Genomic DNA, 64863 nt, shown 5'->3' with positions numbered 1-64863 from the left:
AGGTGTTTGGTCAGAAGGTATTTTCTTTGGATTTTCCATTGATAAAATGTTGATGTATACATTGTGGATTTTATTCCTCTGCTCAGCTGTGATGGTTAATTGCTATTACTGCTATTATTTTATGTCAGAGATTATTATTACACAGTGGCAACTTTGTTTTGGACAGTGAGTCACAATATTGCACAGTGTTGACTCCCCGAGCGTCAGCCGGTAACTACACACAGCTAATACACAACACTGATGATTACAGCACTTCTCATGCAGTATGTATATTGCAGGCTGAACCCTCTGCTATGAGCAGCTGGGTTGTAGAATAATATGCAAATCAACCTTACAACTTATAAGACCCAATCAAATCAGCCGTGAGCTAGCATTTCTGTCACTATCATGACCCACCCCCCCCGACAGAGACAGCAGTCCAAAGCGCATATATCAATTCTACCCCACTTCTGGCCCTCTGTGCTATAAATAGCAGCCTGAGTGTGGAGTGCAGCACACCATGTATCATAATGGGACCATTATGTAAGGTCCTGTGTGTCTACACAGGCTGACCCTGGGTCTTCCTTCCTGTGGGGCTGAGGCCACAGTGATGCTAGCTAGGTAACAGACAGCTGGGTCTCCATCACTGAGTGTACATCCCCAGGCAGAAGCAAAAGAGCATTAAGAGTGAAGAAAGACTGGCACTGATGCACAAACACTTAATATTAGCCTGTGGGCATCTGCCATTTTCAGGAGATGTCTCAGCATGTTGTGGGAGAACTCATCATTAAATTCCAGACTACAGAGGAACATAAAATGGCTTTGTTCTCCATGAACTAAATTTATAGAGAACTAATTTGTTCTGCTTAAATACATTTTGGAGGAAACATAACATGTACTGGGTGGCTGTGATTAGGCTGCAAACATCACAATGCATCAAATCAGTGTACTTTTTAAATATTTAAAGTCCATTTGAAATTGCATTTCTTTGTCTGCCCTGAACCACATGCCCTGTGTTTTCCTTTGAGAAAAGAAAAATCACGAATCAAAAGGGAGAAATTAATATTTTATACTTTTGGTTTCATGATGGGGGCCCCTATTTTTTGCATTATTTCATCGGAATAGATTTACAAACTACAAGTCAAGAGGTCAGAGATATAGCTCGGGGCCAAACCATTTCAGGCTTTAAAAGTAATATTTCAAACTGATGAAAAAAGCAGGCAGCCAGGCAAAGAAAAGGGAGAGCAGAACTTATTGCATGTATGTCGGTCTAGTGTGTGCATCCATGCATGTGTGTGTAGTGGGACTCCCCTCTGTCCCCCTGCAGACAGTTGATGCAGAGCACTGAACTATATTATCAGAGCATGAGTCACTGTAACGTTCTGTGGCACTGAGGGAGCAAATCACATTTGTTCCCTCTTCCCATCTGCCATGTAATGAGGAAAAGAGGAGAAAAAAGAAGACGCCGCATAGACAAATACAATGTTTGATGTGTGAAGTTTATACAAAGATAAAACCCATATCTGTAGACTGTAAACAGATAATCAGCTAAATGTCTTTTTTATTGTTTCCATCTTTGCTGCTTATTGCTGCAATGCACAGTTTTTTGCACTGCACTTCCCAGAGATTGCCTGTCAATCAAACAGCAAGGGTAGGACTGACGTGCTTTTCTTTGGGATTTCTGTTCATAAAGTTTCTTCAGCTGGATTCTTTATCTTGTCAGCTTGGGTGGTCATTATGTGCTTTGGTTTAGGGCACCCTGTGGAGTTGTTTTGACATTCAACCTTTCCCACCCAAACGTCGGGTGCTCTTCTTCATCTACTACTCTTTACTGCCGCATTGCTACCTTTAACCACACGTTACCACCAACAACTGCTGACGTCCTGTAGATGTGTATCATGTCAGCCCTGAGCCCTGATGTAGGAGTTCGGTCCTCAGTCTGACTTTAGGTCTGTGAGTATAAATGTAGCCCCCCTCATTCGTTTGAATGAGGCCAGTCCATGGTGGCAGTGGAGGTCCTTGCATTGGCATCACCGCCAAAAAGGTAGAACCTGGATTAACCATTGCTGGACTCAAATATGACGACATCCAGCAAGGCACTGATCAAACACATGCAAGCCCACAATCCAGGTAGATTACTTTGTAATGTGAATGCCATATTTGTACTCTACTATGCAGCAATTGTTGTGACTAAGAATGAAATAGTTGCCCCTGTGATAAATTTCCAGAGCAAAATCCTGTCATGTCTGGAGGGGATCTTTAAATGTTATTTTTTTATCTGTCAGTATTAAACCATTTGTATCCCTATGGATCAATATATAACTGTTTGAAAATGACGCTGTAGTCCCTCAAACTCGTCCAACCCTGTTTTTCAGGTCATGAAGATGCTTCCAAATGATGTAGCTGCACTGATACCAGGTGTACTAATGAGTGAAACACAGTCATTTACTCCAGGTATTGTGGCAGTCGCCAGAACATCAAAGGTGATGTTCGTGGAGTTGTCTGGTGCATTCAGGCGTTCGCAGGTTTTCCTGACCACTGCTGATGTGATTATTCCTCGACCCAGTGAGCAGAACACATTCTTACGCTAACACAAGGGCTGTGATGATATCGAACTGGCATGCGATTATCTTTATTCACATCTCATGGGGAGCAGCAGAGGAGCTGCATTCCTCTGCCTTTCTCTGATGTGTGAAGGAAAACAGGAGAGGAATACTTCAATTAATTCATGTTTCCATTATCTTCTTGACAGTGAATTCCATTTCTTCATTTTTGAGTGATTTGTGTTTTTTATTGTTGGACAATGTGAGTGTCCTGTGTATATTTGTGTTGATAACACTATTGTGTTACATTATTGATCACATATTTTTCTTATTGACAACAATTAAATATTATCTGTATATCCAAAGCCTGATATCTTACTCCTCTGTGCTATAGAGCTCAAGTATTGTCTGTTAACAAGACTAAGAGTCTACAGCCATGCTAGCTGCCCTGCAGCGTTGGGCTAGTTACTCAAAAATATTATTACTTTATTACTCTCTGCCAACAGTAATTAGTTACACTACTATTACTTTGCTGCGACTCCCGACAAATTGGTAATTAGTTCTTTTCTCTCCAACATTAGACTTATGATGATTAAAATCCAGTTTTGTTTGTTTGTTAAAATCCAACTAATAAGTATTTTCAGCTTCTGAATATAAGCGTTTCCATCTTCCACGCCAGTTTCCTCCACGATAACAAAACTGTATCCAAAGATGTGATTGGATTGTTGTATTTCAAATCAGTAGAGGTGTGATAACAAAAGTAAGGTTGTAACTAATTATTTGTAATATTATTATTAGTTACACTACTGGTTACTGGGGAAAGTAATATCATTACTGTAATATTAATACTGTAATGCATTACTGCCTAACACTGCTGCTCTGTGATATACTGAATGCTAACACTAGCACGGTAACATACTCTCAAGTGACCACTGGCCAATATAGGAAGCAAGGCTGAGCGGTGATGCCCGATCTAGTTCTATTATACATCTATGTCCGTTCCAGACAGCATTCCTTGGTTGGAGCAATCAGCCACGGGAGTGGGAGACTCGGCTGGTGACACTGATGGACGATTTGGGGATGACAGGCCAATTGATACGGAGGAATCCATAGAGAGGCAGACCAATCCTAGGAACAACACTGCAAGGCTCTATCAAGATGTGAGAGGTCTGGACCACAGAATGGACCTCATAACAATACATTACCCAGGCTAACGGCAATGACCGTAACACACACACACACACACACACACACACACACACACACACTGTATAGGCTAACCCATCTCACACACACACACCATCCTGTTGCTGTTTGCTATAAACTACAGTGAGCAGCCTTTAAAAGAAATAAAGGCCCTATATATTCAAAGCCTGATTTTAAAGATTTACATATTCAGTTGGAACAAATGTCGGATGAGTGTCACAGACAGGTCAGTGAAAGTATTGAGAGACAGAATAATTAAGACAATAGAACGCATACTTACAGTTTTATCCTTATAGTATCACATATGTTATTAGAGAAAATGTGGAAATAAAATGTACTATTTTCAGTTTGAACACATTTTCCGAGCTTCATAACTTTAAAAACCAGAAAGTCATCAAGATACATTTGTGTACAGGCAGACTAATTATTAATAAAAATAATGGCAAACTTAATCAATTTTATTGATCACACAAATGACCCAGAGGCTATTAGAAAGCATCCATGGCGCCGCCAAGGATGAAATGACTGTTGGTTTGTTTTTGGTCCCTTTTACATTAGAGCGAGATCTAATTCTCATTGACGATCTCATTGATCGACTTTCTTGAGCGACATTTTCTCGTTCCATTAAGCGAGACCCCCGGGCAGGATTCCCTCACTGCCTATTACAAGGATTTCATGTAAAGGTGAAGGCCACATCCTTCTACAGCGGGATCAATGTATAAGCTCCTCATTGTTGTTGGATCGCTTCAATAACCCAACAGATCGTTAAAGAAGCAAAGAATGTGAGCACAGCAGCAGTATTTAGAAACAACACAATAATAGGTCAGGATTAATATTGTTATACATAACGGACTGTAGATAATGATATTAAAAAATCAAGGAGGTAATATAGTTAGTCGACTGCACATAATATAATGAGACTTAAAGGACCTGTGTGTGGGATTTAGTGACATCTAGTGGTGAAGTTGCAGATTGCAACTAACTGAACACTGCTGGCATTTGTATTTGCAGTCCTTGGAATGAGAACGGGCTGTGAAGTGTTTATGAGAAACTTACTAAAATGCGTAAGGCCCTACCTTTAGTCAGTGTTTCATTTGTCCCTTCTGGGCCACCGCAGAAACCTGGTGGTTCAACGTGTCCACGTAAGGCGACCCGCGGCGTCTGTAGACAAAACCGCTCATTCTAAGGTTACAAAAACACAACGATTCCTATATACAGGTGATTATACAGTGAAATACATGAAAACATACCTATGAATATTATATTATAGGTATCTTCTTATTGAAGTCCTTTAATACAGAGTTCCCTCGTTACTGTACCTCCATTGCAGCTCAGCACAGACACACCGGAGGAATTTCATATTGAACAGCATCGCTGGCTAAATTCAGAAAAACATGCTGTTTTTTGGTTAACTTGGGAGTTTCTCTAAAACACACACACACACACACACACACACACACAAGGTGGATTTAACAAAATAATTTAAACCAACAAAAATTGTTTAGAGTATAAAATGTGTCCTTTGTGACCCCCTCATGAGCATGTTGCAATATCTGGCCATTCATTATTCAATTCATTTATTTGTATAGCGCCAATTCATAACAGAAGTTATCTCAGGACACTTTTCAAATAGAGCAGGTCTAGACCGAACTCTTTAACATTAATTACAGAGACCCAACAGTACCACCATGCAAGCACTTGGCGACAAGGGGAAGGGAAAATGCATGTCAAAAGGCAGAAACCTAGGACAGTTCCGGCTCTGGGGGGTTTTCCCAAATCATTAACAGTCACTGATTGAGACATTGAGAGTAGCAGCACATTAAAGTGACTCAATTCACCTGCAGGTTTTAGTAGATTTTCAGTGTCCCATGATGGTCTGACTCTGATGATGTGTAATGCTTTCATGATAAACTTCTCCTCCTGTTATATCCTGTATGAGCATCTGGTATTTCCTTACCTTTAAGATATTTTAATAGTACACATTAGCTGCATCTGTTAGGTAACACATTAGATGTGTGGTATTTTAGTGAACCCACCGTGAGCGCTCTGCACATATAGAGTAATGCCATCTGTAGACTTGTTAATATGACACATCATGCATATTCACACAGCCGCTTCGACTCCTTCGGTTTTTCACGAAATCATCAGCATTTACATAATCTGCATATTGTGATGTTTTCATAATGATTACTACACAATTTCACACTCATATGCATATTTTTGGATGCATATGTGAACACAAAAACTGAATGTGTCATGTAATTTAGCAACAATGTGATAAAACATGTACATAATTGGTCATATTTACACAAATCTTCCTCTGCATGTTTACTGTATATCAACTCACAATTGTTTCTTATGTATTTAGGCCTTATTTTGTAAGACAGAAGTCAGTCATAGGCAATATTTAAGAACTGACATTTCTAGTCTGTATGTGTTTATTAAAATATGTATAAATTAAATAGTTTTTTTTTAGATTTAGCCAAAATCTTATATTATATTGTTATATTAAAATAAATCATAATGTTTTTAACATCAAACTGATTTTCTAAATGTTCTTGCAGTTGTTTCCATTGATGTGAGACCCGTTTGTTTTTGCTCAACCTCCGTGCTTCAATATAAGTCTTAATGTCTCTCAAATACATGGATGAACAGGTTTTGCTGAACACAGGTGCCACTTGTAAACAAGGCGTTAATTTAAAAAAGGAGACTTCTGGCGATAACAGCACCATCTGCTGTGGACTGTTTGTCACTCCCACACAAGATCTGGAGCTTGGGAATCTGTCGAAATCTGTCGTTTCAACACAACGCACAACCTCCAGGGTTTCATTTTGTTTTAACATTCTGTCGGGCCTAAATGCATTTATAGGGAAATCAAAAATGGAGACATGTAGAGCAAGATTACACATGTTTTATTGAAAAGAGAAATCGAATATACTGTACAGTGTGAGTGTGAAGGTAAAATTAACAGTATCAGCAGCATTTGTTTCATAAGAGGTATATGTTGCATAGTAAAGGCAAAAGAAATAAAATGTTTACACAGTGGCTCAGGCAAAATATAAGAATATGAACTGATTCGTACTTCAATTAGCACCTCTGTTATAACAGTGTTACTTTAAAATGACACTGAAATCTATCAAAAATCATTGAATAGAAAGCACCTTCAGCATCATATGGCTAATTTACATGATAAAGCTTCAGTTATAAACAGACCATAACCAGTTATACATACAAAGTAAAACGTGAATCAAGCAGAAGCTGAAACAACTGTTAGGCAAGCTAATGGATGTCACATATAAAAGGTTGAATGAATACAGTGTTATTAAAATGTGCTACAAGGAATTAAGTCAATAATTATGACTTCAGCAGAAATAATTCAGTCCGTTTCGTCTCGTGTCGACTCAGACTGCCTTCTTCTTGATGTTCAGCAGCTGAGAGAAGCTCTGCAGGGCCCAGTACAGCAGAGAGAGGGAGACAAAGGCCTGGACAACACAGACAGAAGGGGGTTAGGATCAGAGGCCTTATGTCATTCTACTCCCTTGAAAAACGACAACCGTGACACCTTGTAGAAACTAAGAAGATATACTGATTTAGCTGAGGTGATGATCTAAAGTGTTATTTAAGCATTGAAAACTGGCGACGGCAGCTCAAGGTTGAAAATCTGCTAAGAAGATATTGGCGTGTGAAAGTGTTAACGAGCTGACAGTTTGAGTTTGAAGGTAGGCAATAAATGCTGTGCTGACTTACTGAATTACCAATGTTTTTTTTATTAAAATGTAGTTTATTCCAGTTTTATTCTCAATAAACTGATTAATAGTTTGGTCTATTTTATATCAGAAAATAGTAAAATAGTAAATAAAATAAATAAAGCCCATTACAGAACAAGTAGATGTATTTAAATAGCTTCCTTTGTCCGACTAACAGCCCTAAACTCAAAGATTTTCAGTTAATGGCAATAGAAGACTACGAGAGCCAGGAAATATTAATATTTAAGCCTGAACCAGTCAGATTTTGCATTTTTGTATCAGAAAATGACAATAATTAATTATAAAAATAGCGTCTTATTATAGCTACAGAACAGTAGTCTTTTGAAATCTTAACTAAACTTTTTTCTTGAATGATTATCAATTTTTTTTAAACTAATAATTTGATTAAAGGCCAGATTTATCCATTTAATTAGACTGACACTGACTTTAGGAGCAACTAACACTTAAACAATTTCAAAGTTTGGATACTCGTCCTCCTCACTGTTATTGCTTTTATTTTTGGTCAACTGTCAAGTGTTCACTTATTCCAACTTTCTCTGGATAACGGCATCAGCTAAATTGCACGTTGCAAAAAATGTAACACTAAGTAAAAGAAAAAACAGGACATAAAAAAGTGTGACAGGTATCATTTACGACCAGCGAACAGAAAGCCAAACACTGAAAGTGAATCCTTAATTGAAAGAAAACAGTGAGGGTGATGCAGAAAGTGGTCTCAGAGGTTAAGGACCAGGTCTTCTCCCCTGATGCTCTCACGACGGGGTCAGAAGGGTCACCGTCATGGGCGACCTCGCTATTCAGAGAGAGGGGGGAGGGGGGGCTCTGCCAGAAACAGCCCTCGCCTCCACCCCTCGCTGCGTTCTGGCCCATAAACTGCATTCTACATCGCAAACCGAGCCAAAACCAGGCCGCTGTCCATCACAGGCAAAACAGCCTGATGGGAAAAAAAGCAAATTTCTTAGTGGACACGGCAGCTGTTTTCCTCAGAGAGAGAGCGAGAGAGAGAGAGAGAGAGAGAATAACACAGACCTCTCACTACCTGATCTGAGAGCTGCCTCCCCACCAAGAGACAATAAAAGCTTCACGATAGACGAAGCAAAGGAACAGACGGGACTTATCAAGGATGTAAAGACATTCAAAACATGTCCGTCCTCTGTTTTCTACTTACATTTCCCTTTCACTGTCCAAATATCATTTCTGTATCTGCAGCTTTAAACTCCAAATCAACCAGATATGAGATAAATCACAACATTATAAAACTAGATTCAGATCAGTGGTTGAATGTGGTACTTTTATGCTTATTTATGTTTCTGTTTCACTTTATTTCAGAGGAATATTTTGTACCTTTCACACTTATCTGACAGCTAAATTATAGTTAGTTACTTTTCAGATTAAGACTGTACAAAATGATCTGTTTATAAGTGTGATGTATTTCTAAACATTAAACTTCCCAAAATAAAGCAGTTAAAATTAGCTCAACTTTGACAGCTACAACATTAAAATACTGTCTACCCATTAACCAATGGTAATGATTTAATTTTATAATAACAAATAATTCAACATCGTCCTGTATTTACTTTTACAGTGTGGTATTGCTAATTTACCTAAGTACAGAATCTGAATAGTTTTTCCCGTTAGTCCATACATATTCAGAAAAAAGAAACAAATTGGTTATTCCTTACAGCAATTTAAGTAGCAGCACTGGTTACTTTTGATTATTTTCAACAGTGATCCAAACGCACAGGTATCTTTGGAGCAGGTAATAATTCACTAGCTTTACTTGAATAAAACCCCCTGCACACTTGTCACACCTCTACTTGTGTTTGATTTATTTAATATGATGATTAGGTCTAAATGATCTTTTGTCTGTTACATGCACCACGACAGTCCGATATATTACACATAAGTAGATGCTGCCTAAATCCACAAAAAGTAGGTAAATTGTTGAATGAAACACCTCGAGAAAACCAGTGGTCGAATGTAACCATCCTATGTACATTTCAATAGACAAATAGTTAAAATTAGGTTGACATCAACAACTACAAAATTAAAATGCTTTTTACACATTGTTAATCATTTTTTCTGCATTGAGTACCTTCATTTAGATAGTAGACAAAAAAAGTAAAATTTCCAAATAAAACCTTTACTACAGCAACAGGAAACCTTCATTTTGTGTTGATTCTGGTGGCCCCTGTGGACAAAAGCGGTAGTGCTTCCATCGCCTCGTTCAATTGATTTGGGAATCCGACCAAATCCGAACCTGTGGCTGTCATTATCTTCTCATTGATGGTATTGTTTGTTATGTAGGTCATATAAAGGCACCAGTATTAAACTGCTTCATAATCAGTAAAAGAAAACTCCTTGTAGCACATTTAACTAATATTTTCAATGCAGGAATTTTCAGTGGAATATCTTTACAATGTGGTATTGCTACTTTTACTCGAGTAAAAGTACTTGATCTGAGTACTTCCTCCACATAGACGGCTAACCAAAAAACGCTGGCACAAGATTAGAAAGATACAATTATGAAAAGCTTTTTCAACATTCATCATAAATGGAAATTTCACTCATTGTAAAAAGAGCCTTTAAGTAACATCTATTTTACAACTCTAGTTGATATATCTTAGACTGAAAGCCTGTATTAAATAAATAAACCAGCAGAAAGTGAGGCAACGAGGGTAACCTTTCCAACATGTTTCCTAGAAGTTGTGGGTAGTGTCATTTCTCACAAGGAACTCAAGAATAACAATCAAAAGTAAAAAAAAATCCTGATATATATATATTAACTGATATTTGGCTTCTACTGGAACTGTATGAAGTTGTTTCACAACCTGGTGAATCCAATTAATACCTTTTAACATGACGGCTAAAAGTCTAAATTCCTTGAAGGAAAAACAGATGAAGGATTACAAAAAGTTGTATTGTGTCCATCTCAGAGACGGATTGGGATCGAGAGGCTTGGCAGAACCTCGCAAATCACATTTCACTCAAATAGACCGAAACATGACAGAGGTTTCTATCAAAGCCGCATGTTGAGGCAAAGGAAGGGCACCTATTTTTCTCTGTTCCCATCTCTCCTCATTCGCCCCACTATGCTACATTTTAATGGACTCTGTAGGAAATCCATGTGGGACACATTACATAGTGGAAGGAAGCGTGTTTGATCGTCTACAAATAAGCACTACAGCCAGACAGCAGCGGCTCCCAAAGTAGAGATCTCAGCAAATCGCCTCACACTCACTTTGTTTTGGGCAGAAGGTACTTTGTTAAGAGTAGTAATACAAAAAGCCACAAACATGTGGTTTTTGTAGATTTTTTACTTTGCTTCTTTGTTGAGCTGTATTTACTCAGGGGAGAAAGCTTGAACCAATCTTTCCCCACTGAAGCCAAAACTGTACAAAACGTCTTCTAACTTTAACATAAATTAATATTTAGCTCAAAGTTCACCAAAAGATTTATGATAACAATAATCGCCACACAAGAACATCAGTATTGGACGATTCTGCAAACTAGAAATTTTGTTTTTTTGTTTTTTACATATGGAAACTAAAAGATGGTTATGATATGGTTAACAATAGGCAACTAAAATACTCGATAAAAGCTAGGGAGTGACTGTGATTACAAACGTAAATTGCAGATCACTTTGGTCCCCTAAATGAAAGTTGGAAGTGTTACACACCCATCGACACCCAGACCTCCACTTTCTACCTCGCTCCATTAACAGCACGCCTACTGTCTGCATTGGCACTGCATGTTGGTGTAAATCAGAAGGTCCAGAATCTTCCTATATAGTTCCCGAGGGATACTGGGCTGTCCTGTGTCGCCAAACTTTACATTTTTTTGTACGACTAGTGGTAAGGATCTAGGTATGGCAGGATACATTGGATTAATTTGATTACGTGTAAAATGTAAACATTGATTGGGAGTTTGATTTATTACAATGTGCACAAAAAGATTGCTTCCAGCCAAAAAGTAATAAAAAACATTATAGCTGCCTATATTAGGTAACCTGAGTCCCAACAGTCCTGTTAACTGTGACGTGAATAGATGCACTGTTGGTATGCAACCTGACGCAGTTGGCTGTCTCGCTGGCTCTGGCTTTTGTAGTTAATTTAACAGTCGCTTCTTTTAAACTCTCAGTTTGTATTTGCTGATAAGGTGTCATCTATCGTCACGAGAGGTGAAGCTTTTGTGATTTGTGTCTTTCCCTGTCTTCTATGTTAGCCCGCTGACTGCAGATATCAGGCTGATGTCAAGACAAAAGAGGAGAGGGAGCACATGAAGTAGTGTGCAGACTTTTTGCTCCATCTGTGTTGAAATTGATTATTAACACGGATGTTTGTGCTCTACTCAGCGTAACATCTGGTGCTGAGGGACAGTAGCTGTATGAGATAGCATGTATGTTTTTAACAGGTAGTTGTTCAACTGTCCTGCACAAAAAGACCTAATATATGATGTTTTAATCATGTTGTAGTCATATTGCATTATGCAGCAATAATTAAAATAGTGAATTGTCCCAAAGCTGGAAAAACCTTTGAGTTTTCCTTATCACCTACCTTTAAATCTAAGAATAGCAAAATTGTGTTTCCACTCTTTGAAATTAACATTCAAATAAGGCATTTGATGGACATTACAAACCTACAGCCTTTTAGTGATATTCAGATGAGTTAGATATAAAAATACTACTTAAAATAATACTTTAGATTGCTCAATTGTTGCTTCATCTAAAAAATGTCCTTGTTCTGTTTGCAGAGGTTTACTGTCTCAAGATGGTGTCAACACTGTTCTAAATCTTTAGCAGCCTGACAAGAATAAAATATGGCAAAGACCCTCAGTAACTTAAAACATGGTCAAATATAAAAGAGTAAATAACGACCATCTGCTGCTCCAACATAAAAATATCTGTATTGACCTTCAGAACAACAACTGGTCAACTCTATATTAAGTAATTCTGTGTGCTGTTGATTGATATAAAGCTTCAAGCAGATACATTAAACACCCCAGGGTGCATTTTGGTGCCCCTGGCAACTGTCTTCTAGCCTTCAGCGGGTTAACATGGCAGCGCCTTGCTGTTCTTCAACGCAGCTGCACTCGTGATTGAAATGAAAACAAGGCAGAATGGCTGCTGTCAGACGTGTGATATATGACCTGTAATGGGATGTTTCCAGAGCTCCCTCTCCATATGGCTGCCTACAGTCCACCAGACCTGGACTGAACTGTATCGGAAAATAGTTCTCAACTTTTTGTTTTAACCTGGCTGCAGAGTGGGAGTGGGTGGAGTTCGCCGCATCGGGACATTGCTAAATTGGCGAAAAATAAATCATAGAAAATATCTGTTAATACAGTTTCATCCAAAGCTTTCCGAGTAATTTTTCTTTTAACTTTCTGTTCACAGAAATATGTCTGAGCTTCTCGCTACGTGACAACCTTCTAGTGTTAAGGTAAAGGAAAGCAACTAAGCTTTTTCATGTTCAGGAACGTAGTTGAAGTTTGGGATAAAATCAGTGTAATCATATTGACACATTTTAAAACAAATTCCTGTATTTTTCAGGTTAAAATAAAAAAAAATCTAATCTAATAAATAAATAAAGGATAGCTACAATGATGCAAGAACATGACATGCAGACACATATGCACAAGTGCATGTACACCTACACACAAAGAGGACTTCCTGTCTGTTCATTACGAGCAGATATACAGCCTCTGTGCTCGGGCTGTTTGAGCAGACTCAGGAAGGATACGCTGAGCAGGTTAATGTCCCACCAGAGACTCAGTGCGGTGCCTGCTCTGTAGCACAGCCATGAGAAATATCACCGTCACACTCCCACGCACGCACGCACGCACGCACGCACGCACGCACGCACGCACACACACACACACACACACACACAGTGCAGCCGGACAAAACACATGTGAAACGGCAGTTGCTTCATGCTGAAAGTGTAGCAAAACACAAAGTGCTCTGATGATACGCCAATTTAGAATAATACAGTTGTTTAGAGGTTGTTTTTTTTTTCCCTTTTCACATCTGGTGTTTGTTCTCATTTGCCATGTGTCTGCTAGAAGGTCACAAGTAAGGGCAACAGCGACTCATCCAGACAATTAATGTCTCACTGAAAACATGAGACAAATGCCTGAGAGGAACCCTTTCTCATATACGCTCAATTCACTTCAGACCGCAGCAACTTGGCTCCACTTCAGCCTCAATAAGAAAAGTCTTCACCTCATCATTAACTACAGTTCCCTGGGTGGCCACACCGCCGGACCCGTTGGTGAGGAGCACACTAGTCGGCAGAAATTCTGAAGGCAGAGTTGTGGGCACACATCCAGGAAGAGGGGATGAAAGACAAACACAAAAGAGGACGGACAGGGGGGTGCATTTGCTTTTGTAAAATCAAGCCCCGTTTGTATTAACACGGAAAAGAAGTGCAGATGAATGAGTCTCCAGGGCCTGTAAGAGGTGCATCTTTACCCCGACTCCTTCCAATTATAACAGCCTCTGTTTTACATACCTACTGTGGGGGTTGGAGCCAACTGTTCTTGAAGCCATTCTGTGTTCCTGCCACATGGGTAGTCCAAAGAGGCAGTAATCAACATCGCCAATTAGTAATGAAACACAAGTGGCTGTAATCACCTCAACAATGAGAAAAAATGTCCCCTCCTTGCCAGCCTGGTCCAAACTTAACACAGCAACAAACATACTAAATTAACATCTACTGCCCAATTAAAGTTTATTTAACTAAGACCATGAAATGCAAAATCTGAAATAGGATCAGATAAACTAATTAAAGAACAAAAACTAGCTCCAACGATAACAGTTCAACCCACAAGGCTGAGAAGGCAGACAAGGCAGCAAAGGGATGTTGTGCATAAAGAAATTGAGCAGCTGTCTGCAGGATGTCTGACCTCTGAGAGGAAGGCTTGGAGAGGGAGAATAAGGTATTGAGCTGTCAGGTACAATATAAGGTTCAAAGGATATGACCAACAAGAGACCAACAAGTAGGACATGAGGCTGTATGAGGATGTTACCTCAGGAGCTCGTATTATTGCTTCACAAATAAAATGATTTCTTTGTCGAGCAGCTGAAGGCCTATGTCATATATAAGACAGGGTTCTACGGCAGATCACAGAGTTTTCAGATGCCTGCGCACCTAAACTTAAAGCCTCAGAGAATCGGAAGTCAAGGTCTTGATCAGTCAGGTGGAGCACTTTTAGGGCTCAGCATGGTCAACGTGCTGCAACTGAACATTTCTTTGTTAGAACTTTTGCAGCGGTTACTTGTCACTATTGAACAGCATATATGTTGTTTTCTACTTGCCACCTTGTTCTTCTTGTCTTTAAAGAAACGTTTGCTATCTGAATAATGGTGTATTTGTGTAAGGAGGTGGAAGGGGAAGTGAATGGGGTGGGAGTAACACGACGGCTGTAGACCAAGAACTTTGAGTCAGCCAAAATTGCGTAATTGTAGAGTTCTGTAGGGGGCTTGTGTAAGTTTGTGGAGCCCACCGTGAGAATAATACATTTAAATTGTGGTTTGAAGGTTTTAAAAGCCTACAGGAGCTCAACATCAAGCTCTAAAAGGCAAGAATGCCTGTGCCCTGGAGCAGCTGAAAGTCTTTGAGAGGGTAAATAAGCTTAGCCAGGAATGCATCGATCGATACACTGGATCAATACACGCCATCGATCCAGGTTGAATGTTATATTTTAGTTACAGCAGCAGTGGCCCAACCATCGGGTTCAGTATCTTGCTTAAGGACACCTCAACACGTTAAGAGGAGGCTGGCGATCCTCGCCTTGGGCTCCGACAGGAATACAATACCTCTTTTTTATGCTTTTATTTGATAGGTAGTTTTGATAGGACAGGTGAAGATAGACAGGGGGAAATGGGGTGGGGGGAAAGGGAGGGAGGGGAGACAACATGCAGCAAAGGGCAGCAGGTGGGAATCAAACCCGGGCTGCTGTGGTGAGGACTCAGCCTACACGCACGCTCTACCAGGTGAGTGCCCAGCAATACTCCTTATGTGCCAAACAGAGTAGATCATGTATCAGGAGATCAAAAGTCTGACAGATGCATCCCTATCCGCTCCCAAGAAATACATGATCTTCAACCTTCGCATTAGTCCTTGTAAATTTATCCTGTCAATGTCAAATATTAATAGGTGGAGCTTTAATCCATTCTGTACCTTTGTAGTGGAACAGCAGGGAATAAGCTTACTGTGGATCCGTCTCTGTGTGACAGTGGCTTTTCTTAGTTTTGCAATCTTAGATCTGAAGTCTGTCCAAACTTGTAACCCCCTGCTGCTCACAGATCCTGGCAGCTGGAGACATTTTCCAGCTCACTTCAGGCGAGATACTGTAGCTCAAACTATTGTGAAAAGGGACCATGAAGAATTTCATTTTACTACGACATCAGACGTGTGATTGTTAGCCAGTAAGCCAATGAGCGTGGCGGAGAGAGAGTTTAATAAACCGAGTGGAGAGTGATGAAAGCGTGCACTGCAATAAAGACTGCTAAATTAATATGCTAAGCCTTTCGTTCAGAACTACCCTGATAGATTTTACAGTAAAAATCTTTGACTTATTTATATTTCAACTTTATGAAAGTCTTTAATCATTTGTTATGTTTTGATTTTGGGAGCCGACGTCTTTGGAAACTGGCGTGAAATCAGCTTTATGTGCATTTTAGAAGAGGGAGGAATAATACAGTGAGAAAAAACAGCACAACAGCTATCGTCAGGTTCAATCAGGTTCACATGTTGGCTCCGAAGCTGCATCATAAACTGGATGACTGTTGTGTTTCACCCATGAATTAAAGCACAAATAGGAAGACAAATTCAAAAGAAAGTCAACGTTGGCCACAGAAACTTACCCCACAAAAGCCAAACTAAATACTGCTAGAGAACCCCCAAAGGGCCAATTGCAGTTAGATTTCCATAGCTTTACCTGGCAAGTGGTTTGACAACATAAACCAAGCGGTTACTCTTTGACGGGCACGATCCCCTGCACATTGAGTGATAATATTTCACACTGTGTACGGTCGACCACCCCGCTGTTTACTCCAACGGAACAGTCCTACCCAGCGTTTCTCTTTTAAATCCCTCCATTTTCTCCCTGGGAGGAGATTTCCTTTCCTTTCCATTCCTGCGAGCTCTCAGATGATGTCATGCTCACCGAGTTTCCATTGCTCCAAACAATCCTGTTAACCTCAGCGCTGCTTCTTGCTACCACACATTCCTGCTACAAAAAAAAAAAAAAAAAAAAGAAAAAAGGAAGCTGACCTCCTGCACCTGAGATTTGGCGGATGAAAACGACAGTCTCAGATAACGCCGACCTCTCACCTCTTGCTGTCTTATCTGCCTGCTCATGGCTGGCTGGCATAGTGGGAAAGAGGGTGCGGTATTTGAAATTTCTGCAGACAAGTTAGGTGATGTGTTGAAGATAAAGCCACTTTGTGCCAAAGTTGAGCTTTTGTGTTTTACATGAACTTCATAATATTGTTCTGACCTCTTCTTTTGGCCACGGAGCATTTATCTTTCAGTTACAAATCTGATAGAAAAGGGCTCTTTTGAGATATCAGCACAGAGATGAAAAGATGGAAAATCCAATGGGGTGTGAAAACTATTTAATGTTTTTTTTAATATTTTGGATTTGACTGGATTACGCAGGTTTAGATTCACTTCTCAAGTGTCAAACTTGCATGAGCCAGTATGCCACTTCTTGGACTCGGATTACGAGGACACATCTCAGTCATATTGTAAAAATAAAAGCAAAGTATACAAGTTAAAAACTTCTCAGGCCTTTTATTTTTCAAATAACAATTGGAAAAAAACTAAAGAATGGCAAGTAAAGTTAAATTTAAAAAGGTTTGTACTCAGGCAAACAGGAAGCCCAAAGAAGCTCTCTCTCTCTCTCTCTCCCAACCAAAGACAGGTGTATTTTTATGGGCTCTCCTCTTAAATTACTGTGACTTCACCAGCAGTTAGTGGCCATTTTGAGAGAATAGTCGCTTAATTACTCTGGGATATACAGCGTCTAAGTTCTGCTCCGCAGCATGTCTCCGTGCCTTCGGGCAAACCAGGGCCCACACAGTAATACAACCATGTGTTACATCATTACAGTCCTCCACGAGCGCCCTCCTGATACTCAGCACACAGAAATACATGTGTGTGTGGACACACACATAGACAGGGGGCGGACCAAATAACAGCAGACATTATAATGCAGCCCTGCAATAACAGCTATGCTTCTGAAGTTAAATTGTTGTTAACACATTGCCAGAAAGGTGCTGATTTAAGTAATTGCAGTTCCTGTTATTTTGTTAACCCGACATACATAGAGGTTAAAATGTAGGTGGGCTTTTAAGTGACATAATTCATCTTCTGGCAGCCATACTGAAGATCCTCATTCAGTGGTACCTTGTCTAGAGCTGAAACCATTAACGGTTAACAAAACAGCAAAAATGTATCTTTAATCTTTAATAATTAGTGAAGAATAAATACCAAACATTTGCAGATTCCATTTGCTGTTTCTCTGACAGTTGATCCGACAAAACAAGACATTTGAAGACTTTGAGGTCTGGGAAATTGCAATGCAAAAAAAACCTTTTATTTTTGTTCTGTGCGACATTTAACAGACGTAACGATTAATTGAGAATATGATTGCCAGTATAATCTGCAATAAAAATAATCATTAGTAGCAACACTAATCTTGTCTGCTGAGCACATCCTATAAAATAAGCTTAGTGTGGCTAATAAAAGCATATTGACATAGTCTGCAGGCAAGAAAGACAAAACCAGGTTCTTGTTGAATGACCTGATTAGTATGCTAACAGTGCTTTAGGGTACGAGCTAGGACTATCGCCAAATACAACAGGCTTTTACATGAAATGGCCAATAGCACTAGAACTACCAAAACTATGTTGATTGACATATACCATAATATATTTGCTACAGTCCTTGGTTTCAGTGGGCAGAGGCAGCTTCACTGTGTGTGAAATTAAATTGCTTTAAAGGTCTGAAAGGTTGCTAAATTATCACTTTACTTAACAGGTCTACAACAATGTAAATTCAAGTAGTTTATTCCTGTCCAATTTGTGGGCAATGCATTAGCTACATATAACAGTCAACAGCACATTAGACAGTATAAAATATCCAACTTCACTCTCTTAGGGATCACATCTTGGTCAACATTTGTTTATCTTATTTCTTTATGTTAAAACTGTCTGATAAAACACCTCATACTAACCCTGCTCATTCACACACACGGTTACCAGCCTCGTCTGCACCAGCGAGGTCTTGATGTGAGCTGCACAGACGTGGGTTTGGGCGGGCGAGTGGGCGGCTGGGAGCGAGAGGCAGCCCTGGTTTACAGGTCAAGCCTGCAGCTTTACAAGGGAAATCTCCAGAGCCACTATAAATACCACTGTGAGCTTTAAGGGTGCAGTATATCACACCACTGGGTTTGAAGCACCACAAACCGACCTACTTTTTGTAGTTTTTTTTGTAGTCCCCCCCGTTTCCCAACTATACAGTCGCATGAGCCTGAATACAATTAAATGTGAATTTCCCCTCCTCCAATTCGAGTGACTGTTAATTGATTGGCTCGACTTCAAAACACGCCCCCCCGGCAACAAAGAGCTGGCCGTTCACCTCACGCGTCAGACCCATATATCATTAAAGTACGTTAAAGATTGAGGGTGGTTTCCCCCCCTTTGCTATAGTTCTGAGCAAAGGGTACAAATATGTCAGGAACCAATTCAAGTAAATTGTGAGGTTTTCAATGAGCCCCACCTGCAAGCAAGACATTTATTTAGCTCAAACTGATGTACTGCGACTTGAAATGAGGCCTAATGATTCGCTGAAGGAAACGGCTGCATAAAACCTACAGTGCTGTCGAAGTGACACAGCCGCGCCGCATGTGCAGCATAAATCAAGATGCTCTTTGCTCTGAAGCTGATTGAATATGCGCTTCATTTCAGACACGGCTTTAAGAAATTATAATTCATTCAGTTTTAGTCCATTTTACGGTGAGAAAAAGAAAAGGTTGGGAAAACCTCAAGTTGTCTTTTGAACACCTGAGCAGAGCAGATGTGGAGTCAGAGGACAATAAAAGCTGCGATTCAGCGCTCACGTGCAAATCTCATCAGGCAGCTCTAGTTAGCGGCAGACGGCACTAATTGGTTCCAGAAGTGTTGCTCTCGTTCACACTGGCTGAGATGGCAAGCAGCGAGGGCGGGCAGAAATAGGGAGAAAAGGGGGAGAAAAAAAAGAGGCAGTTGTAGGGAGGGAAAGGGGGGAGGGAGGGCAAGTAATGAGAGGTCAGCCGCCATCTACAGTTGGGCTGCCAGAGCCAGAAAGGCACGCCAATTTTATGGTCAATTGGGCGACGCATCTGGACTCATAGATCACAGGGCCGCAGGGCTGGACTTAGCACCCAGCTCACACACACAAAACAGACCACACAACACACACAATCACAGCCAAACAGGCTACACACACACACACACACACACACACACACACACACACACACACACACACACACACACACACACACACACACACACACACACACACCAGGGAAACATGATGCTGTCAAGGAGTCTTATGAAGATTTTCATATACGTGGTCCCTACACAGTTGAAACGTCAGAATTTTCCCAGACAATAATAAAGACTTCAGAATTGTTAAACTGTCCACAGGCATCACTGAGCCAACTTACTATAACACATCACTATATGGATGAAAGTTATTTTTCATTTTTCCTTTTGGTTCAAGTACTTGTCCAATTAAATTTTCACAGTTACCAAGACCTGGATAGTTTTTTTTCAATGTGCTCCCAGAGTAAAACACAAAAGGCACAGACATTTAGTAATTGGCCCAAGATGCAGTCTACATGCTTTGCAAACTCATGAGCTACTAGCACGCTAATTAGGTCTTGTTGTGTGTTGACTTTGAATTCCTTGTGTTTAAACTGTTATAAAATATTGAACATGCTGTATTTTGGACACACACTGGTTCTCTGGTTCATGCTCAACACTATTTTAATGAAGGGTGGCAGGGAGGAGGCCAAGCTCAGCGTTAACCAAAATGAACAAACAATTTCCACAATATGTCATCATATTATATTACAGGGAGAAATTATATTAAATAGTTTTGGAAACTGTTTTGGACGGACATTCAAAAGGTTTTCAGGTTCTCATCTCAGTTCAGTGCTATATTTATGAAGGTTGTCCGGCTGTCAGAATGACAAGTGGACAGTATATGATACAGTTTGAGTGTTAAAATCTTAAATGAAGATGTTTGTAAGGTGTAGAGAATGAACTCCAAGAGGGACACAATGTCCTTAAAGTGTTCATGTGATGTGATCAAAAGATTTAAAGTAGCTACTAAATGGAACTTGAGGTTAAACTATTCTGCCAAAGCCTAAATCCTGGGAATATTAGGGAGGAACGGTCCAAAGTTTAAGTGAGTCAGACTCATGACCACAGTGTTATGTCCCTTTTAATTCTCATTTTCTTGTAGCACTACATGTCGACAACAGGCCATCTCTCATATGTGCAACCTATTAATCCATCATGAACTTTGCCTTTTGTTTGAGTTGTCAATATCAGCAGCTGAAATAACAACTCTGCTGTAGCTTATTAACGTTAATTCCACGAGTTGACTGAACTACAAAATTAAACTCCTGGCTGTTGTCTCCTCTGTGTGTAAGTGTTTATACTCAAAGATGGTGTCCTTGAGAACCTAAATGAACAACAACTGGTGATAAGTCGGAATGTCCAGTTAAACTTGTGCTGTAAGAAGGTTACATCAGTATAAGAAAAGATATATTAGGGCATTAAATTATCTTAAAAACTCTGAATCAGGACCTCCAGGATTCGGGTATGAACCAGCTTGTCCTATCAGCACCTTTCTAGTCTTCCGAACACTCAAAGCGCTTTACATGTCACATTCAACCATTCACACACTGATGGCAAGGTGCCAGCTGCTCATCAGGAACTAACTAATCCCATTCACTCACCCACCGACGGCACAGCATCGGGAGCAATTTGGGGTTCAGTATCTTGGACAGTTCGACATGCAGAGGGAGGAGCCAGGGATCGAATCACCAACCTTCTGATTAGTGGACGACCCGCTCTACCTCCTGAGCTACAATGTGTACTTTAAAGTGCATTGTAACACACTACAGGTCGTCTTACCTCCGTGGCCACAGCCAGTGAAGGCAGCAGGGGCGTCATGTAGCTGTATCTCTGCATTGTCACCATGACGACACAGCGGAGCGTCTCCAAAACAGCCGCTGTTGGCCTGAACATGAGGACACGTCAAGCAAAAACACAACACAAAGGATTAATGACATTTCAGCTTGACACCTTCACCCTCATTGGCCTCCTGGCCCTCACCTCCAGAACAAATGTTTCAGTGATGATGTTACAGGAATAATAGAGTTTTTAATGGGAGAAGCTTCAATTTCCAGAGCTGATTGAGTTCAAATAGATTTGACCCCTGACGTCGATGAGGAGATTCACGGTCTATTAGGAGGTCAATTCCAGTGCTACGTGGCAGATATATGTGATGGTAGGTGCTGAAGAGATTTTTACGTCTCTCTGAGTTTGAGAATTTTTCCTGTTTCATCAGCTCAGCACACACAAAAAATGTCCTTTGGTAACACTTTATATTAAGGTACACATATTCATCATTAATTAGATGCTTATTATCATGCATATTAGTAGCATATTGGCTCTTTATTAGTTATTATATAGCACCAATTAATGCCTTATTCTTTGTGACCCTATTCACAGCAACAATTGATAGTATGTAAGGAAGCTGTTGTACATGAATTATGATCTTAATATGCTTTGCTCAGTATGGGCCTTATGAGGTGGTAGACATTATAATATTAAACAGTAATATAGTAATATTATTAAAATTATTTATAATAAGCAGTAATTAGAAGGTTGTTGAGGGAAAACTCAAGTTAGTTAATGGTAGTAGTTGTAGAATATATACGTGTACCTTTGATATAAAGTGTTACCACATCTTCTTTCTTTTTTTCCCCTTGATAATTCCCCTTGATTTTTTTCTTTCCCTCTTGGTGAACTATCTTGGAGAGTTTCAACCTCAGCTTGGGAACCACGAACATAAATAACCAGAGAATTTCTTTCTTATTAAACTCTGTCCACCTCCACATTTTGTCACTGTCTCATTAAATACCCAAATGCTCCTATAAAAATCAATACACAAATAGATGTCTTGTACTGTACCTCTGATCGATGATGTAGCCCAGGGCGGTCAGAGTGAGCAGAATGTAGACCGTCATCCCCAGAACGGTTAACTGGGACAACATCTAGGATCAACACACGTTTGCATGCCATGAGAAATGCGGTCGGGGAAAAAATACATTAGAATCTAAACCTTAAATTAATATCATGGCTGGTTAAGTTACCAGCACAGGAGACCTTACTGGGAGAGCAGTCATAAACCGCATGGCTGTTCCGACTGTTTACTTGGCACTGCCAACCAAAACATGTCTGACCTTCAGAATAAGTGTACTGGCACATGCAGTATCCTGCAGCAAATGCAATCCGCCTCTTACTTTACACTGACATGCCTAGTTTACATAGACGCGCTAATCAACCCAGATGGGTCTTGACAGGGGACTTGGCCACAGTGGAAGAGCCTGCAGTTTGAATCCCGATAGCCCCTAACCAGAGCCAAAACAACCAACATCCTAGCAGAAATCCCATGCAGATTCTCACTGACCTTTTCTGAAGCTATTTGGGACGCGCACACACAACAGACTCACACTAAGACACAAAGTACAGAACGTGATGTACGGTCTAATTTGTGTTCTCTAACCTATGGCCTTGGCTGAAGGCAGCAGCTGGAAGCCCCGTGTCTCCTGAGGATGTCGTGGGCTGTCAGCTTAGGTTTATATTTCTCCGACACTCAATACAGAGCCTAACAGCCAAATCTCACTGACTGCTCCCATACTGTACAGACCCAGAAGGCCATATATAGTAAACATAAAATCAAGCCATCAACAGGATGCAATAAAACCTTATGTCTTTATGTTTATCCAATAGTCGTAATCCATAAACCCCCATAAGAACTATATAATCTGAGCCCTCACATGGGAACATAGGGGGATGATATGATTATGTTTTCCGTGAATCAAACGGAGGAATTCTGGCCGCGATCCATCTATCAGAGGGAAGGACCAAGAGTCATCCCAGACTGTCACAGTATATTAAAACTGAATGATCATTGCATCAGAGTTCAAAGGCTACAGATACAGTTATTTTTAGTCAGAGGTGTAATGAGCAGAGAATTATTTTGGCATCAAAGGTTATGTGAACTTATCTGTGTTAAAAGACCCCGGGGGGGGGGCTCAGCAGACCAGGCGCTGTGCTCCCTCGGTGTCGTCAGGTGGACTCACATTTGCTCAGCTTATTTAAAAAAAATACGATAGGGGAAATGTTCTGTGCTTCACTCATCGTGCAAATTTTTTATGTTATCAAGTGTCGAACTGCAGCAATAACAGCGGAGGACAGAAATGAAAGTTAACATCTGGTGGCAGCGGCCTGATTGTGTTATTCTGTTGTCCCCTGAGACGAAGCAGATTAACTCATTATTCAGGCCATTATTGCAGCTGTTATCATGAAAGCTTGTTGGACAGATTTACCACCGAGACAATACACCACTTTATCTGTTGTGAGATGTTACTACTACTCTGAGTTGAAAATTATTTTACAATCTAGTCACATATCTGTGCCATGGTTTGGTGATGATGGGTAGAAATGATTATATGTTCTTTCCAACCTGGACTAGAGAGTTTACAAGTGCAAATACGGTCATTTTGTGCGACTGTATAGGACAAACATTGCTCTGATTACATCCTAAAGTGGGATTGCACATTATTTAGCTGATTTCTGTTGCTAGATTATGTCAAATGTTTGGTCTTTTTCTTTCTCTGTTATGCTTTAAATTATAACTTACACCATAGCAGGTACTGAGGTCCAAATTTTGCAACCACACAAACACCAAAGGAGAGATTTTATGACTTGGTCAATTCCCCTCTCTCCCTCTAATAGTAACTGTTTAGCAAACCTATAATAAAATGTACACGTTGGCCTGCTGATGATGTAATTGAAGAGTAGCTTCACTTGTTTGAAATAACCATGTTTTCATGGCTTCGAATTAACGCAAAGCCCATAAATTGTCCGGCAGTGTATCATCAATTGTCAAGCTAAATAAGCGGCTAGCGAACATGTGGGTATAAATACATAACAGTGACATGATTTATTGTTGGGCCAGAGTGCTCACTTTGTTATTTTCCCTCCAAGTCCTGATTGCTGCATCCTGAAGGCTATTTGGGTTGGGAAATGGTTGACTCGACCATTAAGGCGTTTGTGTTCACTGCTGGACCACCAGCTGGTGTTTCATTCGCCGAGAGGGAGGGGAACCCTCGACCCTGGAAGGGAGGTGTGTGCGCGTGTGTGTGTGTGTGTGTGTGTGTGTGTGTGTGTGTGTGTGTGTTTGTGCGGGGAGACCACAACTGAAGGAGCACCACGGAGGTAGCCATCACAAAAAGACAGGCCATTTTATTTGGGAGTTTGAAGGGGCTGGGCGTGACAGCACTTTTTGGCTAACCAAAACTATGCCTAGGGAAAAAAGGCTTCCAAAGATAACTGCTGAGGAGACCTGTTTCTTTTTTTCTGAGGGAGGAGGAAGGGGGTCTTTTGGCTCGTCGAGTGGAAAATAATAGACAAAGGTTGTTCTAAAGGGGAATGCCGATCAGTCATTCTGTCATGATGTTAGACAGAGCTAGTCTTTTCCTGCTGGCTAAGTAGAGGACTCTGCTCGACCATGGACCAGCCACAACAAACTGCATAATTGGGTGAAATAATGTTGGCAAACAAACATGCAGCACTCAGTCTTAAATTAAGATCCCGGACCACCTTGTCATACTTTATATGAGGGACTACAGTAGCCTAAACATTACAGTAGCCAGCGTGTGACCAGAAGGTCACCAGCCTCAAGCCTGAAGGGCTGTAAATTCTGACTGAAAAACAGTGACATAAATGTTCTTCCTTCCCTCAGAAGTACTGTCAGTGTGCTTCTGAGCAAGGCATTAGGCCATCTAATGAAGTTTATATGTGTGTATTCTTTTACAGTTTTCCTAATACGTACCATCTTGTTTTCAAACAAATCGTGGTAAGTCCGCAGCACCAGCAGGAAATGTATGACCACATAAACTTGTAAAGGCAGTGACCAGCTGGGACTATGAGGCACTTCCTGTCCGGTAACCTGCACATGGAAAATAAAACATGTTTAATTCCCGAATCCCTAATATATTTTGTAAATTGAGTCATTTTCTTCACAGATTCTCACACCAGACAGCATGCCTATAACAACAACTCATTCAAGGTTAACCTCATGATTATAGTAACATGCTCAGAAACGTTACAGTATGGCTGTACTGAACAGAGCAGTGAAAAGCTCATACCACGACTCTTTATTAATAACCAGTGTAAATACATATGAAGTATGATGTGCTGTGTGTATTATTTCTTTATGGCTTTAAAAGACCAGTGTGTAGGATTTAATGGTATCTAGCAGTGAAGTTATCTGAATAAAGTTCAGCCTTCCCGGCGTGTAGGAGAAGCTACAATGGTCTTATTTTCAGGTTAATGAAAATTTCTGTCAATATATCCAACTTAATGTTTCACACTGGGCCTTTAAAGAACATTAAAGCTTTAACCAAATGAGCTAAAGTATCCCTCCAACAGCACCAGTTCCAAATGAGTTCACCTGAAATGACTTTAACCTGGATAGTGTTTACCATTATTCATTATATAAAAGTGGATAATGCTACAATTATTCTATCATATATAACATGATTCTGTAACCGTTGCTGTTTAGGCTTGAGCTCTATATCCCAGAGCTTGCATAGAGTTTGGTTTCATGAAACTACTACTTTTTAACCTTTTATCCATGACTTATCCATTATCCATTTTGATTTTGGTGCTTGAATGCTAACTAGTTTCCAAGCACTCTCAATCGCAGCACAGGGTTTTCAGGTTTCGCAACTGACTCACAGCATCACACCGACATGTAATCTTATTTGTTTACTTTCCTATTCAACACAAATATGTGGGCATATATTTTTATATTATATATTTTTTATTATTTCTATGTTGTTCAATTTAGCTGCTGCTTCACAGTATGTTCAAGTACCATCACAAGGAATCACTTCCATAAACAACAACTGTCTATCAAGAACAATTATAACACTAATAAATTCATGATGATGATTTATTTTATGTTTTATTAAATCATTTTACATTTTACCTTTATCAAAGAAATGCTGCTTCTGCAATTTGCATATTGGCCATATTGCAATTTCGATAATATTTTGATTGACTGTGCAGCCTTACTCCTCTAAATGCCTCTAAATCACTGACTGCATGCATTGCAAATAACAATACAAACTTCTGTGCAGAGAGACAAAAGCCAAATGCAAATACTAAACAGCTACTGCTGAAAAAAAGTCATAAATACAATGAAAATATGAAGGATCAGAACTTTAAGAGAAGGTGAAAGGGCAGCTTCAGGAAAGGAAATAGAAAAAGGAAATAATGGAAATGACAAAAAGAACAAGAAACAAAAGTGAGTCAGAATGTTTGGGCCTTTAAAAATACAAAAATGTCAAAATTGAACTTATGTTATGGAGCAACATGTTCAAACTTCTCTTCTTCTACCTTTTATGTGTTTATTTTCTTTTGTTATTTCAGTCTCCTACAGGCTGAATTTCAAAACTGGTGAAAATTAGTTTGTTGTGTTCCATCCTCAAAGTCAGCCAGGATTTATTGGGTGTAGCGGTTTCCCCCAAACACAGAGGAATATATGAGTCCGTCTGTAAGAATTCCCTGAGTCATTTGACCTGTTTTTGTCTGAATGTGCTTCTTAACGATAAGTAATAAGGCCTGAGGGCTTTATGTTGAAACTGCATCCTTTTTGGGAATAAAGTACAAAAAAAGTGGCCAATCATAGACGCCTGTCTCTCATTCGGGGGGTTTCCCAGGAACCAAACCACCACATGTGGGTTCCCCCCGCATCCCATCCCCAACCCTGTAGGTATTCCAGCAAGCTGCTCTGCTTATTCTCAAAGAGCTGAAACAAGTTCAACCTTGTCTCCCACTTCTCTCCCCTCTCTTTCCTTTCTTTCCCTCACCGGCAGATATCAAGGAGCAGCCGTCTAACACGAAGCCTTTCAAGATATTTCGGTTAAACTCCAGCTCTGTCCGTGTTTAGAATCACCCCGCTGGGTTTAAGGGGCCAATTTAATTGTAAAGGCAAAGGGGAGGGTTTTTTTTTAAGTGTGAAGCATGAGGGAACTAAATATGTGACACCATCAGCGTTATTTCAAAGCTAACCGCTGGGGCATTCAGCTGGAGCCTGTATTTCTTTCTGCACACACACACACACACACACACGCACATTCACACTCAACTGCATGCGGTTTTAATCCCGCAGACTGCGTTTAAAGACGGTGAAAATGAACTTATTGTGTTCCCTCTACAAAGGCTTTGCAGCATTTATTTGATGTGGCAGTTCCTTGTAAAACTTGTAGAATATGTGAATCCTTCAATAAGGAATGCTCTGAGTCATTTAGGCCTGAGTTTTGTGTGTGTGTCAAAATGACGGATAACGAACCCCGGGGGCATTACTGTGAAAATGATGAGAACGGAGGATTTTGTATTTACTAACCTTGGGATTGTCTATGTGGTCACCTAACCGAGCTTTACCAGGTTTCCAACTTGGACCTTTGACGAAAGTTGACAATTTGTTGCTGATTGTCTTGTAGGTGTTGGACCTTCTCCACAAATACAAATAGTAGTGTAACTGAAAGGGCAAAAAAAACATAAGCCAAACATCAATATACAATCAAACGCTACATTTAGCTGATCAATGTTAACTAAGCCATTGCTGCACTAACTAATTCTGAGTAGGAATGTTTCTGCTTTCATTGGGCAGGACATTGCTCACGCTGTGGTCTGCCAGCAGCGAGGGCAGCAAAAATAATCACAACATCCACCTCCTGGCATTTCACTTTACTGGCCTCCTTCACCTCAGCTGGGCAGTTTGTTTAGAGGAAAGTAATAATGTTATGGTTACAAAATGGCCTCTCAGCCAGCGAGAGAAATATGAGCTCACGCCTCATCTACTGAAGGTGTACATAGTCAGGCGGATGGAGGTGAGCCGCCGTTGATGAAGGTAGGACTCACCTGAACATAGAGGATTTCAAAGGTCTTGATAGGGAACACCAGGCCGTACACCACTTTGTCTGACTCGAGAGCAAAGGTACCTGAGAGGGACATCAACAGTTTTTATGAGCGTAGACTTTTACAAAAATAATCCCTCTCAATCATCACTGATGAGGTGATGTGGCAGTGATTGTATATGCAGATACCCTGCCATCTACTTGTATTTTCTTATTTTTTTGCTGTGTTTGGGACATTTCTGGGCATCGGCCTGTGCAGGGTGTGAAGTAAGGACGGTCTGTGTGTCTGTTTGACCGAGGGCTACAGCGGACATGGTGCAGCGTGGCTTTGGCTGCATTTACACTGACAATGTGGCTCCCTCCTTCAAGGTTGTGTGGAGGCATGGCCACATTTATACACGCTTTAGAACGTAACCGCCGTGAAACAATCAGAAAGCAATGTGCTATTTCTCTGATTCACTGCTTTGTTTTCACTAACGCTGCTCCCTCTCTTTATTCACTCTCTTGCTCGCTCGACCACCACTGTTCTCGCTCTCTATCACCCGTTGAGCCGGGAAAGAGAGGCCAACTTTGAATTGGGGGTTTACTGACTGACAAATCCTCCTCATCAGCCTTTAAACTTGTATTCTTTTCTGGATACTTGGAGCTTGAAAAACACAATAGTGACATTAACTGTTTGCAAACATTTGCTGATTTACACATCCAGCAGAAATAGAGTGGCATTAGCAGTCATCTATAGTTGTGTTTGTGTCCACCTGGCGAATGTAAGTTCAATATTCACTGTCCTGTTTTGGTCTCCATCAACAAGGGAAATATCTGGCTCTTTAGCAAATCAAGACCAATACATTTGCCCAACTTATAGTGAGATGAATACTCCAAAGAGAAATTAATAAAAAAAAGTTGGGAGCTTCTGTGAGCAACCTCTTAAAACTGTCTGCGGCCACATAGAGGAAAAAAATGACCCAGGGGACTTCTGGGTTATGTAAACCTCAGACTTTCATCAGTTACCTCGAACTGATGTTTGGTGCAAAATTGCTGAGTCGGGTATAAAAGCTACAGGCAAAGCTACAGTTTATAGAGTCACTGTTTCCTTTCATTTTGTTGTTACAATGGGTCATACCACATCTTTTGGTTTCCATAAAATATCAAGTAATGACAGGGCAGGCATCACCAGGCAAACACCAAAAACAGTAACACTAATAACATCTTTCAATACTTTGATGGTACACAGAAGATTGAAAATTTGGAGAGAGATGTGTAACCATTTGACCTCACAGGCTGCTAATATCTGTTTATGAGTCATACATGTTACGCAATGAACACTTTATCTGCACAATTTGATGAAAATAAATAAAATAAATCAGGAATAAAAGCAGCTATTAATTAAAGATTACTTTTACTTACCGAATAATCGATCCCATATGATCAGAATTCCTCCGTAATTCTTGTCAATGCAATAAAGGTTCCTCCCTGTTAAGGTAATATGAAATGATTTACACTCTTTAAACATAATCTCTGACCCCTATTCATTTCATTATGTCAGTTTTCCCCACACTTTTCAGCCTTAACAGTACCACATATTTAATGTTGCTCTTCCTGGGCATATTGATGTACTATCAGTTATGGCAAAAAGAAACAGAAAATCTCTGTAAAACTTTATAAAATAAGCAGATTATATTGTCACTCTCCTTTATAAAGTAGCTTATCTCACCGTGATGAACTCTGTGATGTTTTGGGGTGTTGAAGACCCACTCCAGAGGTCCAAGGTCTCTGATCAGCTGAAATAAAATTACAAAATAAAATACATTAAATATTTTACACATACAATTTGCTCAGTGGATTTCAGCACAATATGATTTTTAGATCATGAGATAATGTGCAAAATTGACATTTTGGCCCGATCGTGGTATAACATGAAAGGTCAACAAGGTAAATCTTCTTGGGAGCATAAATGTGTAACTAAATTTTATGCCAACCTGCCTATTTGATTTTGATATTTCTTGTTTATATGGACATTATTTTTCTATACATAGTTTTTCCTGGACAAAAATGTTGACCTAGGGAGAATTTTGAGGAATGTTGAATAGGATAAGTGGAAACTTTGACCTCCTGGTGGCGCTAGAGCAAAGGTCAAGGGATCATGAAACTGATTAGGCGGGCACCATGAATGTCCACCCAAACTTTCATCTTAATCTGTCCAATACATACTTTATTCTCAACCAAAGTGGTGGACCTACCGACTAACAGACGGACATCTATAAATTGGTCCAAGATAATGTTTTCAACAGTGTAAAACCCAATGATTTTCAGTTTAATTAATAATACAAGACAAGAAAAAGCAGCAAATCCTCATCTCTCAGAAGCTGGAACCATCAAATGTTTGGAATTTTTGCTTGAAAATTACTTAAATGATGGATAGTCTGATTAATTCTCTGTCGATTGACTAATAATTTCAGCTTGTGACCACTCATATGTTGTTCCAGACCAAAGTTAGTCTGAACGACCTTCTGACCGGACATAAAACCAAAAGATTACTATGGATAACTGTTGGAAAGATGCATTATGAGACACTTGGTATTAGTTATAATACTTTACTAAACAGGTGACAAAAAGTGAGCCGTCAATATTACTTTCATACATTCATATTCTTGTTTATGGAACTCAAATGGGTTACACTGTTGAATGAATAACAGTATTTATGGACTGGTAGCACAGCAACTAGTGGGGATGAGGGAAAAGTGCCAAGAGCAGAGATGTTAATGGTAATGTTTAAACCCAGTAACGCACACAGACAGAAAACCCTGCCGTGAATGCATCACGGGTACATTTTGTGCATAAAACTATCAAACATAAACCATTTTCTTTTCTGAGATATCAAACAGATGCACCAGTGAGTCATTAAAGATTAGAGAGGTCACAAAGCATATTTCACACAGTTCATGTTTCTCTTTTGGCTGCAGCTCTCACATATTTTGATGTTTCGCATCAATACAACAGACCTCTCAGTCTGGAGAAACGTGCACGGCTGGACAGAATTTCTCAGTGATTCATTATTTCCATGTAATGGCCGCGTCTGGCAGCCGAGCGTGAGAGTTTCATCTTGAATGAAAAGGGTCTCCACCACTTCACTCCTGCTCTGAGGCTGGAGTGCTGCAGAAAATAGCGTGCCAATAAATTACATGACATCAAAAAAAGCCCATAAAGGAGGCATAAATTACATCCCTTCAGAAAATTTTGACTATTACGACTGTTTTCACTAATAGTGCACTAAAAGATGGAAGGCGTTCCAAATCCATTCATTCCCTCTAAAGATTGTGGGGATTGTAAAAGTGATACTCCCAGTCACTTTAAAGGCAGAGAGAGTGGTCATGCTTCTGTTTGGAATATTTCATAAAATCTCATTATTTTTTATTGAATACAGGTTCCACTGCAGCACTGAGTCTACAAAGGCTCGGCTTAGCAGACGGATTAGTATTGGCACAGGGAGAAAGATAACTTTACAGACTTTTTTTTCAGTCATATTACCTTTTTTACAGTGCACAGCAACAATGAATGGAACCGTAAATTCATAAATAGCTACATGTGCAACATGTTGACTGCAGACACAATATATTTACATATTTAATCATTGTAATATACTTTACATAGTACATAGTATTAAAGTTCTCCACCTGCATATGAATGCTACAAAGAATTTTCAATTAGATTAGATACTTGAGCGTGTTACATATGAATCAAAAATAAAGTAAACAGTATATGCAGGGTTATAACTAGAGATGCACCAATTGCAGTTTTCTTGGCAGATTTAAAACATTTTTAAATCTGACCTGCTGTTACTGACTTAATGGAAAATTGAATAGAACGTTCATAATAAATCAACGAATAACAGAACAGAGCTGACAGAGCTTTTTCTTTCAATAGAATCCAGCTCAAAATGAGTGTATATCTTGTTTTACCATTCCAATTTTCCATTTTTCATCTTATTTTAGAGTTTACTCTCAAACTACTTTAATGCGCTCACCTTGCTTTTCCCTTCTCCACACACACACCTACACTTATCTTACTGCAGACACACCAGGTGGCCCCGCCCCACCTCTCTCTGTTACTGTCTGCGTCGCTGTGCACATGGACCATCACAGCATGTGTGTATATCTGAATATCTGACCAACACAGAAGCTGAAAACCGGCCGATTCCGGTCTCCGGCCGTTGGATCAGTGCATCTCTAACTATAACACAAAACTCATGTTAATCATTATTTGAAACTTATCCTGACACTCTGTATGTAGGTAAAATGTCAGTGCTACACTCACAGACATAAAACAGGACGTGTGTCTGGTGATGAATGATGGTAGTTATATACCTAATTATATCAAATGTTTTAACATGCATAACATCACGATCCTTTGTTGAAGACACAAATTCTTCTTTTTAGGATCCAGCTCATGGCACAGTTTCCACAACAGCAGTCCAGCTGATTACATAATCTATACCTGTGTTTAAATATTTACCTCTGTGTGGATCCAGAACTGGTAGAGAAGGTTTAACTGTATGTGAACAGCAAAGATCGCGGGGGGTGCAACCAGAGCCAGGGGCAGGTAGAAAATCTGAGGAGGAGAAGGGAGAAATGAATACAGTGCACGTCTGACAAATCTCCTGTGATACATTCACAGCAACCTCAGGGATTCCCTCACACCAAGGCTGAGAAACTAACATCTATCTGCTTTCTATTAAAAGTCCTCTTTGATTATTAACATATTGCGTATTATAAGAACACATCGAGCCATTTTATTTGCAACACATGGGACATTTCCAGTCCCAATAAACCTTGATATACAACTTTAGTAACATAATTAGCATCTCCTGCACAGTTACATCACAGCTCCTGGTGTGTGCACGCTGATAGAAAACACACATTTTATATCTTCATCAGCAACGTGTATGAGATTGCTTTTAATATATTCTAATGTAATCTAACTTTACACATACAATAAATAAATAAATAAATATATCCTATGTGAGTGAATGCTATAGTTGTGCTCACATTGTTCTGCATCTCAATATGTGAATTCTCAAAATTAGAAAATATTATATAGACCACCAAATACAAACAATATGGAGTAAATTTTAAGGATAAGGCCGGCAATATTATATATTTTTGTTACTGTGAACAAATCCCATGAAAAGACCAAAACACCTGGTATTAGCCTCTCTCAACATTTACAATACTGACTTTCCAAACTTAAACAGCTGGCGATTTCAGCAAACATTACTCAAACAGGAGTAAATAGTGTATTTGTTGGGAACTATTTTTAGCTGCAGATTTGGTGCACTACTGAGTATTTACAGCAGTGGGACGGTGTATGTGGGATTGAATCAAAATAAACTTCAGTGTCTGTGTTCATGATAATGTGTTTTTAATAGTTTTGGGACAACAATGGCAGTTTAAGGCACATAGGAACAAGATATATCAGTCTCCAGCAGCACAGATAATACTTGGTATTATTAAATGGGATATGTTGTCAATAAGTAAAATCCTTTAAGAGAATGAATAATATCTTACCCATGATGTGAACTGCTGGGTGAGGGACTGTCTGAGGGCGGTGGTGAGGTTGTAGTACTCTGAACTGTGGTGAACCTGGTGGGCAGCCCAGATGATGGACACCTCTGGAGGAAATTACACACACACACACACACACACACACACACACACACACACACACACACAGATCCAACATAAAACAGGAGTCAGACAGTCTAAATCTAATCCCACCATCCACCTGCTATGTTAATGAGCAGCCATATAACAATCATGAGATCCCTGTGTGGGCCTTGAACCCTCGCACACATTCAGCTGCCTTTACATCACTACAAGTGATTTATCTCAAAAATCAAAAACTTGCTCCTTCCCCAGATGAGTAACTAGACACTTTCATCCCCAGAAGGAGCCCTTTCTCTCCCGCTCCTGGCCAGCCGGGATGAAAAGCTGAGGCTTGAGTGTAGCCGGCCATTTGGGGAGGGGGGATTCCGACTATTATGACGGCGGGGGTATTTGGCTGCAGCTGGTTAGCGTCCAGCCTGATGTCCCAGTGCTCCAGTTTACATTCCTCTGCTGTGTTGTGATACTTGCTACATTAATATCTGTGTTACACTTCATTTTAACATCCAAAGGGAACATGCTTGTTAAGTTTCACTGGATCTCCGGGCCGTTTTCCGGACCACCCCGTCTGGTCTGTGCTTTTTGGCACCTCCCGTCCACTTTGGCTTCTGCAGCCGTACAAGAGAGAACAGTAACCTTCAAATATTGCAGAACCACAAAGCCCCATATAGACTATGTATAGCAATGTATTTGTTATAATAAAAGCAGCCCAAGTTATTAAATGAGGTTTAAGTTTTATGTGGCAGCCTTGATGTGTGGTGGGATTTGTGATTAAGGGATCAGTTATCAAACAATTAAACCTGAGTAAAAAAAGATATTAGGGATGAATGAATGTGGCCACATATGGGTGGTTCAGAAGCTAAAATGTCAGGGTTACAATCACACAAGGCATACATGAGTGTGCGCGTCCCTCCCTGCACATACACACGACCTTATTTTTAGCTTGATGGCGATGCAATTTTTAGTTTATCTAGAGATCATCGCTAGTTCAACATCTTGGAAAATGTGTTTATTTGCTTTCTGGTGAAGAGTTAAGACGATAACACTTTTATGTCGGTAAATATGAAGCTGTAGCCTGTTAGCTTAGCATAAAGACTGAAAATGAGGGGAAACAGCTACTCTGGCTTTGTCCAAGAATAACAAAAACACGTTACATCTTTCGGGTCCAGTAACTTCCTGGAGTCTCCACTGGTTGCCTGGCAACTGCTTCCAGCCAAGAAATAGTCCAGCTCCACTTCTGGATGTAGCTTCATATTTACCATATGTCAAGCTACTTTATATTATTTTATCATTTCTTTAAAGTTGTGACATTTTCTCATATTAACAGTGTTCAAGTACAAATCCATGTATACACATTCACACACACACACACACACACACACACACACACACACACACACACACACATATACACACACACACACACACACACACACACACACACACACACACACACACATACACACAATAAAAACTTTGCCCAGGGTGGGATTACTCCTTTCTATTTTGAGAAAATCATTCAAAAGTCACATCTTGAACACTCTCGCTGTTTAATAAACTTGTGAATTGTATCAAGGCGGGCGGTCGTAAACCCCAATGGGTCGAGGGGTCCGTTGCACCTGAACAAACACGCTGCTGAGAATCGAAGGTGTGTGCGGTACGAGCAGAGGAGCACCACAATCTGTCCGGACTCGTTTCCAATCAGTGAAACCGAGGTGGAATTCCTCAAGTGCTTGAGGTCAAGCGTTCGGGGAAACCCTGAGGAGCTCCGAGAGAAAACTACTGCTCCCGAGCAATACTCCACACCTCGCTTATTTAACAGGGTTATTGCTGGATTTCAGCAGGTGTGAGAGGAATAATTGCCACGGGGAGTGTTTTTGGAAGTGTCACATACGGTGTTAAATGGCGTATTTTGGATGGAGTCAAAATGGAAGCAACAGGGTTATATTTTATGTCAAACTTTATTTGCCCTCTTAAAGTAAATGACAGTCTGCAGACAAGGAGTATGAGAGCAGTACAGCAGTCAAGCACTGAAATTATGACACTTCTTCCGCTCTGAACCATCGGGGATTCTGAGATGAACTGTCCTGCTAAGAGACATATTGCGAGGATAATCCAGCCTTTGTTTAATTCCAGCAGCCTGAGTCTTTTGCTTTTTTCCTTCTCACTGGAATCATGCTTGGCAGGGTCCAGGACTAAGGGCGGCTAAGATTGATGCTCGTTGTCATTGATAGGAAGTAGGAACCGCTAGGCTTCACTGCAAGCCCATGTCCTCATCTTTGGACTCGGCGGGACGCTGCATAGTTTGGCAGAGCCTATTCAGGAGGGAAGCCCCGTTAATGCTGAGAACCAATGCCACAGAGCCCACATTCCCAGCATATGCAGAGAAACGCTGAGGACGGCACTTCCATCTGGGATCAGCTCACGCTTTCTCAGGAATAACAAGGATGAATGCACGCTAATCAGGTGATGAACAGTTACACTTTGTATGAGATTGTTCTCTCTCATGGCGGAATTAGTCGTTTATTCAAATCCCTTAAACACAATGTTTATGTTGATAAGGACCTGTAGTGGCTGTGTGAGTAATACTGTAGTTAAATTTAGTACTTTAGTGCGACATTGTTATAGCACCACAAAAACTTCGCAAAAGATATTGTTCGCATCCAACTTCCTACCAATAGTCAATTGTTTGTGCCCAATATTCTTAGCCAAATCTTAATCTTCTTGGTGGCAGATCAGAAATTAGTCATGTGAATCATTGTTGTAATGCTAATTTGTAACAGTACTGACAATTTTTTTTTTAAATAATAAACCTCCTGGCTGTCATGTGCTCATTAATGCAACAGGACACCTCGAACATACTTCCAGTTACCTATATGGCCACCTTTCAATTCATCGCTCTCCATTGATTTTGTATTGCATGAAGGTGCCTCGTTGTCACTTTCCGTCTGCTCTCAAGCAACAGAAAAATGCCTAAAAGCTGCTGTGTGGTGGGTTGCACCAAACTAAGTTTTCATTAGCAGCTTAAGCAAAAAACTGAGCCTTTAAGAATCACAATAGTTGGATACAGATATGATGCATCAGCAGCGAGAAAACTGTGGGATTCCCAACCTCAGTATGCCTAAATGTGCAGCAAATAGCTTTTTCAGATTGCCGAAGTTCGGTTAATCATGGTCTTTAGTTGTAAATATAGTATTTCACTTCTGGCCAATTAGTGGGATCATTTATCCAAGAAAAGCAAGGTATGGAAAAAGGACACCGAGACAGACCAACACTACTGAATTTGTCAATATACCTTTTCCTCTCTGGTAGACATGGCTGTTAAAATAATCCTTTGACACGCTCTAATGTTTTTTTACAAGCTATTCAGCCCTTGGTTGCATATTTTGGCACTGCTTCCCCCTCTGATAAGCGTTGTGTCTCTATATCAGTGTGCTTATCTGACTGCAAAATAAGCCTTACTGTGCCGGTATTTACCACCAGGATTTACCAGGCTGCAAGAACAAGTATGGCAGCAGGGTGATGTAATTCTACAATTTTAGGTTATACTGTTGAATTATATCATGACACATAATCAAGGCCTATAAGTCATGATCAGTCATGTTACGTGACTGAGTTAGACTTTAACTGAGCCTGTTTACGTCCACCTCAACCCTGTCAGGAGCAGTGCTTACATAACCAGAGTCCTATAAACCAAGACCCAAAGTCCTATTGAGCTCCATAAATTTCTCTCCAGTAGAAACCGGAATAAGTGCCAATAATGATCAAACTGTACCTTGATAATGCTGTTATAAAAAGAGTTAGTATGACTGGTCAGAAAGAAAAATAATCAGCATAGAAGAAGGTCATAATCGACTCAATTTAACCACCAAAACCTTATGAAATGCTTTTATAGTTACATCAATCAGCTGCCTGATCATCACCCTCAGCGACAAACTCCTGGCACGAACAAACTGTGTTTCATGTGCTGCCCTCTGAGTGGTGGGCTGCCCTGTCAATCACAGAGGTAATGGCCTGTGAACAGCCCTCCAGTGTTTGGATTGGAGGGCTCTTGGATGGGGTGCCAACCCAAACAGCGAGCGCTGGACTCGGTGGGACAGTTGGCCAACTCCCCTATGCCGCTGCCATACTTCATGCTGTCCACACAGCTCAGTCACACACACTAAACTAAACACACTAACCATGGTCAGGCCCACTTACAGCTCTTACAGACTGGGTGTAAAAAAAACTATGCATGGAAGGTGAAAGGTGAGGTAAAATGGCTAGTTTATTATATTCTATCAGCATTGTATTTGAATTGATCATCCATTTTAACTCCAACAGTCATAGACATAAAAGTGTTTTAATTCTTTGCTCTCTCTTTTATGTCCTCTGTTGCAAACTGATTACAGAAAAGAGAAATCATGATATATTTTATTTTTAATGCTTTGAGAATTTATGGACGATTTAAAATATTACATGTAAATTATTTAGTTACAATTTACTTTTTGTATTTAACAGGTGAATTATTTGTTTTTCACTGTGGTATCTTTCCATGCAGCAACACAACATGGAGAGTTGTTTTGCATTTCAGTGTTGTCCAGTAGTGGGAGGCTTAAACCTGCCAATATTAAACACAGTAAATGCATATATAAAACAAAAATACATAAAACACATTAAATCGTACATTTTACTTGTTCTCAAAGGACACAAAAGTACTACGATTGGACGAATATACTGGCTATCGGTGACTGGCCGAGTCCATCGCTGTCTCTTGTTTTTTTGGAAATTCTTGCTATTTTATTCTGCTAATTTAAAGGTCTGCCTCCGAAGAACACACAGTACACACTGAAAAACAGCTGAAGAAGCTATAGAGCAAGAATATTTTCACATATAACTGTAAATTAAGGGTTTATTTCAACCAGTTTGACAACAGAATACAGGTAAGGTCATTTACAGTCGCTCCGACCAGGACATCTCATCCTTCATATTAACACTTCATCCCTCCAATCGGTGGAGGTTTGTCCTCAGCGGTGGAAATATCGTCTGTCAACGCTGTTGACAAAGGGAAGTCTGTCCGTGCAGCGAGAGGAGCACACGGGGGCAGCAGACAGCCGGACCTTGGCCTCTGCTGAGCTCCGCGACCCTCTCGATGATCATAACACACTTTCCTTTTCTACACTTTGTTTAAATGCAGTACAAGCAGGCCCTGTGGCCATAGACATCACAAAGGGATGTCTAGGTTGAGTCAGACCAGTCTCTCATCGCACACACAGCAGACAGAGAGTGAGAGCACAGTGACCTATAGATCACTGTTGATGTTATCTCTACCTCCCATGAGGCCTTTCACTTGGTCTCCTCTGCTGCCGTGAGCGAGACCCCCACATCCTGACCAAACCATACCGACAGAACCAGCAAACCAAGTGGGGGCCCGGATTCTTTTGTCAGCCCTGCAACCTGCACCGGGCCAGGAACTCGCCGTCACGGTGAAGATTTATGGAGCCCGGGGGCAGGTTAAACCCCCTCCACCGCCTACACCCTGCCACACATAGCCAGAAGAGCTCCTCTTTAAACAACAACATCCACATCGGCTGCGTGTCCTCAGGGACGGAGGACAGCGGAGGAGAGCTGAGCACATCTGTTTGTCTTAACAACTGCTGCTGTCTGGAGTGGGAGGGGTGTGGATACACCAGCAAACAGATATAAAGGATGTAGTAAGGTGCTAGTAGAGCAAAAAAAGAAAATATTGAAAAGGGCTGCTCATTCCAAGGAGCTGAGGGTAGTCTCAACAGGGGGGGACTGTTGAATGTACGAACCTGGTGTTATTTCTGTAGATATATATTGTTACTGCTCCAATTTTTGGAGTGATGTGTTTTAAAAGATTTTACACACAGTTTTGACATATCTCCCTGTCAGTACATGTTTTCACATGCTTTCATAATGCCTGAAACCAAAAAATACTCAGAACCAGACTCTTCTTGTGTCATAGTGAATGCATTAGTAAGACACACGAGAAATCCACACTAAAAATCCCTGGGTGAAAATTACCTGGAATTCAATAGAGCACAACACTGAGTTAACTTTACCCAGAATACATGACTGGAAAACCATTGGGTGACCAATCAAACCCAACAAAGGGGCGGGGTGTTTTTGCTCAAAAAAGTAATTATGTGTAGGTTTGTCAATGAACCCTGGTTATCAAAGAAAAAGGGAAATCTAAAAATACATGTCTACTTTCCACATAAAAATACTTTCACTGTGACTGTTTTCAATGTCAAATTGTATTAAAATGTAAAATCTTACAAATTACTGTCTCCAGCTGTGTTTCTACTCCACCTAATCCTTTTGTGGTGTAGAAATATATTTTGAAAGTAGTTTTTCATGTGACATTTCACCACTGTCACACAAGTATTATTAACTTTAATCTTATTATTATATCAGTAATATTCTGAAAGAGAGGGGGAAGGAGCAGAGACAAGAGGACATGTTTATCATAGCTTAAATTACTTGTAAATATTGAAAACTAGCTTTAAATTCATTACCTTTCTCAAAAGGCTGCCAACTTCCTTTTATTTATTGTATGTAAAACTGCATATTCCCACCAATATAAACCAAGGATTTCCTGCTGGATATAATGAGGAGAACACACTACAACTCATTTGTCACAGCGGACACAAAACTGGATGAAGCTACAGAGATTTTACTCAGAACCAAAAGGTGACACAGGAATGAATCAGGATTTGCAGGTAAAACAGGCATAATAGGAGATAATCTTAAGAAGAATGTTTTGGGGGGGGGGGGGACTAAGAAGCAGAAACTAATGTACAGCAGAGACAGAGACTGCAGTAGAGCAGAAGACCCTGGAGCCAGGAGGAGATTTTGTGGCCTCAGGCTGTTTTCTTACAGCACATGACAAATGCACACAATATACGGCTACACTTACAGAGTCATAACAACAATCTTGTAAGTTAACTGCATGTCACACTGTGCAAGATTAGTCTAATAATAGGTACAGTTCGAGGAATGTCAAATGATTCAATTGATCTGTCATAGCACCACGAAATAGAAACAGATTCAAACAGAGAAATCTCATCAACTAGCGTCATCTATCGACACTATTCTTATATTCTGAAAATGCAGTAAAACAATAAACAAGTTTTGGCTTTAGCGCTGGCACTTCTACACAAAGTCTAAAAAGAGGATGAGGACGATTTTGGTCTTAAATTAATGATTTTGGTCATTAAAGCTGTTAGTTGGTTGATGGGTCTTCGAGTACCATCGAAGACACCATTTTTGATTGACGACCATAGATTTTTCCATCTTGGACTGCACTAATTGGGTAAAACAAAAAATACAAAATACACTCAAAATCGCAATCACAAATTTATTAAACTTTACACCTCTAAATATGCTGTTTCAACAGTAAATACATCACATTAAGGAAGTAATGAAACCATTTCACTGGACTTTTCTGTGACGTTTCTGAGCTATAAGTGTAACACAGAGAAGGAGCAGCCAGTATGGCGAGACTACTGCAGCGTAACTCCATTACCTCACATATAATCAGAGTACGGACAGCTGACTGGCTGATTAATAGCTTCAGCCTGGATGGCATGCCTGGATATAGACGCTGCCCAAGAGCAGAGCTGCTATTAGTGGCGCTTGCGATATGAGGTTAGAATAAACAAAATCAACAGGCCTGTCAACAACATGGCCGCATCCGAACCAGGTCGGCCTCCCGTTCACCCAAAACCATCTGGTTCCAGGCTGGTTCAGAATAGAAAGGTTTAAAACATATATAGTCTGTCTGATGGAGAAAGAGGACCGGAGGGGGGAAAGAGCAGACAAAACGGCCACACTGCAGTTTGTTTTTTATTCTCGTCAGTCACCAGGTTATTGAACCAATGTGTTTATAAAAAGTGGCTTCGATGGCTGTTAATACATAAACCAGTGGTTCAATGTGTAGCAGGGGGTAGACGAGGCACACTTTCTATCAATCTGTCAGCAACTGAAAACTTTTTCTTCTTCAAAAACAAAATAAAACCATCCAAAAATTGCAATCTTAATACTTAATCAAGAAAGCAGGACTCACTAAAGGTACAGTAGAGTACATCAATTCAGGGACATGCACCAATGATAAGAGTTCATGCAAATATTGATGTCAAGAGATAAATGAGCGTCTCATTTGAGCGTGTGTGCACAAAGGTTATTCAGATGTTTAAAATGTTCACATGTTGAAATTCAACATTCCAACTTAATGCCAAGCAAAGGCCAAATAATACGGTCTAGTCACAGGCTTTCGCTAATATTTTTGTCAATGGAGAATCCTGAATTTCACCCAGGCCTTTCCTTTTAATCTGTTGCTATCTCCAAGATCGCAGCATCTGGCAAGAGCGGAGCCAAGTAGTAATGTTTCCTCAGTAAAGATGGCATCAGCACAGACGACTGTTGGCCTTTCAAAGTACTTTCCACTTAATTATCTTTGAGCTGTCCTTTCATGTGGAAGTCATGAGAGGGAAACTATGAAAAAAGGGCCGTAAAACTGGTCAAACTGAAAATGATATTTTACACTGAGGCTAATAAGGTCTCGTATTTCCCAGCAGAGGATGTCACTGCTGCCTATTTTGCTGATTTCTATTGTAATCCTTCCCTTATTATGCAATACTAAGATTTATAGCTCATATGTCTTGACACAATAGGATTAGATGCAGCGTTTCGTTGTTTTGAGGCAAAAACAGGCAAAATTGTAAAATCGTTCCAAGATATGAGTGCAATAAAATAAGACGTGCCCTGCTAAAGCAGCGTAACACAACAATTTGACACTCATTAAACTGCTATAAAATACTTTCTACCCGCATCCTAGATCTGCCTCATTCCTCAGTGCTTCATTATAGGCAACATCCATCCCACACATAGGAATATTTTGGTTGAACCTTGCTCTGGAAAGAGCCGTAGGTCAAAATCTGGTTGACCGAGATGACCTCGGCTGACCAGAGTGAAGAGTGAGGACCGTGCCGGCCCTGTCCTGCGGTCGGGGAGGACTTTGGTAACAAGGGGAAAAGCTTAGATCCTGAGCGAGTGCTGCGGGCACTCAGCACCAGACAATTATCTGCGACCCCACAATGTTCCACAATAACAACCCCAACAGGCTGGGAGAAGAGGAAATGAAAGTAAGTGGAAAGTTTTTTTGAGACATAAAAATGATTCTGCAGTTCAGAAATAAAAGAATTCCGACCAAATGAACCGGGCAGATATGTGATCCTGCAGACGTCATTTCTTCTGCATCGTCAGACAATGAGGGCAGTGACGGGAACACACATCATTAAAACCTCTTTATATTACTCAGCAGACACACAACCACTGTAATTCTAAAAATAAGGTCACACTCCTAGGTCGTCAACCCTCAGAACATCAATATGCGCTGCTTAACCTGGTTTTCGACTGTCAATACATGAGTCTGGAGCTTTGTTTACAAGGTCATTCAGGTTCAAACACTAAAGATTAACTTGGTATTTTTTTAAATCACAGGTTCCAAAAACTGATCCACACCAGTTTGCTGCCAAAGTTTTTCATACTGAGGTATAAACATTCATTTACAATACAATGCTAAATGATCTGGCAACAGGGACTTATAATGAGATTTTGTACTTTTCACCTGTTCACCCTAATTTGTCTCGTGTTCCAACTCATACTGACATAGTGGAAAGTCCTACAAACAAACTCGTCATTTCATTCAACCTGTTTTTAAAACTAACTTTGCCAAAGGTGAAATTGGCATGAGTTTGTGAAGTCAGGGAGCTGGAAGTTCTTATACTGCTTAAGTTTTTTTTAAAAAAGCCTGCAATTATTACTCCCTCAAATCCCTGGTCCACTTACAAGTGAAACAGGCTTTGAAAACAAACGTCACATGGACACATGGGTAGCACCACTAACAGACATTTGTCATCATCACATACTGCCAGGTGAGAGTTTTGTGAAATTCCAGTTGCTATAAAGTAAATAAAGCACACTAGACATGTCAGTACTTCACCAAAATGTGTCTTTCCTGGTTAAAGTCTGATCTCTTTCACAGAAAAATAATGTTTTATGCAGTCGCTTCAGGTAACAACACAGTGGCGTTAGCTTAAAAGAGAATAAAAGGCAAATTTCCAGGCCGCTATTTTGTGCATCCACTTTAAAAACAATTTGCATTTAAAAAGACTTTTACATGCACATACACATAAAAACCAAGTTAGTGGTTAGATTTATTCAATATACCTCATATCATATTAGTTAAATCGCCCAGAACTTGATGTCAACATATTTGTCTTGACATGTATAACATGGGTAATGTATCCAAAATAACCTTCCAATCTCTTTATTCTTTCACAAAATCAAGGTATCCTCATTACATATACATATTAACACACGCATACACCACCATGACAATAATAACGCCCAAAAAGCCCTGCACCATGATGGTAAGAGCTTAAAATACCTCCAGTGCATGTTAAAAGCAGAGTGCTGCAACAGAGTAAAATTGACCTCTACCAAGCATTCTGGGGCGATGTTCTCAGTCACCTCAAAGCACGTTGGGCAGTTCTTTGGCGAGCCGCGGGCAGACGGTTTAAAAACACAGCTTCTGTTTAGTCAAATTCTAACACCAACACAGCGGACTTTTGATCCAAAACTCTGTGGACGAGACGGCGGGCAGCTTGATGTGCCACTGACACAAATAAACATCAGTGCAGGCCACAAATAAATACCTCTCTTCCGGTGTGCTGTGTGGCAGCCCGAGCATCTGGCACGCGCATCAGTGAGCCAACACACATGGAAAAATGTCCAGCCACTGTAGAAATACTGTATCCGGTATATATTTTTTATTTCTGTTTTTTATAGTGATGCTGCAGGACGTTGCTGCTTCAGAGCCATGACTATATACAGCTTGTTGCTGTGAGAGCTCGGGGTTAAGACCACAGCCCTCTGGAGACAACGGCCTCTCACATGTGCACAGCTCTAAACCAGCTGGATGTAACTCAAAAATAATTGCTTCCTCCACAACGTCCAGGAAAGCATGATGTGTGTGCTATCTTCACGACTCCTCCCTGCAGGGATGGCAACTAAATCAACATTTTACAACCATTTATCATCAACTCGCTTTGTAGTTTTTTTTGTTCGTATTATCTGAGGGACGCTTGAAAGAGTTTAGGGGAGAGATTGTTGGTTTGGCGTTGGTAGGCAGTTGAGTTATATTGGCAAAGTATTCGAACATTAATTATACCATGGTCTGGGTGAATACTCACCTTCTTAGTAGTCCTAGTGAAATTGTCTTGTCACCATTCTACATTATTATTATTATTGGAATAAACTGAATGAAAACAACATCTGAATATCTTATAAACATATTTTTTATTAAGTCCTTCTGTGCCTTAACCTCTGAAGACCACAGGATGGCGACTGTAACACACAAGCCCCCACACTGCCCCTCTGAACTCACTGATACTTTGTATAAGCGATCATCTCACATCCCGTCCGCTATCCGGCTCGCCACTTCAGGCTGCGGCCATCAGTACACATGCCCTATCGTTTGTTCATGAAAATCTTGATATTGATTTGGCTAGATACGTAAACATATTGTCCAAATATATTTACGGTTTGTCAGCCGTATGCGGTTACTGACTTTGAATCTGGCTAGCACAATATTAGTTCTCTGGTTCGAAGCTGAGCGGACCAAAAATATCTCCAAGTCGAATCTATGGTTCGCCCTATTTACTGGAGTATTGCACACTGTTTCCATTGTATAAGAATCAGAAAAAACATGAAAAATTAAATAAAAGGTGCCTTTTTTTTTCTTTAGCAAGTGATTATAGACCACGGTTCTTTGCAGAGGCAACTGTCCTGAGGCATCTGATGATTCTGGCCCCTACGTCGTCCATTAATTCCTTATAATGGACACCTATTATTATCCCTTACATATACTTACCTTCATGCCTTACATATACTTACCGTTTGTTTCATTTGATTGTGTAAAAAGGTCCATCTTCAAGTCATAACTGAGATAAAAGCAGCTTATTCAGCTCGTTTAACTGTTAAACATCTGTACACATATGTATGGTCAGTAGTCAGGATTACCCTGCAGGCATGGATGGAAACTTTCTATTTCCAAGTTTAATACAGAAAAAGGGGTACATTATCAAATCCATAGTGTAAACCATGAATCCAAGCTGACCACAGCCGCCAAGCTCCTTTTCTAAGGCTACAGAGAGGCAAGTGTTTCCTGCTCAAATGATTTGGGGAGTATCACTTTAAAAAGTCCTATTCTGAACACTTCTGTGTCTACTTCCACGACAAAAAAACTGGGAGGTGCACACTTGTTACAGTGTAATATGCAGTGCAGAAACCACACAGCCAATGAATGGCTACAAAACTACAGCCAAAAAAAAAAAGAAAAAAAGAAGATTGTGTAAAAAGTCTAATAACTTATTAGCAATGAATCCCAATACTTCTTGTGTACATCAGAGTGAGTGTCTTGTGTTGGTACCGTGAGCGAAGCGGTGGACCCAGTAGTAGCAGAAGTCCACGCCCAGGAAGGTGAACCACCAGGTCCAGGCGGAGTCCCAGGGCAGCTCCACCAGGCAGTACCGGTCCCACACATACATGTACGCAGTCAGCTCACAGCCTCTCATGACCAACCTGAGGGAGAGTACACAGTGGGCCCACAGAAGTACAATATGTAGTTCAGGTTACAGTTGCAATGTACTGAGTTCAGTTGTTCATCTTGTTCTTGCTTCATTTGTAAATCTCTTTGTTAGAGTCAGACGTTTAAGGAAATTGTACATCCTTTATATAGTATAGGATCAAATATCAAAAATCCATGCTACCACCACCACTGAATGTCAAACGTAGTTATGAGACCACACTGGCGAGCGGCCAATCTGTCTTATTCAACTCTTTAGCTGTTCTCCATTTCAAGGGCCCACATTTTGAGACAGGATATGTAATAATGTGGCAACATGGCTGTCCTGTTCCAAATGCAGCACAGATATTTTCCCTTCTTGTTTTTAGGACACAACACAGTTTTACGTATGTATTGTGTATCAACTGTGAAGTCTCCAATCATCCTTCTTTAATCAAGCAACTTTAATCTTCTCTTATCCGAACTCTGGTGGCCAACAGTAAGAGGACAATAGAAAGACTTAGTGAGATAATCCACCTGACAAAAATTACATTCAAAGGAGGAAATGGGACAAAGCCTTTAATTGTCTGCCAGGATCTCTCTCTGGACCTACTGAAAAACACCACGTATCACCTGACACACCTACGTCCTGTCTTTGTCCTGCCTTTGGCAACAGCAACATTTAAAGTTACACCAAAAGTAAAAAAAGAATAAAATAAAAATCCAATCAATTCAGAACAGCCAAGGCAGCTACGATAACGATATAAATGTCTGATAAGTCATGTAGCACATTAGTTATTAGACTTTTTTTTCTACAGTACGAGGTGCCTAAACACTCACAGAGGGAGTCTGGAGATCATTCCAGCAGATATGGAGGTGAGTCCATCACCGAGGGGGACCACTGAGCCTCCAGTCTTCAGCACACCCACCACCAGCTCCAGCACCATCAGCCCTACAAAGAAAGGAGTGGCCTGCACACACACACACACACACACACACACACACACACACACACACACACACACACACAAAATATATATATATGTATAAAATCATGATTCAGCACTGTTACAAACTGTGAAAACAAGACAGTTTCAAGTCCACTGTTGCTTTTAGCAGTTGTGTTGAGCTGGAATATTTGTCTTGGCAGATGAGCTAAAAGCCTGCAGGACTTTCATGTCTTGTGATCCGTGCTGTTTGTTTCACTGTGCGAGGATGGAGCAACGGGTCTAAAACCACAACGTATTGGCAGATTGGAGATCACAAACATTTGTCCACACTGGAGGTAGAAATTATCTCAACCATCAGCGCACTTTTTCATTTTTAGTGTTGTCAGGTGGAAGCCAAGCGAAATAAAGAAAGATGTAAGAGTCGACGTACTATAAAATGTATCTGTCATACAAAGTCACCAGTAACAATATTGAGCTAGTTATCCTGTTAGCGTAAGCAGCCATAATAACATGTAGTTAGCTAGATAGCTAACCTTTCAAGAATAATGAAGTCTAAGAAGAAAATAAAGACGTCATTGTCATTTATGATCTTAATTTATGTTTTACTCAGAGGTCTTTCTCTGCTGTACGAGTTTGCTGATTACCATTTTTTTGTTCCATAAGACTGTGGCGCTTTGTCTCCACACGCTGCTCGTATTCTCATATTTTTCCGCATTATTAATTCCTGTTTCAAACAAATATGTACATTTCAAGAAGTGATGAACATTAACTAAACTGAAGTGCTGAATGAATGTCGGGTTTTGCAGTTAGCGCAACAGTATTTTAAGCTCTGTGATTGGATGTTTCTACATACACATTGGGAATTGTAACAAACTTCTCTCCTTATATTTCTTTATGGAAACAGGCTCATAACTTTGACCTTTTATAAAAGAAAGCCTCGGAGGTTCTCCGTGTGTCAGTAACCTGATGTTGTCTATGCAGAAAATGAATAGGACTTGCTCCCTGTTTTCTTAGTATAACTCAATCAACTTCACAATTATGAGATATGTGAAAATATGAAGTTTAAAAGGAGCAACTAAACAGTCGAGGCTCTATTTCAAAGTGGGTACAACAATAAAATAAATCAAAAACAGTTTTGTTTCTCAAAAGATTGAGCTCCGAGCTACTGCACATCATGTGACAGTATATCCCACTAACATGTGACAACTTCCAGGGCTGCGGAAAGTTCATTATTTTCACACTAATTATTTTTCTTCACTCGTGATATAATAAGTGACTTTTGTTACAGTAGGAATTTTCCTGCTGCGGTTTTATTCTGTATTACCCACTTTAAGCACATGCTGCAGCAATATGTCTGAGAAACGTGTGATCCACCAAGACAAACAAGCAAAGGATGTTTTTCATTTTAATCAGCGGCTATTTTTTGTCCAAGATGTCACATGATTTTCAAACAAACGTTAAAATTCTACTCTCCTAAAGTTGCAAAGGATGGATTACATTTAGTAACTGGTCATGACTAAACAAATGGTAAACACTAACCAAACAGTCAGTGACAGGCCTCTATTCTAACTGTGCTGGAAACATGTAATAACCTCTTAATGGGTCTGTCAAACATGGAACCAATTAGTGGGGGACGTAGTTAGCAAACAGGTCACGACTGCGACTGCAGCAGCGTGTCAGACCTGCTGGTTAGCTTTAGCTTGAAGGCGCTCATTGACCAAGTGACTGCAGTCATAACTGGGACACATGGCCCTGCCAAGAGCGAGGAATGAAGGGCGTGACGGAACCGCAGAGGAGCACATCTGCAGGTGGGGAGGGAGGAAGTGTGTGTGTGTGTGTGTGTGTATTCACGTGTGGCTAGAAGTGAGTGAGAGTGAGAGTGAGTGTGCATGCATGTGTGCGCATATCCACATGTGAATGCTCCCACTCTAGCATGCAGGTGTGTGATGTGAGCTTGTGTGTGTGTGTGTGTGAATGTGTGTGCACAAGCGAGAGCACACCACCAGGGAACTGCGATCACACGCAACGCTCCAACATCTGGCAGCAGACTGCAGAGCTGCAGCTAACAAATGGGCTCGCAGGCAGACCTCCTCCAAACCCGCTGAGAGAGAGATTATCATTCTGGATGCCGGCCTAAAACCTTCCCTCCTTTATTCTCTCCTGTCTAGCAGATAGTTTTACCTCTGCAGCCCTGCGCTCTTGACAGCTCGGGACAAAATTATTCAGCAGGGCAAGTTGATTTTCATGCTGTGCAAAAAAAAAGAAGGCGAGGGGGAAAAAGCTTGTCTGTGTTATTTGGGGTTTTTTTTGCCTTTCATCACCGTCTACAGTATTTTTTCTTCCTTTATTTTATATTATTTGGCCTCCATTTTCTTTTCCCTCTGTTTCTGTCCCCTTTTGATCTTGCGTGCACTGAAAATCTCCTTTCCTGTGTTTTTATCTTTATACAAATAAACTACTACTGCATAAAAACTGCATCATACTTACAGTCCTTGTGTGGACTTTTTGTTGTGGCATCTAATAATTTTATTTTATTTTCTTCTGAGTCCGACATTACATGGGACATGACATTTGTGGACCAGATGTCTGCATTTTCCCAAACAGTCTTTTTATAAGGTCACGGACGACTGATGTTGGCTGAAAACACGCAGGCTGACAATACACTTCTATCGCTGTTTTCCTGGGAGAAATGTTGTGTTTGCATTGAAATCACCAAATGGCTGAGAGACCTGGAAACTACCCACAAACCCCTAATTCCAAACAACTCCAAAATTAGAAGATTGTGTTTTGTTTTTTTCCAATTAATTTGGCCTGTTGGGGATCAGAGAACAACAGTTGTGCAGAATAATTAATGACACATCACAAACTGTAAACAGTGCTGAGTCACAAGCTGCTCACACACACCCATGCAAACTTTTATCACCATCGAGCCCTGCAGCAATAACAAATTTGTTTAATCACGGGTTGGTAGTGGATTATAAGGACTCCTGCTGGGAGGGTAATTGTTCTCCTCCCCTGATGTGCCCCATAAACCCTCATAACAAACATGTGCTGTTAAACCTGCACCAGACATTCGCCATAATAAATGGCAACTGAGACACAGTAAACTCACAGTAAGACGCAGAGGAAACCCCAAAGTTTTAATTTAAAATTCTGCATTGAGTAGAAGTGGGAAATTATTAAACAACACATTCCAATAGCATTTAGATCTGAAGTCTGACTTTTAGTTACATCTAAGGCAATCTTTGTGAAACCGGTCAGAGAACACAGGATAGGTTAACTCATTTGTAATTGCTTTAATTGGTGTGTCTGTGTGTTAACTGTGTGACGTAATATTCCCGTTGTATACATGTATTTAATTCCCAGGTCTGTGCCCTTGCAAAAGATTAATTACCCTTAATTAATCTTAACATTGGTTTACTTTGCATATTAAAATAGTATAGGATAATAAAATGGCTATTCTTAGATAATAATCTTGTATCTACAAACCTAAAACTGTTCAGGATCTCTGGAAAAACAACCTTTTTTGTTTGGCCTTGATTACATAATGACATTTAAACAACATGCTTGGAGGTGGGATAACCTGTAAAGCTGACTTGAAAGTACAAAAATCCCTAAAATAAGGCTTCTGCATTACATTAGTCCACTGGGAAATTATATTATTTTAGTTCCAGTTTCTCCAATGTGAGAATTTGCTACTATTCCAGTTTCTATAACTCAATATACATTGGGTTGTGAGCAGTCTATCAACAACCTCGTACCTCCTGACACTGAATATTCTTTAGCATTAGCAAGTGATATTAAGATTATTTTCACTATTAATTAATCTACCGAATATGTTCTCAGTTAATCGATTAATGGTTTTGTATGTAAAATGTGAAAAAAAAGTCTACTGTCAGTTCTAAAACCCAAAGTTTCCTGTGATTTATGACAAAGAAAAGCAACAACTCTTGGAACCAGTGAATGTTTCTTTTACTTGAAAAAAAAAAAAAAAAGTTGCTGACTAATCGATTAATTGAATAATCTCTGCAGCTCTTCTGAACTTCTCAAGTATGATTTAACTTATTATAATGTCTTCTTCCAGGTGACAGTGAGGTTCAGGTGTCTCACACAGAGACACCTGACAACAAATCATCACACATTGTTAGAAGGGAGTGAGACCGAGGCTGTACCCACCTGCTGCACATACTGAGGAACATCTTCCACTTTCTCGAAAGCTGATTCATTCGGTGTGAGCATGAAAAACATGGTCCGGACCCCCGCGGACAGCGAGCCGAGCTCCGCAGCTGCAGCCATTGTGGCACCGCGCCTACCGCTGCTGCAGGTGAGTTCCTGTTACCTGTGCAGGTACTGAGCTACACACTGCGCGCACACACGCTCCTGTTTAAACCCTGCTCCTCTAGTCACTCCAAAAAAAAAAAAAAAAACAAACCCACCCTCGTTGTTTCTCTGCTGCAAGTTAAGTAGGTCAGTTACGAAACGGTGACAGCTGATGAGCAAACTTGTCACACCCGAGGGAACCCGAGTCCGTGGCCGATTAAAGCCGCAGGAGTACAGCCACGGTGACCATTTACCTACTGTTCGGTTCTCTATCGGTGAGTTTACCTTTGGTCAGAGTGATAACTTCGAGGTGTCACATTCCGTGTCACTAAATCTCGCGAGGGTTTTGTGTTTCATGTCTGCGGGATTTCAGTGTGCACCCAAAGTCCAGTTATCCATCTACCCAGGGGGACCCGGGTGGGAAATGAACTTTTTTTTTTATTAAGATGTGAACATCTTCCAGCCACTCAATAGTGAATCATTATGTTGTGTCTGGTTTAAGGCCGGCTTGAGTATTAAAAACATAAAGTAGGTTCAGCAGGGCCGTAGCCAGGATTTCTTTTAACACCATAAAAACAAAGCCAGTTTAAAAGGTTTTTTATTAACCTCGCACCTTATTTATAAAGATAAAAACAAAAAGCTTCTCCACACTGTTAGAAATAAAATATTTGCCCTAAAGTGATACAATTTAAAGTAATAGTTTAAAACTTGTAACTTCCTGGAGTCTTGCTGGTTGCCTGGCAACTGCTCAAAGTTAACTAGTTGTTCACCATGTGGACTAAACCTTTTACACTCTGGTTTTTTGTGTGGATTAAGAAAATGGAATATAACGTGTTAATTATTGAGCTGTAGAGGTGCTGCTAGATAAGTTGTGTTACCTTTAGACAGATTGTAGATTGATAATGTATTTTGGTATGAAAACCGCACATTTTTAATTTAGATAAGTATCCTGTATTATAAATCCATGTCTGGTATTTGTAACAAACCACAATCAGTTGAAAATTCAGAGTTATGATGATCCATAGGGCGTACATCAGGAGGCTTCCCTGCACCAATTTGGCGGCCGTGTTGACGCATCACTCCAATGAATAACAGCAGCATATATGTGTTTATATCTATATCTCACACTAGTTAATGAGAGGTCACCCGCTGATGACCTGGACTTTCCTGCACTCTCACATTCCCACACAACTTCATATTGAAACATTTTTTAGGTCAAGGGCCATTATGAATGAATGAATGCTCATACCAGTGGGGTTGTTAATTAGTGGCTATTTGACTGCTGGATGGTTGGTGGACAACTGAGCAGGTCAGGACATTCAGATTAAACGTCCTTTAAAGCCAGAGGGGGCCGGTTATTGTAGATTAGCCCAAGCAGAGACGATGTAGATAAGACATCTGGTTACACGTCCCAGTATCTGCTCTTTGCCTCGGTGTGGTTGGGATTCAAGGACAGTTTAAAGGTAGATTAGGTCAGAGTTATACAATGTAATGTCACCTGTTAGAGGGCTCAGTAGATGTATGATGACATAATCAATCACACACTGCTGGGACCGATGACATCATTTAACAACACGAACGCTCACCCAGCTTTTGTCACATGTCACATAAAGCAGGTATTTCTCTTTACACAGAGAATTAAATGCACGTGTTAAAGATTTTAAGGCCAATTGTGTTTATTTTTGTTGTTATTTTTTATTAAACAGCCAAGAATCAGGAGTTTGACAGGAGTTGGTCGCTGCCGGTGAAGTTGGAAGACTGTATTTGGAGGTGAGTTTAAAGTCTGTGGTAACTGGGCTGATATTGTGCACGTGGAAGCCCAGTGGAAGAGGTGAGTGTCATCCAAATTTGTGAATATATATCTGTGCACTGAATTACAGCTGCAACGTGGAAAAAAAAAAAGAGAAAAAAAAGGAGGATCATATTCATCCTGTGGGTTGCTTTGGGGCGAAGAAAAGAAAATTAAAAACCTCACATGCGGTGTGAGCTTCCTCCTCAACAAATTAGAATGCACAATCACAATGTGGTGAAAGATGAGATCAAGTCATGAAATTATTTTCAACTGGATTTTTGTAACAGAATCCGATCCTTTGCAGGTTCTCTCTCAGAGTCTTGGCAGGAGTCCCGACCTTGCCCCGAGGCAAAGGTGAATTTAGCATGCACCCCCCCATTACCAGCTTTCTACATTCCCAGCAATGTTTAATTCATTACAGCTTTGTTTCATGAAACACACACACGCATCAGCCTGGATTCATATGGATGGATGGCTGCATAGATGGAAAAAAAAACAAACGTTATTCACTCATATGGGATTGTATTTACCACTGGTTAAATTTTATTCGATCTGCAACTGTCCCTGAAATGATTTAATAAAACACTTATTTCAGGTTTCAGATTTGTTTACAAAATGTCATCTCCAGGCAGAAAAGTGTCGACTAAAGAACTGTCAGTGTTTATTACTGCGTGAGCTGGATAGTGTGGGTATAAAATTATTGTTAAGGTAAGACAATACTGAGAATTATTTACAGGTCATTTATATTAGCGAGGCAAATTAGATTTTCCTGGCATGTGATTTGATCAATAACTCAATTACATCGTAATTTACATTTTATACAGTAGAAACTGACTGAAGTGCAGACTGTATCTTAAGACACACAACATGGAATGTTTTCAACAGTTTGACTAAATGATTTCCAAAATGTTATGCAATATTCAGTGAATCTGTGCAGCTAAAACATCACATTTCACTTTTTACCTTAAGGAATATTTTAACCAATGGCGCTTTGAGCTATGTCAACATCCTCCTTTATGTGCTCACTTCTTGAAATTTACATTTTGCCTGCACGATGACTGCATTATCTAACACACGTCATTCCTATGTACATTTGTACACTTATTTAGCATCGTTGTATGACGATGGCGAATCAGCAAACAGCAGTCCTTCTAAGGACGGTCCTGAGGCAGAGGCAGGGCCTATACTCTGAGGGGGAGGGGGAGGGGGGAGGGGGAGGGGACAGGTATGTGTGTGCATCATAAGTGAGCGTGCTCGGAGCTCTGGTCGCTGTCGTGACTGTCCTCATTGGCTAAGGAGTCCGTCGAGTGGTGGAGTGATGCGATGCCAGAGAACTCTGACGGCAGCAACGTCCCCTTTTTCACATTCACCAGTTCTTTCTCTCGAGCCGCTGCCCCCTGCTGGCCGCCTTTCACTCTTTTCCACTTCATCCTCCTGTTCTGGAACCACACCTTCACCTACGGGGTAAAGTAGACAGAAAATGTCAAATTCATCGCACTTAAGGAGAGAGCAAACAGTCGCAAAAATAATCAAAAGGCAATTAGGAAGCCTTACTGCTCGACAGCAACTTTCTCTGAAGGTTTGGCAGCTGTTTCTACAGCCGCAATTATGTGTGGATGTAGTGTTCCATCTGCCACTTGGCGTCTACCTGTTTTTCCCTGACTCAACAGCCTCGACCATATTTACGTCTCTCAGATTGATGATTAAGCTGTTGCTTAAAACGGTTTACACGTCAAGTAGCAGCAGAGGCCCTCAGAGTGTCGACACAGGGGGAGGACGGGGGTAGGGGGGGGAGGCTCGCTCCTCACGCAGGGCGGGGTGGGTTTATTTTTGGGGAGTGTCATTCCGTGGAGAGCGAGCGGTCACATGGTCAGGAAGTTAGTTGACAGCACAAACGTTTGTCTTAAACGTCAGGGGCGTACGCCGTGCTGAGTATCACCTCGGATTCTTTACAAGCCTCAGGCCTTTTCTGAGAGCGGGGGGGGGAATGAATCACTTATATATCCCAGGCTCTAATGTCAAACCAAACATGTGATCCTCAAGGCTTATGCGTACACACACACACACACACACACACACACACACACACACACACACACACACACACACACACACAATTCAGAGTCACCAGCACTATACCTGTACTAGTGACACTCACAATTAAATCACATGTTACATCAGAGACTCTGACCTCAATGTCCCATTTTAGCCTTTGACTGGTAAGAAGAACTGCCAATCCACTAGTTTTAAATGGCTTTTTTAAGCACTAATGGGCCCGCTCTACTCCTTTGCTTTTAGAGCATGAAACATAACAAGAAACACGCTACTCATAGTGTGATACTTGCCTAAAATAACCCAACAAGCACCGAATTGTTATGACTTGGTTGGCAAGTCACAATATATGTAGACATTTTAGGTTTAAACTGGGCTAAATTTGGTTGAAAGGTGATGTTTAGGTTACTGATACTAGTTGTTTTAACAGCATTTCAGTGACTATATTAATTGCTGCCTATGAATTTAGTCATTTAAATTATGTTAAAACAATAGTTATATGTAACTACTAACACTTTTCAACCAGCTTACTGATTCAGAGGTTTACTCATCTAAAAATGGATGCCTACTGGGAATAATTCATCCCAAAATTTAAATGTAGTCTCTTTTTTCCCTTTCCCATGCTGGTGTAAACTCCAAACGTGCAAGATGTTTGGCCCCGTAGCTCCACCTCTGCCATCCTTGCAATTACTCAGGCCCTACAAAGACATAAAACATCCATCAAATTTCTGCAAACAGCTCATGCAGCATAAATCAAGAGCCGCGGCCAGCTGTTTGTATTGCCAATATTTACCTCACTATCTCCTGCTGTATATTTTCCCTGACAAAACTGAGGTCACACAAAACTTATGCTGCATGAGCTGAATGAATTTCATGCACATTTTATGCTGCTTCGACCCACAAAAAGATTAATTGCAACAGTCTGGGAGAAGGCTGAAGTGGAATTACAATGGCAAACTGTGTGCTCGGTGGCCCCGTGGAGTTAAATGGAGTTTCGCCTGACGTGGTGGTATTTAGAAGTATTCCTTCAAAGTTCTTTACACCTTTGTAATGCGAAGCAAAAGCAGAGGGTTACTTACACAATTTATGACGCATTTATCACTTTTCATGTCACAGTTTCCAGTTGCTTTCAGATTGAGGAGTAAGAACTTAAATGCGCAATGTGCAGATTTACGACTCGCATTACTTTGAGAGTCCCTTAACACACACCTGCAGACATTTTTATTCAGATTTCCTTCGATTGACACTTTTATCTGAAGCGCCTTACACAGCCCTGTGGGTGCAGACTGTACTTTTTTAGCATGGGGGGCCAAAGTGGGAATTGAACCACAAACCCTGAAAACATTACTCACTTTCTCAGCTACAATGTATGAGTAGTCTACTGAGGAGCAAACAATGACTATACAATAATGGTTGCTATCTGGTGTTTACCGAAGAAAACCGTTTCTGAGATACTGCTGACATTTCTGAGACATTCGAGGCCTGTGGACCTTTCTCACCTGGCTGACATCTGAGGATGTGATTGCAGGAAAAGCAGGTGTAACTAATAACATTAAGGATCTCTCCGTTCCAGTTAGGTGTCCCAGTGAGCTGGGCTACTGAACCAGCATGCACAATAAAAAGCAGGACCCTGGTACTTTGGGATGGAGCCATTGCTGGTGTTATTGGTTTGTTTTAATCAAAATGTCCACAGTGAGAAAGATCTTCTAGTTATTATCCACCTTCAACAGTAAATTTTAACTGCTCACCCAATGCAATGATTATACTTTTTAGTGTAGCATGACATAGGAGTACATAAATATCTGAGGCATCATCTGAAACTCTACCCTCGTTTCCCACTCTAGGCTGTTCTTTACATTCAATCTACACTGTATCACACTGCAAAATATCACTGGCAAGGTGTCAACTTAGTGTGACTTATAGCTTCCAAACGGGTGTCAGAGAACAACAGGCTGTACGCCGTTTCCTTCCCCCAACCATTTGTCTCCTGTTATTTATTTCATGTGCCTGCGTTTTACAGCGGCCGGCCCACGCTCAGAGACCAATTTGTGCTCGCAGGGGTAGTGGAAGAGAGGAAGTGACTTGCTAGACAGCACTTCCTTCAGCCCGTCTCCCTGCCTTGACTGTGGCCTGCTTGAAAGAATAGACAGGAACATCTGGAATATGATAGTCCCGCCACATCTGGAGCACAATAGCCCTCGTACCAGAGTTACAAAAACACAGTAGCGAGCTGAAAAGCCTCCTCGCTGTCCCGAGGCCGAGTCTGTTTTCACAACATGGCATTAATGTGCTAATGGGGGTTTCAATAATGTCTGAACCCAGGGGGAAACAAGCTGCGGTGGGTGGGAACGTACTTGTCTTTCAGTGAGGTCGAGGTTGACGGCGATCTCGTAGCGCCTTAGTCTGGTTAGGTAGTTGTGGTGGGCAAACTCGGCCTCCAGCTCTCGGATCTGCTCCTTGGTGAACGCCGTCCTCTCCTTCCTGGGTTTGCTGCTCACGTCTGACTTGTAATTCCCGTCCTGGGACTCTGAAACCAAACACCATACAGGTTTCTCTTCCACTCAGGGCAGATTTATATGCAAGAAAAATAAAAATAAAGCGAGTGTTATGTGGCAGGTGCAAGTCAGCAGGGGATGAAAAGAGGCATGGGTAAGAGAAACAATGGGAGCTGTCAATCACACTTTATTGTTCAGTCATTGTTTATGAACACTTTAAGTGGCTGGAAGGACTCACGGGCGGCTACACATGTGTGCCTGACTGTGGCAGCTGTGCTGTTACAATAAGCTGGCTCTTATACTGCCAACATGGGTTTAATTTGTCTTAAAGGAGTCTGCTGCTATAACCTTAGTTTTAAATATGGAACAAAACTGTTTTGCAGGACACATAAACTATTTATTTTTTTACTTAAGTACCATTATTTGCAACATTGTATTTTCAGCTTTGGATCTTTTGATTCATATTTTCTTTGCAGATTTCGGAATGGCAGTGAAACAATAAATTCCGTTCAATCATAAGATTAACATTTCTAAAAAAAAAGGGAAATTTCAGGCAAAGGTCTTTAAAACCATTATACTTACATAACATCAAACATTACCTGAGAATATCATAGATAGAGTACTGGGGAAAATATGAAGATAAAATAAAACAAACATAAAGAAAATACATGTGTAAGCACCAAATGCAAGGCAAATACTTGCAACATATTGTGAATTTCTTTCAGAAAAATATGAGATAAACATATGAAAAAATACTGAGAATAAAAATCCCCAGCACATGTCATCCCCACTTTTGCTCATCACCCCGGAAAAATACTTGTTTTGGTATTTCCACAGACGTTCTGAAGAAAACACATACGGTTAATTTGCCCTCCAAAACTTTCCTATTGTGAGCAGCCTTTGTGGTTTCTCTGTTGGACACGCTTCAGTTGCACAGTGCACTTGAATGCTGCAGTGATTGCATGCTAATTCATCTGTGGTCCTGTTCTGTCGTGTGTTAATCCAGCAGGCCTGCGTCAAGCCAAACTGTAAATAGTCCTGCAGCCCAGAGCCAGACTCACAAATGGTGCGAAGCTTGACGCCACGTCAAAGAAATAACTATCTCTTCACCTAAGACTTCCACCCGGAGAGACCCCTGTCGGCTCTGTTTTTCTGTCGGAAAGAGGATCTTCCTTCTAATTAAGCGTGTGTTTTTTCAGAGTAAAATAACTCCCTTGAGAGGCTAAAGAGAAGATGAGGGGTAAACTGAAACTACTCTACAAAAGTTATATTGGTAAGGCACTTGCACCGTTTTAGAGCCAAGGACAAACAGATATATAAACTGCAAGAATTCCCACATGAATTTTATGAAATGAAACAGATCATTGCTTGACCCGCAGCCTGTGTCCGGCTCCCCCTTGACCTTGCCTTTCCCTCCCTGTAATTTCAAACCGAGCGCTCCAAACAGTGTGTGGCTGATTGAAGCGGGCCGTCAGACGTATTTATCCACTCTCTCTCTGGTAAACACAGACATTGTGTAAAGAGAAATAAAAGAATAACACAGCCAGCTGGTGCAGACCAGCAGGCCTGGAGTTAAAACGAGCGGCAGGCTTTTATGACACAGCCACTACACCACAGCAATTAGGTCCCCGCTGTAACTTTCATCTCTCCACAAAAAAGGAGGAATAATATGAGAAAAATACACGCACCCAGACAGGGCACGTCGTTTAGGGTTCCCAAATGAAGTGAGCTCAGTGGCGGAGGGACCCTCTCTTAAATAATGTCTTGTTCTTCACAAGAAAATGTTGATTTGCTGATTCTTTTTCTCTTGATGGAAAATTGCGTGTTATTATTGTTTTTACTTCAGTGAAAGTTGTGATTTTTTTATTTTCCCCGCCGTAAAATATTATGGCAGCGGCACACACAAGAACTCAAATGCAACAACACATCCGCAATGTTTTTCTAAAGCTTCTTCTAGGGGTAAAGTGTCTGCCAGCGAAGGGCCTTCAAGGACCTCGCTCCTCCGTTTTACAACGCCGCCTCAACAAAATAAGACTTCAAGCACCTTTTATTGTTCCACCCAGAAAATCTAGTAACTTTTTTAAAGAACGACCACTCCCATGACAGCACTCGTCTATGCAAATATAACCCAGACACGCAGCAAAAGTGCACCAGCCGACACTCTGTAGGGCTGAAACTCTCCAGCTTGGCCACGAAGAATGAGCAGGTTCCCCCAGAAAGCAGACACCCAAAATACCACGGAGCTGGCTCATCTCATTAGCCCACCCTGCGGCCTTCCTTGAGGAAACAATCACAACCGAATATTACACACAGAAATTTGAGATGCTTCATATTTGAGCGAAAGAGGTAAACCTAGCATGGAAATGAGCTCTCGAGTTTTGTTGTTATTTCTGTATCTAAATTCAGTTTTCTGAGTCCAGATGGTGAAACCTAATCAGGGCTCTATCTCATGCAACTGGCAGCGGTGTAATATTTAGACAGCTGATTGAGTCAGCAACCTAGTTAGACCCAATAATCAGCGTGATTGGTGTTAGCGTGGAGAGAATGCACAGCACATGTAATGAGTAGTATTGTTACAGGGGAAGTGGGATTTGGAGACCGAGGCTCGGTTTCCAAATGATTTGACTAAGGAGGAAAGGAAATAGGAGGTGGTGCCTTGAATTTGTGGATTAAATGTACAATTGCAACACTTTGCATGTGAATAACAGAACATTTAGCACAAATAGAACTATAAAACTGAAAATTAAGCCGTCCAGGCATGAATCTCTCCTTTTTTAGCACATAACTATGACATCTGGAGTTCCTGTTAAATCAGTGAGTAATGTGAATTTTACCTGCTCTCTCTCGTATTTGATTTCATTACCTAAATTATTACAAACATATTTATATGCAGTACAGTTACACTGTCTGCTAATTGCAGTCAAGAAGAAGAGTCATATTTTCACACACTTGAGTTTTGTAAACTGGCTGTAAACTGCAGCACCAGCCGGTCTCTTGAGAGGGACTGTAGATGCTCTTTGAGTTCACCACCAGCATCCTGAGCCGAACCCGATCACACGTGGGAATATCAGTCCGTGGTCAAGTGCAGGTGATATGCCGTGCATACAAAGAGGTCTTTAAAAGGGTGCAGGATCGGTGCTGACGACCTGCAATCCTCAAATGGACAGAGAGAACAGGCGAGCACACTTTCCTTGGAAAACTTAGAGCTCTCACTAATATCACGTTCCCTGCAAGAACTCCCGCGACCCGACTCGGCAGTTTGTCATGCCGTGATTGATTATTGTGGTGACTGCAGGTTGGAAATGTCCTGCAGGTCCTCAGGGACGTGTTACCTGTTTGAGAAGAGTTCTAAAAGAGGGGTGTCTTCATAATTGTGCAAAGAAATGTTTTTTTAATGTCCGTTTAGAATTTGTGTGTATTATTTTTAATGTATAAGTTATTAAAGGGCTGTGTCCCTATTTCATGTTAACATGTAAACAGCTTAATTAATTTTATTTTTATGTTCAAAATTTTACACACAGGCCAGTGATTTTTAAGAGCTCAAGGTCAGAACGCCTGAACCCGCCTTCTCGTGTCACAAATTTTACAAAGTGACATAAGAAAAGTGTCCCTAGGGCTCACAGCTCTGATGCACTTGACTGTAAAAAACATACAGTTGAATATATATACATATATATTAATATATACATATAAATATAAATTCATTTGATAAATCTCTATTTAGCTTTTTTTAATCTCTCAAGTGTTTCAAAGCAACAAGAAATGATGACATAAGGGTTTACTTGTGGTATTAAACTAATTTATAACCCTTGTAAAAGCAAAACTAAAACTAAATCAGTTCTGCATCCTATTATTACATAGATACTTGATTCATTTCCTTTTACTTCAGTATACTTGACTGTGATTTATTTGAACTACAAGATTTAGACATGTAAAAAAGGCTGAAAAACCTGAAAGTCTGTCGGGGTGTTTAGTGTGGCGTGAGGCGCCGGTGTAGTCTTTTACAATCCATGACATTAATTCTTTACTGTGTGCCTCATTTTCTGCCCTCTGAAGAGTGTCGCAACAAACCAGATGTGATTTTTAAACAAAACATAGCAGTAGTCAGATGTGCCCACACAGTTACGATGTGGCCTTTGCTCCACACCTCAGCCGACACCTACAAACTGCTTTTCAGACAGCTTTTTGTTTTTCTATCAGAGCTGCAAAAATCTCTACAGTTATGTGTCGAGAGATTTATGACAAGTACAGATGTTTGTGTTATTCTTAAGCTCAGCTTGGAATTTGTTGAAAAGCTGATATCTATGTGATGATGTTTAACTAACAATGACAGTGAACAAGGAGATGTTGGAAATACCTCCAAAGAATTTTACATAAATCAAAATGTGTCACAAACAGCTTATCTATTCATAATATTCTACATAAAATAATATCTAAGTGTCTGCCATTAGAGTTGCTCCAGTTTTCTTTACTGGCTTAAAAAACTAAAGTAAGAAACTGATCTCAGCTCCTCTTACCTGAACTGTCACTTTTCCTCTTGCTGTTCCTCTTCTCAGCCTCAGCAGGTGACAGAGTCTGCCTGCCAAAGTCTGCAGGCACACAGGAGGCCCCTGTAGGGGTGCTGCCGCTGCCCAGACTGGGGGTGCTAGCGCACATACTGGGCCCACCAGGGTGGCCCAGGTCCGGGGTCGTGGGCCCGTTGTCATGGGATGAGTGAGAGTGCGGGTGGCAAAGGTTGTGGCGTGTGTTAGTGCTAGGTGAAGGCATCTGTGGGATATGCCAAGATGTGTGGTGCTGAGGCGGGTGGTGATGCTGCTGGGAGGGCAGGTGGCCACGGTGGGGGTGGTGGTGGTGGTGGTGCTGCCCGGGAAACAGGCCGTCATCGACCGGGTAGCTGGAGATGATACAGGGCGACGGTGAGGAGGTGGAGGAGGAGGAGGATGAAGAGGCCAGGTCAGGGTAGGAGACGTGGTCCGAGCGTCCGTGCAGAGTCAGGGGAGACTGGGTGAAGGCGGGATGCAGGGCCTGCGCCGGGGCGTGGGGGCTCCGCAGGCAGCCGAACAGTGTGTGATCCATCGCGTGCAAACACACACGGCCCTCCAGGAAACGTGAGAAGGGCAAGTCAAAAAGTGTGAAGTTACTAAATCAAGCAAAAACAAAAAAGATCACAAGCACATATCCAAGATGCTTCTCTTTTTCCCTTGACTATCCCAAAACTTTTTCCTTCTGTTAGAAAATTCAAATACTCTCGATTAGTCAGAGTAGAAAGTAAAGTGTGTTTTGAAATGGGTGTCCTGTAATAATCCGGAGCATGCGGCCAGTTGCCAGGCTGTACAGGATAAACAGTTAGCCCAGGATAAGCTGCAGCAGAGCCTCTCAGATGTCAGGAGGAACAGGGGACTGGAGCTCGAGGCTGTGAGCAGAAGGAGGTTCCTAGGAACTGCAGAACGAGGGGAGCCGGCAGAGGGGATGTTATAAATAGGGTGTAACGTGAGAGGGAGGCTGGGTCACAGACTGCATACGCGCTACTGACCACATACATATGATCACCCTCCAAAAAGCACAGCACAATAAATCTGTACTATTAAAATGGCTGAGCCTCAGGAAAGAGGGCAATTTATTTTGGACTTGGAGCTGACCTCCGGTGGCCATCTTTTTTTCCTGCAAGAAAACAGCCTTAATGGTTCGTGGGTGGGGCTGGGGGAGAGGGGTTGTGGGGGTATTATGGGAGGTGAGAGAGTGTGGAGGAATAAGGGGGGCGAGGTGTCAGGGGTTAACTGAGCGTGTCACCCTGTCTTTGTCAGTTTTGACCCTTTAAAATACTGTTAGTCTTGTGGAAGAAAGCAAGGACGCTTGTTGCTTCCATCAGAGTCCTGGGGGGTTTCCTTTAGCCCATCGTTTTGTTTTATTTGTATAATGTAAAAATCCTCTGATGTTAAGAGCTCTGGTGAGTCACCGTACCTTAGACTTTCCACTGCTTTTAAATAAAAAAAAATAAAAAGTTTGATTCCAAAATGATAATCAGAAACTAAAAGACACTCATTGCAAAGCAAAGGGAGCCAGTCTGAAATAAAGGTTCAATTCATGCTAGTAATTTAACCACAGTTCATTTTAATTTAGTGCGACCAATCATTTTATATGTGTTTTTTAACATAACGTTCATCTTATTTTTAAATGAAACACCTC

General features: G+C 40.8%; 2 protein-coding genes across 2 annotated transcripts; both read right to left on the bottom strand.

The window, feature by feature from the left end:
* Positions 1-6623: 6623 nt before the first annotated feature.
* agmo (alkylglycerol monooxygenase) lies at positions 6624-52631 on the bottom strand. The gene is made up of 13 exons (XM_051407647.1): positions 52195-52631; positions 47909-48039; positions 46934-47085; positions 34339-34442; positions 33287-33382; positions 30489-30555; positions 30182-30247; positions 28782-28861; positions 28264-28398; positions 25684-25800; positions 22755-22837; positions 21693-21798; positions 6624-7210 (listed from the first exon to the last, which is right to left on the bottom strand). Exons 1-13 carry the CDS (start codon positions 52312-52314, stop codon positions 7130-7132), a joined length of 1338 nt encoding a protein of 445 aa, XP_051263607.1. The 5' UTR covers positions 52315-52631; the 3' UTR covers positions 6624-7129.
* Positions 52632-54650: 2019 nt separating this feature from the next.
* Positions 54651-64136, bottom strand: meox2a (mesenchyme homeobox 2a). Its single transcript, XM_051407649.1, has 3 exons — positions 63195-64136; positions 58537-58709; positions 54651-55587 (listed from the first exon to the last, which is right to left on the bottom strand). The coding sequence occupies exons 1-3, from the start codon at positions 63751-63753 to the stop codon at positions 55369-55371; spliced, it is 951 nt and encodes a 316-aa protein (XP_051263609.1). The 5' UTR covers positions 63754-64136; the 3' UTR covers positions 54651-55368.
* Between the last annotated feature and the right edge of the window lie 727 nt (positions 64137-64863).

Source organism: Dicentrarchus labrax, unplaced genomic scaffold (genome assembly GCF_905237075.1).
Source record: "Dicentrarchus labrax unplaced genomic scaffold, dlabrax2021, whole genome shotgun sequence".
Taxonomy (NCBI): Eukaryota; Metazoa; Chordata; class Actinopteri; family Moronidae; genus Dicentrarchus; species Dicentrarchus labrax.
This window is presented reverse-complemented; position numbering and strand designations above follow the sequence as displayed.

What these genes read in the sequence shown, in the direction of transcription:
- meox2a (XM_051407649.1), bottom strand. Translation starts at nt 63,753, where the DNA reads ATGGATCACACACTGTTCGGCTGCCTGCGGAGCCCCCACGCCCCGGCG. An exon ending in GAGGAAAAGTGACAGTTCAG is followed by an intron (nt 58,710 to 63,194) that starts GTAAGAGGAGCT and finishes GTTTGGTTTCAG; the next exon opens with AGTCCCAGGACGGGAATTAC. An exon ending in TCGACCTCACTGAAAGACAA is followed by an intron (nt 55,588 to 58,536) that starts GTACGTTCCCAC and finishes TTTACCCCGTAG; the next exon opens with GTGAAGGTGTGGTTCCAGAA.
- agmo (XM_051407647.1), bottom strand. Translation starts at nt 52,314, where the DNA reads ATGGCTGCAGCTGCGGAGCTCGGCTCGCTGTCCGCGGGGGTCCGGACC. An exon ending in ATGATCTCCAGACTCCCTCT is followed by an intron (nt 47,086 to 47,908) that starts GTGAGTGTTTAG and finishes ACTCTCCCTCAG; the next exon opens with GTTGGTCATGAGAGGCTGTG. An exon ending in CCCAGCAGTTCACATCATGG is followed by an intron (nt 33,383 to 34,338) that starts GTAAGATATTAT and finishes TCTCCTCCTCAG; the next exon opens with ATTTTCTACCTGCCCCTGGC.